The sequence below is a fragment of the Triticum aestivum genome, chromosome 4B (genome assembly GCF_018294505.1).
Source record: "Triticum aestivum cultivar Chinese Spring chromosome 4B, IWGSC CS RefSeq v2.1, whole genome shotgun sequence".
Classification (NCBI taxonomy): Eukaryota; Viridiplantae; Streptophyta; class Magnoliopsida; order Poales; family Poaceae; genus Triticum; species Triticum aestivum.
Window position 1 is genome coordinate 672,510,666 of NC_057804.1, and position 72,089 is coordinate 672,582,754.

The window sequence follows — 72,089 nt, forward strand, 5'->3', positions numbered from 1 at the left end:
ATTCTCTCTAGCCCTAGCAAGTTGTTCATCTAGAAATTCACCTAGTGGCACAGTATTATCAAGCATAGAAGTAGTTTCATCATAAGTATCATGCATAGCAGAAGTGGCATCATCAATAACAAGCGACATATCAAAATTAATAGCAGAAGCAGGTTTAGGTGTCGCAAGTTTACTCAAAACAGAAGGTGAATCAAGTGCAGAGCTAGATGGCAGTTCCCCACCTCCCCTCGTAGTTGAGGGATAGATCTTGGTTTTTTCATCTTTCAAGTTCCTCATCATGATCAGCAGATATAAATCCCAAGTGACTCAAAGAATAGAGCTATGCTCCCCGGCAACGGCGCCAGAAATAGTCTTGATAACTCACAAGAATAGGGGATCGCAATAGTTTTCGAGAGTAGAGTATTCAACCCAAATTTATTGATTCGACACAAGGGGAGCCAGAGAATATTCTCAAGTATTAGCAGCTGAGTTGTCAATTCAACCACACCTGTATAACTTAATATCTGCAACAAAGTATTTAGTAGCAAAGTAGTATGGAAGTAATAGTAATGGTGGCAAAGTTAACAGTACCAGTTTTGTAGTAATTGTAACAGTGGCAAAGGTGAAAGGATCGAGATGGACCTAGAGGGGGGTGAATAGGTACAACTACTAATTTTAATTATTACTTAGAAATTTTAGGCAATAGTGTGGAATATGAAGGTGAGCCTAACAATTGCAAGTGAGTACTAGATACTAAGCAAGTAACACAAGCATGCAAGTTAACAAGCACAATATGATATAGGTAAGTGCACAGAGACAAGTAACCACAAGTAGAGAGTTAGGGTTAGGAATAACCGCAACTCCAGGAGACGAGGATGTATGCCGATGTTCACTTCCTTGGAGGGAAGCTAGTCACCGTTAGAGAGGTGGATGTTACCACGAAGGCACACCAACTCCATGAAGGCTCACCCTATTCTCCCTTTGAGACAACACCACAGAGGCCTTTCTCAACCACTAGTGGTAGACCTTGGGGTGGTATCCAAACCCTCACAAACTTTTCCGAGGGTAATCACAAAGTTTGATTCCTCTCCGAATGACTCCTACCACCTAGGAGTCTCCAACCTCCAAGAGTAACAAGAACGATGGGGGAAAGCTCAAAACTTGCTCAAATCATGAATTCCTTTGGTGCAAAGAAGGGGAAGGAGTGGATCTATCACTTGATTGGAGAACTTCTCTCAAATGCTCCTAGAACTCTTGGGAATCTAGGATTTGGTGTAGGTGAATGAGAGAGAGAGTGAGGAGTGTTCTTGGTATGCTCAAAGTGAATGGTCAACCTTATACCGTGGAAGGGAAAGGCATATATATAGTAGGTGAGTAAAAGTGACCGTTTGGGGAACATAAGTGCTCAGGATAGGTCGGACGTCCGGAGGCACAAATAGGTCCGGACGTCTGACAGTCATTGGACGACCGGCCGCTGTGAAACTGTGAGCCACGACCCAGTGTACAGGACACGGACTTCCGAGACGGGCCGAACATCCAGAGCACGGACGACCGGAGAGTCCGGAAATCCGTAAAAATGATTCTGTTGTGAAAGTACCAGACGTCTGGAGAGTTTCGGACATCCGTAAAAATCATACTGTAAAGGAACACCGGACGACCGGAAGTGGCCGGACGTCCGGGCAGCCGAGAGGGACCGGACGTCCATACAGCACCGGACGTCCAAAGGCAAGGTATAGGAACAGTGGCTTTTGAGCAAGTTTTTCACTAGATCCAACGATCCCCTCTTAATAGTGTGGGATCCCTATACTCAAGAACAAACCATAAATGAAGTCAATGTCTTGTATCTCCATTCTTGAGTTATATGCTTTTTGTCCCTAGTCATGATCCATGCACACGGTCTTTGAGACATAATCCTGAGATATACTTGATAAACATGATTAGTCCCTAGCATATGTGTTGTCATCAACATCAAAATATGATTAAGGGCATGATTGCACTTTCAATCTCCCCCTTTTTGGTAGTTGATGACAACTCATATGCATACTCATAATAGTAATCGAAAGTATTTGTTGTGGAGCTCAATAATAATAATCAAGAATGAGCAACGAGTGAGCTCCCCCTCATAGTGATACCATAGATACTAAAAACATGACGAGGGCTCCCCCTCAAAATGATGCCCAATATAACCAAATCTCATACACACGATAATCAAGAATTAAACTTCATATAGATTCATCACATATAGATTCACCAAATCTCAGACTCAACAAACTCATAACATAGGTTCATTACAAGCTAAAACATAATCATAACAATAAGTTCGATTACATAATGAGCTAGAAGAACATGCATATAGAGCCTACTCCCCCTTGGCACCAAATATCCAAAAATAGAGAATAGGGGGGAAACATAAGAGCATCAGAGATCATCCTCATCATCATCATCATGAGCACCACTGCCACCAGCCTCGTCGAAGAAATCATCCCACTCAGGACCCGAGGGGAAACCAAAGTCAGAATGGGGCTCATCAGGAAGACGCTCATCGTCACTCACATCATACACTCCTGAGTCTCTCAGACGAGCCTTTGGAGCGTTCTTGGAAGTTACCATGCGAGTGACAACATCGTGGTGTTGGGAGCAATGGAAGGTGAACATCTTCATCATGGCAGAGTGAGCCTTCCCAAGAAACCGAGCAATGCGCCCAAAAGGTGCAGAACTAGAAGGAGAATGGGCAGCATGAGAAGGAACACTAGCGGCGGTGCAACGAGCAGTAGCGGTAGGAGGAGGAGGATGATCAGCTGCCATGTGAGCGGGAATAACCCATCGCTCATGCACATGAGTGCGGGCAATGGAAAAGGGAGCTACGCTCTCGATAAAAGCCTGAATAAAGGGTGCATGAGGAAAAGCCCTCTTGTGCTGGAAGCTAGCAAGGCGGATCTATGCCATAGAAAGTGTGGAACGTTGATCTTCCCTTTAGGAGATGTAAAGAGGCGATGCATGAGATCAATGCAATAGCTGCTGCAGGAGCCCTTGTCACCCATCTTGGGATAGATGGTGCGGATGATACATTGATAAATGATGTTGAATGGGGAGCGCCAAATGGAGACTTGGTTTAGACCCTTTTGTTTTTCAATGTCAAACAAAGTTGGTATAGGTCTAATAAGATCCGCACAGACCTCAATGCCCTTGGGCCTATGGTTGAGATCATCCTTGTGGATTTTGAACCCAGTGTCGGGAAATCCAAGGGCAGTGACAAATTGAGCATAAGATGTTGTGAGTGCAGTGTCTGAGGTCATCCATGTGACAGTGTTATCAGGAGCAAAATAACATGTGGCATAGAATTGATGAATGGCAGCGTGGTTAAAATCATGTTCAAATGCAAATGGAGCAGCTAGATTGGATGACTCAATGAGCTCAATAGCTCCCGGATATTTCTCCGGATGAGTGCGAATATGCTCAAGATCAATGCACACATGGAGTGACAAGCCTTTAGGGATGACAATCGTGGTGAAGATGTCGGCTGGACATTTGTGCGAAAGCGACTATCCTGAGAATCCCTAACAACAGTAAATTGATCTACATCGCGACACAATTTAAGATACGAAGCTTTGGGGACCTCGTTGAACCGCTTAACATGATGGCCGAGTGGTAATGGAGGCTCAATTGAGATGTGATGAGCATCACCATGGGGTTGCACCGGAGGAGGAGGAGGCTGAAAGGTTGGACGACGAGTGCCCGGCTTGGGTGCAGCGACGTGAACACCAACAAACGGGGCCAGTTCCACCTCCTCAAGTTCATCCTCAAAGTACGACCCCTCTGAGGAGGAATCGCTAGACGAGCTGGGAGGACGAGCGGCATGTTTCCGAGGACGAGCCTGCTCCTGGGAGTCATCGGAGCCACCACGACGAGATGGACGAGCCGGCCCTCCGGCGACTTGCTTGCGAGATGAGTGCTTGGTCCGAGGCATCATGACCTAGGGGAGAAAGAAGACACAAATCAACACCCCTCCATAGATAGAGGGTAGATGCGTGAGGGGGAAAGATATGGCCTACCTTGAAGGGAGGAACACGGAGGAAACGGGCGACCGGACCAAAAACAAGCAACCGGAGAGAGAGAGGCCGCCGGGGCTTGAGCGAAGCCAAGCAGGACAGCAGAGCCGCGGCGAGGACGAAGGCCACAAAGCAGATCCCGAGCGGAGAGGAGCCCTGGCGAGGGGCACGGCAGCGTGCGGCCGCGGTGAGAGGCCACAAGGTAGGAGCGGCGGCAGCAGTGGGGAAGCAGTGGAGAGGAGATGAGGAAACAGTTGTGAAACCCTACCGGCACTATATATAGGGGCCGGTGAAAACGACCAGACGACCGGAGTCGAATAGGCGTCCAGACGACCGGGGGTTACGGACGACCGGAGTCGGGGCCAGAAAAATGGAATATGACAGAGATGATTTTACGGACGGCTGGAGGCCTCGGATGTCCGGCCTGATTGTACCAGAAAGTTTATTACGGACGTCCGGATAGTCCGGACGACCGTGCGGAGTGTAACAGAGAAGAAATTTCGGACGTTCGGAGTCTTACGGACGTCCGACGTTTCGGCGTCAAGGCCAGCTAAGGGAGCCAGAGAGGATTTTACGAACGTCCGGATAGGCCGGACGACCGGGCGATGTCAATCAGAGAAGAATTTACGGATGTCCGGATTCCTACGGATGACCGGCATTGAAGAACCACACGGACGTCCGGAACCTACGGACGTCCGACGCCAGAATTTTGACAAGAGGCAATGTGTAAGTGTATGTGTTGCTGATCATGATGAGGAGAAGACAATTACCGTCCACAGTAAAAATTTATTTATTTAGTAACTAATACCCTACCCCAATCAATAATAGCCATATACTATTCCAATATTGGTCTAGTGATACAAGTGGTGGCTAATGTCACCATGTATGAGTAGACGTGACATGACACAAAAAGATTTGAACTTTGAGTGCATGGTCACTACTCCATCATGTTAAAGCACCATAGTTCTAGAAGCATGGTAACTTTGAGAGTGTTGGTTCTTTTTATGCATTAAGTAGGGTGAGAATATTCATGAATTGAATGCCTCCCCCTAAATATATGCCTACATCATGACAAGACATTAGATTCATGCATGAATGGGTACTAGATTTCACATAATATTATCAAGCTCCAAGATACCAAGTTCACGCCTAAGTCGACAAAACCTTGCTTCATCTAAAGGTTTGGTGAAGATACCTGCTAGTTGAAAATTTGTGCCAATGTGATCAATGTGAATATCACCCTTTTCAACATGATCTCTCAAGAAATGATACCTAATATCAATGTGTTTGGTGCGGAGATGATCTTTGGGGTTCTCAGCAATATTGATGGCACTTTCATTATCACACAGAAGAGGCACATGTCTATAGGTGATACCGTAATCCTTCAAAGTTTGCCTCATCCATAACAACTAAGTTGCACAACTAGCGGCAGCAATGTATTCAGCTTCTGCGGTAGAGAGAGCAATACAATTTTGTTTCTTCGAGGACCAACTTACCAAGGATCGTCCAAGAAACTGACATGCACCGGATGTGGACTTACGATCCACTTTGTCTCCAGCCCAATCCGCATCCGTGTACCCAATGAGATCAAACTTAGCATCCTTGGGGTACCAGAGGCCCAACTTTGGGGTGTGAACAAGGTATCTAAGAATATGCTTAACCGCCTTATGATGACTTTCCATAGGGAAAGCTTGAAATCTAGCACACATGCATACACTGAACATGATGTCTGGTCTAGATGCACAAAGATAAAGCAATGAACCAATCATAGAGCGGTAAGTAGATGGGTCGAAAGGAGTACCATTTGTGTCTTCAGTGAGAGCAATTTTGGTTGGCATGGGTGTCTTGCATGGACTAGCATCAGACATACCAAACTTTTCTAGAATATCCTTGAGGTACTTTGCTTGAGATAAGAAAATTCCTTCTTGAAATTGTTGAATTTGAAATCCGAGAAAGAACTTCAAATCCGTATTGAGTGACATTTCAAAATTCTTGGTCATTGAAGCCGCAAACTTCTTGCACAAATGAATGTTAGGAGAACCAAAAATGATGTCATCTACATAGATTTGGCATAGGATCAAATCACCCTTGTCCCTCTTAGTAAAAAGAGTGGGATCGATCACCCCTCTCACAAAACCATCATCGAGTAAAAACTTCTTCAAATGATCATACCAAGCACGAGGTGCTTGTTTGAGGCCATACAAAGCCTTATGAAGTTTATACACATAGTCTTTGTGAAAGGGATCAACGAACCCGGGTGGTTGTGACACATATACTTCTTCTTGTAGAGGACCGTTAAGGAAGGCACTCTTCACATCCATTTGATGTAATGTAAAACCATTGAAAGCGGCATAAGCAAGTAAGATGCGAATGGATTCAAGACGGGCAACGGGGGCAAAGGTCTCACCAAAGTCCAAACCTTCAACTTGTGAGTACCCTTGTGCCACTAACCTTGCCTTGTTGCGGATGATTACACCATTTTCATCTTGCTTGTTCTTGAAAATCCATTTTGTTCCAATGACGTTGTGCTTGGTAGATGGCATCTTGACTAATGACCACACTTGGTTGCGTTCAAAACTGTTCAACTCTTCTTGCATAGCAACTAGCCAATCGTTGTCCATCAATGCATCTTGTACCTTGAGGGGCTCAATACTAGACACAAACGAGAAGTGAGCACAAAAGTTTGTCAAATGTTTACGAGTGACTCTACCTTCCGAGATGCCGGTGATAATTTTGTCAACATCAACATGATCGGCCACTCGAGGCATGATGAAGGTAAGGGTTTCACGAGGTTCAACTTCATGTCCACCATCCACATCTTCAACATATGGATCATTAACGTGTGGAGGAAGATCTTCTTGTTCATATTGCATTTGTTGAGGTTCATCATCAATGATTGGACTTTCTTGTTCTTGCACTTGATGATGATCTTGTTCTTGACGATTATCATTAAGAGGAACTTGATCATCCTCTACAAGTTGGGCTAAGGGTATCGGTTGAATAACAAGAGCTTGTGGTGGTATGGATATTGAAGTAGTTTGATGATGTGTGAGACTTCCATCTTCTTCTTCATCATTATGAGGTTCTTGTTCCATAGGAAGAAGTGCACCAACACCCATGGTCAAAATGTCTTGAGAAGAATCGTCTTCACCTACATCACTTAGAGCAACTTGCTCCCCATGGGAGCCATTAAATTCATCAAACACCACGTCACAAGTTTCTACAACACATCCATTGGATTTGTTGTATACTCTATAGGCGTGAGAGTTTGATCCATAGCCAACAAATATACCCTCAATTGTTTTGGATTGAAATTTTCCTAACTGTTCTCTTTTGTTGAGGATGAAACATTTGCACCCAAATACACGAAAGTACTTGACATTTGGCTTGTTTCCAGTTAGAAGCTCATATGGAGTCTTTTCCAATATAGTGCGGAGGAAGAGCCGGTTTGATGCATGGCATGTGGTGTTGACAGCTTCGGCCCAAAACTATGTGGTGACTTGTATTCATCCAACATGGACCTTGCCATCTCTACAAGTGTACAGTTCTTCCTTTCGGCTACACCATTTTGCTGAGGAGTGTATGGAGCTGAATATTGGTGCTCAATCTCTTCATCACTAAGAAATTATTCCAAGGTATAGTTCTTGAACTCAGAGCCATTGTCACTTCTTATTGCCCGTATTTCTTTGTCAAACTTGCGTTGGGCTTGCTTGGCAAAATCAATGAAGGTGATCTTCGTTTCGTCCTTGGACTTGAGGAAGAACACCCATGTATATCTTGAGTAATCATCAACAATGACAAGCCCATACTTTTTCCCACCAAGACAGGCCCAAAAAGATCCACATGAAGGAGCTCCAGGGGCCTTGAAGTAGATACTATGTTCTTGGGTGGGTGCTTTGATTGATGTTGCTTCCTGGCTATGCATGCACTACACACACGATCTTTCTCAAAAGAGACATTGGTTAGTCCAAGGATGTGATTCCCCTTTAAGAGATCTTGAAGATTTCTCATGCCGACATGGGCTAGCCGGCGATGCCATAGCCACCCCTTGTCAGCCTTGGCCATTAGACAAGTTGCATGCAATGTGCTCTCTTTCAAGAAATCAACCGTGTAAAGGTTGCCATCCAACTCTCCAACAAAGGCCACTTTGAGAGTATCTCTCTTAAAGACTTTCACATCCATTAGTCCAAAGAGTGTATCATAACCAACAGAAGCCAATTGGCGAACAGAAAGCAAGTGGTATTTAAGGGATTGGACAAGCATGACATTTGCAAGAGACATGTAATTTGTGATAGCCACCTTGCCCAAACCGAGTACCTGTCCTTTTGAACCTCCACCAAACATAATGCTCATGAATGGTTGAATAGCTTCCATGAAATCGTAGAGCAATTTGCTATCTCTGGTCATATGATTTGTACATCCACTATTAATCACCCATTTCACTCCACCGGAGAAGGCAACCTACACACAATTAAGACTTGGTTAGAGGCACCCATTTTGCAATGGGACCTCTCAAGTTAGTCATAAGGGTCTTAGGGACCCAAATAGCATAGAACCGGAATGCATTTCGAGGGCCAACAAATTTTGCAAAGACTTCTCCATCCTTATTCCTACGAAGTACATAGGATGGAGGCATGAACTCTTTAGGCTTGTTGAGAGTGGGCATGCCCCTTGTGGCCTTCACACTCACAACCTTACCTTTCTCCTTGTGCCCTTCTCTTACAAATGTTTATTTTAGAGGAGTTGTGCACTTTTGAGAGGACGTCTTCTTCTTGCTTGTGCTTGGGTCAAACCCAAGTCCCTCTTTGGCAAACACCTCAGTGTGTTGACTCAATATCTCATCAAGATTCTTTTGCCCTTGAGCACATGTCATGAGGCCTTTCTTGATTTGAGCCTTGAGAAAACGATTTTCCTCAAGAATAGATGCTAGATCACTACTAGAGTTAGTAGTACAAGCATCAACATTGATAATAGGAGAAGAGTAAGCCTTGGCTAGAGTTTCAAGATAAGTAAGTTTGAGTGTCTCAAAACTCCTTATAAGAACGGTGAGCTCTCCTTCCTTAGTCTTGAGAGACACGGATAGAAGCTCGCAATCCTTAGATAGAGAATCATGAGACTTTACAAGATTACTTTTATCATTCATTAATTCTTCGCAAGAGTCAATAGCCTTTTTCAAGGAGGCAAGATCATTAGTGTGAACATCAATATTTGCACCAATTTTTAAGCATAGTTCATCATTTCATGCTTCCTCATATTGGACTTTCCGCTCAAGGATTTCACATTTTTCCTTTTCCTCAGTGATGAGGGTTTCGAGTTCCTTAATGGTGATGGTGTGCTTACTCACCATCTCCATAAGCATACGAAACATAGTGAGCTTCTTTCCTTTGAGGGAGCACATGAACTTATTAAGTTTAGCAATCATAGGATCATCTAGATCATCATCCTCATAACTATCCTCCGCATCAAGATACTCATCACTAGGAGTAGATGGAGTGAAGAGAGGAGGATTTGATCGTGGAGTTACCTTGACCTTGTCAGAAGAGCTTTGGTCCTCTCCATCTTCAACCATGGCCTTTGCCATTAGGCACTTGTGAGCGTTGCCCTTGTAGTCTTTCATGTAGTTATAGGTGACCACGTCACCACTCTTGTTTACTAACCTCAAGGTGTTTTGAGAGTCTTGAGCAACTCCGGCAACACCACTAACATCATCCGGATCGGATTCTTCTTGAGCAACCATTGCTTTTCCATCTCTCTTCTAGAGCTTGGAGTTCAAAGGATTTGGCAACTTCTTCTTGGGAAACCTTGGTTTATCTTCTCTCTTCTCATAAGGGCACTCGTTGGAGAAGTGGTTGGTTTCTTCACAGTTGTAGCATTTTCTTACTTTCTTCTTTGGAAATCTTCCCTTGAATTTTCCCATGCTAAACTTCTTGACAAAGAGAGCCATGTCTTCATATGAAGGGCCCTCGTTGGATTCAATCTCATTACCATCTTCATCATCATCATCTTCTTCTTCTTCTTCTTCACTTTGCTCATCTTCACATACATGCTTGGCCTTCAATGCAAGATTGATCTTTGATGATGGTGAACCATGCATGGCAAGATGTTTTGTGGCATTAGCCTTCGACTCTTCAAATAGTTGAAAGGTGGATATGATGTCATCTGTAGTCATTTCCTTGAAGGTATGGTGTTGTCTTATGTCCCACACCATTTGATGGTGATATGGGGCAAGAGCATGAAGCAACTTATCCACAAGGAAGCGCTTAGTCATGTTGAATCCATCTTGAGTCTTATCACACTCACATGACTCAATATCGGCAGTGAGAGTCATGAGATGCTCATGGAGTTGATTGGGGGTTTCACCTTTCTCCATACAAAAGTTTTGCAATTGCCCCTTGGCAATTTCATATTGAGCACTCCGGAGGGTGGAGGTGCCAGTCTTGGATCTTATAATACTTTCCCAAAGTTCCTTGGCACATGTGATGTGTATGAACGGTCTCCTTTGCTTTTCAGCCATACCTCTCCTTATACACATGATTGCAGTGTCATTGAGGTTCTTGTCATATATTTCTCTTGGTGTGGGGTTCTTTGGATCAACCACATGATAGCCATACTCTATGATCTCCAGCATCTCATCGTTTCCATGTCGAAGATGATCCTGCATAGCAACTCTCCACAAAGCAAAATCGGAAGTGGCACTAAGTAAAGGAGGTTTGCCTTGAGGATTATATCTTGGTTTCTCAAACTGAGGCCTTGCATAAAGCCAAGGAACACTGGCATGTTCATTGCTAGGAGGTTGTTGACCAAGTGATGAAGTAGGCCCAGTTGGCCTCGAACTCACACCACCTGAGTGTGGTGCAAGCACCGTGGACAACGTGGCTAATCTCATTTGGACCAAGGCCTCAAGAGAAGCATCATGCTCCTCTTTTTGCTTAGCAAGGGCCCGTTCTAGATCCTCAGATGTAAAGGACTTGACTTCAGAAGAAGCCTCGCCTTTATCCTTAGGATCTACAACCAGGGGAGTCCCATCTGGGTTCATCTCGCTCTAGGGCGGTTAAGCCACAAGAATAGAGCACGAGGCTCTGATACCAATTGAAAGGATCGAGATGGACCTAGAGGGGGGGTGAATAGGTACAACTACTAATTTTAATTATTACTTAGCAATTTAAGGCAATAGTGCAGAATATGAAGGTGAGCCTAATAATTGCAAGTGAGTACTAGATACTAAGCAAGTAACACAAGCATGCAAGTTAACAAGCACAATATGATATACGTAAGTGCAAAGAGACAAGTAACCACAAGTAGAGAGTTAGGGATAGGAATAACCGCAACTCCAGGAGACGTGGATGTATGCCGATGTTCACTTCCTTGGAGGGAAGCTAGTCACAGTTAGAGAAGTGGATGTTACCACGAAGGCACACCAACGCCACGAAGGCTCACCCTATTCTCCCTTTGAGACAACACCACGGAGGCATTTCTCAACCACTAGTGGTAGACCTTGGGGTGGTCTCCAAACCCTCACAAACTTTTCTGAGGGTAATCACAAAGTTCGATTGCTCTCCGAATGACTCCTACCGCCTAGGAGTCTCCAACCTCCAAGAGTAACAAGAACGATGGGGGAAAGCTCAAAACTTGCTCAAATCACGAATTCCTTTGGTGCAAAGAAGGGGAAGGGGTGGATCTATCATTTGATTGGAGAACTTCTCTCAAATGCTCCTAGAACTCTTGGGAATCTAGGATTTGGTGTAGGTGAATGAGAGAGAGAGAGAGAGTGAGGAGTATTCTTGGTAGGCTCAAAGTGAATGGTCAACCTTATCCCGTGGAAGGGAAAGGCATATATATAGTAGGTGAGTAAAAGTGACTGTTTGGGGAACATAAGTGCTCAGGATAGGTCGGACGTCCGGAGGCACAAATAGGTCCGGACGTCTGACAGTCATTGGACGACCGGCCGCTGTGAAACTATGAGCCACGACCCAGTGTACAGGACACGGACGTCCGAGACGGGCCGAACATACGGAGCACGGACGACCGGAGAGTCCGGAAATCCGTAAAAACGATTCTGTTGTGAAAGTACCAGACGTCCGGAGAGTTCCGGACATTTGTAAAAATCATACTGTAAAGGAACACCGGACGACCGGAAGTGGCCGGACGTCCGGGCAGCCGAGAGGGACCAGACGTCCATAGAGCACCGGACGTCCGAAGGCAAGGTATAGGAACAGTGGCTTTTGAGCAAGTTTTTCACTAGATCCAACGATCCCCTCCTAATAGTGCGGGATCCCTATACTCAAGAACAAACCATAAATGAAGTCAATGTCTTGTATCTCCATTCTTGAGTTATATGCTTTTTGTCCCTAGTCATGATCCATGCACACGGTCTTTGAGACATAATCCTGAGATATACTTGATAAACATGATTAGTCCCTAGCATATGTGTTGTCATCAACGTCAAAATATGATTAAGGGCATTATTGCACTTTCAAAAGGTAAAGTAACTAAGCAAAGATCAATATGTGAAAAGCTCGTAGGCATTGGATCAGTGATGGATAATTATGTCGGATGTGATTCCTCATGCAATAGTTATAACATAGGGTGACACAAAACTAGCTCCAGTTCATCAATGTAATATAGGGATGTATTCCGAATATAGCCATACGTGCTTCTGGGAAAAGAACTTGCATGGCATCTTTTGTCCTACCCTCCTGTGGCAGCGGGGTCCTATTAGAAACTAAGGGATATTAAGGCCTCCTTTTAATAGAGTACCGGACCAAAGCATTAACACTTAGTGAATACATGAACTCCTCAAACTACGGTCATCACAGAGAGTGGTCCCGATTATTGTCACTTCGGGGTTGCCGGATCATAACACATAGTAGGTGACTACTGACTTGCAAGATAGGATCAAGAACTCACATATATTCATGAAAATATAATAGGTTCAGATCTGAAATCATGGCACTCGGGCCCTAGTGACAAGCATTAAGCATAGCAAAGTCATACCAACATCAATCTTAGAACATAGTGGGTACTAGGAATCAAACTCTAACAAAACTAACTCGATTACATGATAAATCTCATCCAACCCATCACCGTCCAGCAAGCCTACGATGGAATTACTCATGCACGGCGGTGAGCATCATGAAATTGGTGATGGAGGATGGTTGATGATGACGACGGCAATGGATTCCCCTCTCCGGATCCCCGAACGGACTCCAGATCAGCCCTCCCGAGAGAGTTTAGGGCTTGGCGGCGGCTCTGTATCGTAAAACGCAATCAATCCTTATCTCTGATTTTTTTTCTCCCCAAACGTGAATATATGGAGTTGGGGTTGAGGTCGGTGGAGCAACAGGGGACCCACGAGACAGGGGGGCGCGCCCAGGGGGTAGCCATGCCCCCCACCCTTGTGGACAGGGTGTGGGCCCCCTGGCTTTGATTCTTTCGCTTGTATTTTTAATTAATTCCAAAAATATTCTCCGTGAAGTTTCAGGTCATTCCGAGAACTTTTATTTCTGCACAAAAATAACACCATGGCTAATTCTGCTGAAAACAGCGTCAGTCCGGGTTAGTTCCATTCAAATCATGCAAGTTAGAGTCCAAAACAAGAGCAAAAGTGTTTGGAAAAGTAGATACGATGGAGACGTATCATTACCCGTTGCGAATTATCTTATCACAAAACTATCTGCTACCGATAATTTTAGTGCTTGCAGAGAATACCTTGCTGAGAACCACTCGTCATTTTCTTCTGCTCCTCATTGGGTTCGACACTCTTACTTAACTAAAGGACTATGATAAATCCCCTATACTTGTGGGTCATCAAGACTCTTTTCTGGCATCGTTGCCGGGGAGTGAAGCGCCTTTGGTAAGTGGAATTTGGTAAGGAAACATTTATATAGTGTGCTGACATTTACTGTCACTTGTTGCTATGGAAAATTATCCTTTGAGGGGTTTGTTCGGGGTATCTTCACCCTGACTGTAAGAGCAAAGAGTTTCCCCTCAACCTACTGAATCTACTGAAAATATTTAATATGAAACTCCTTCGGCTATGATTGAGAAACAGCTAGCTAATCCTTATGCAAGAGATGAACATTACATCCTTATATGCATCTAATCTATGTGGATGAAGTTTATGGATTATTTAAGCTTGTAGGTTTGCCCAAGGATGAAGTCAAGAAGAAGGTCTTCCTTTTATCTTTGAAGGAGAAGGCACTGACATGGTATAGGCTATGCGAGACTCCATTTGTACTAAGTGGGAACACTACTTGTGCATCCAAACTCCTTAAACCCAAGTTGTGCCAAATGATTCCACCATACCTACCTATATGCGGTATTTTTGTGTCGTTCCAAGTAAATTTGTATGTGCCAACTCTAATTTTCAAAACAAATTTCCTTTTTGTGTGCCCGTACCACTCATGAAGAGGCAGGAGGTGGCCCATATTTTCAATGCTAGATATTTTATTCTTAAGATGAGTGTTTATTCACTTGTCATTGCACGGGAGTGTGGCAAGGTAATAGCGTTGCCCAGTCCCGAAATGAAAAAAAATTATGTTGTTTAATAATAAATTCCTTGGACAGTGTTGGTATGGAAGGCACCCTTGGATACGGCTAGCCGTGGTTTGTGAAAGAATGGTGGAAAAAGGAACAAACTTTATTTTATGTTTGGGAACCGCCTATGATTTATCTAGCATGGAAAGTATTGGAAATTCTTGGTCATTTTTGTTGAAGGTAAAAGCATGCCACCCAAAATAATTTGATCTCTCAATTTAAGATTTGATCTCTGGCACCTCTACAAATCTCTTCTTCCCTCTGCGAAGGGCCTATCTATTTACTTTATGCAATTTTTATTTTTATTGAGTCTCCATCTTCTCTTATAAAGCACCAATTAGGAAACACTATTATCATACTTGTGCATTGGGCATAGTTAATATTTGAGCGTGTTTCATGAATGGATCAATGATTGAGCATGATGGGCTATGGATAGCTTTCTTTAGTGTTGATATTTTGAAAGACTTGGTTGCTTGTTGATATGCTTGAGTATTGATGTCTTCATGTCAAATATAGACTATTGCTTTGAATCATCTAAAAGTCCAAATGTCCATGCTACAAAAGAAAAGATTATGAGATGAACATGTTAGGCAGCATTCCACATAAAAAAAATTTATCATTTACTTACTCGAGGACGAGCAGGAATTAATCTTGGTGATGTTGATACCTCTCCAACGTATCTATAATTATTTACTGTTCCATGATGTTATATTATCAATCTTGAATGTTTTATATTCATTTCATAGCAACTTCATATCATTTTTTGGGACTAACCTATTGACATAGTGCCCAGTGCCAGTTGTTGTTTTTTGCTTATTTTTTACTTCGCAGAATATCTATACCAAACAAAGTCCAAATACCAAGCTAGATGGCTTCTTCTCTCTTTTTGATCTTCAATACAATGTTCTTGGAGATCTATTTGATGTAACTCTTTTTTGCGGTGTGTTTGTTGGGATCCGATGAATTGTGAGTTTATGATCAGGTCTATCTATGAATATTATTTGAGTCTTTGTTCAACTCTCTTATGCAGGATTGTCATAGCCCAGTATTTCTTCTCTGAAACTTTGGTTTGGTTTGGTTTGCCCAACTAGATCGATTTTTCTTGCCATGGGAAGAGGTGCTTTGTGTTGGGTTCGATCTTGCGATGCTCAATCTCAGTGATAGAAAGAGACATGACACGCATGTATCGTTTCCATTAAGAATACAAGGATGGGGTCTCTTCCTGCATGAATAGATCTTGTCTACATCATGTCATCGTTCTTATTGCATTACTCTGTTTCTTCATGAACTTAATACACTAGATGCATACTCGATAGCGGTTGATGTGTGGAGTAATAATAGTATATGCAGGAAGGAGCCGGTCTACTAATCTTGGACGTGATGCCGATATACATGATCATTGCCTTGGATATCGTCATAATTATTTGCTTTTCTATCAATTGCCCAATAGTAATTTGTTTACCCACCGTATGTTATTTTCTTGGGAGAAGACTCTAGTGAAATCTACGGCCCCTGGGTCTATTTTCTATCATATTGTTTCAGATATATTAATCCAAAAATTCAAAAATACCTTGCTGCATGTTTTCTTTATTTATTTTATTTTGTGTTTTTGTCAGATCTATTTATCCAATCTCATACAATTTAATATATCTCAATATCGAGGAGGGATTGACTACCCCTCTTACGCGTTGGGTTGCAAGTTTTTGTTATTTGTGTGAAGGTGTTGTTTACATAGTTTGGTGGATCCTCCTACTGGATTGATACCTTGGTTTCATAACAGAGGGAAATACTTACTGTTGTTGTGTTGCATCATGATCTCCTCTTCGGGGAAATACCAACGCAAATACAAGTAGTCAACGGGTAGGAGGGTCTTCCTTCCTCGGATACCCCTATGCCCGTCTGACAACGACATGTTTCCATTCAAGTTCAAGAGGAAGTAGTTTCTTCTCAGGCTTGGCTTTGCTATGACGATTAACAAGCCACAAGGACAGACCATCCCAATTGCTAGCGTGTACCTACCTAATCATGTGTTCTCTCATGGTCAACTCTATGTCGCATTGTCTCGAGCCACCGCGAAGAGAAACATAAAGATCCTCTTTGAGAAATAGAAGGAGAAGGGCAAGGAGACCAATAAATCAAAGAAACGAAAAAGACCTACCCTGTCCTTACAGACCTCGATGAAGAACATCGTCTATAAGGAAGTCCTTACAGGCTGAAGTCTGCACTTAAGGAACTTATGTAACTTGCATGAGTATGACCATGCGAAAGTGGTTATGCGTGATGGTAGTGGCTATGCAATTATTGCCTCTATAAGTGTTATTGGTTGTAGGTACATTTCGGACTCCTTGGTGCCATTGATATGCATTTCAATTATATATATATATATATATATATATATATATATATATATATATATAATGTTTGACATTTAACATATTTGCATTTCTCATTGACAAGCCCACCTATCGTATAATATCTCGTTTATGACGTTGTTGCACTAACATGAAGGTAAATTGCTTTTTCCTTGGAGTTGTTACTCAGAGTTGTTGATAGAATCCATTTATTTAGTGAAATAAACCTGCATATAATAAACACTTTAACATACTAAGCTTCAGCAACAAAGATCTGCATTTATCAAACTTATTAAGTAGCTTGCATGAGTATCATCATGTGAAAGTGTTTAGCATGTTCGTAGGGACATTGAAACTATTGGTTCTAAAAGTGTAATTGGTTGTTAACATATTTAAGACTTCACATACAAGCATTTCATAGTGTGGTTCAATAATACTGCAATGTTGTTGTATTAAGTTGACTCTTAGGAGGATATCATGTGCATTCAGTAATATATAATGCCCAGATTTCACATATGTGTGTGGGGCATTGACATTCCCAGCTGTCGTATAATATCCATTTTGCTCACCTAAGATTGACGACATAAAGGCACATGGTAATCCATTACATTTTGCTCAGTAAAATTGACGATATAAAGGCACATTGTGTTCTGGTCCAATTTGCTCATCTAATACTATTGACGATATAAAGGCAGATGGTGATCATGCAATATTGTTGGGAGCCTATCGAGAATGTGGTTAAGTTCCTATTTATTGTCTGTTACTTTGAGTTGTTGTTCAGGTGAACTCAGGTTGGGAACTTGGATACAGTAATGTTGAGTTCTTGCCTTCTATTACGGGAGCGTTGTATTTTGCTGGAGAATAATGCGCATCAACTCGATTACTAGACCCAGTTTCACTCTGAAAATGACCAAAGTACACTTGCTTTCAATCGAGCAAGTACTCACATGATTTGACATCTACAGGTATGTCGAATTGTAGAACCTATTGGGTGAACTATCTAAGTGGCCTTCTCCTTGGGAATTTAATGCAGTTCCCTTCCGGGCATTAGGTTTATATATGCGGTAGTAGTTAATAGAAAAGGCACTCCTATCTCCTGCTCGAGACAAGTCCATCTACTAAGTTGGAATATATTTCAGTTTTCTCTACAAAATATCATTAATTACCAGTTCTGTACTAATTTCATTTTGTTCTATAAGGTTCAGGCATTGGGAAGTATGGCATTAACAAAAACATTATTGTGTTCAAACTTGTAGGGATTTAAAAAGAAAAGTTCCCATACTGTACTTTAAGTAGAGTGAACTGTTATTTGTATTTCATAAAGATTGAAATCAATTGAACAATCATCCATGCTTGTAATATGGTAATGGGTAGTGTAACAATCAGATATACTAGCAGTCCTAATATGATGACCAGATAATAAAAACCAAACCATACCATAGTATAAACATCATGTGAGAGGATCAATAAAAGATTACTTAAATGATGAGTAGAGATGTTTTACCAGTATGCAGTAGCCCTGTATTTGTACACTCCATAAGCTCCAACCCCGGCAAATAGAACTCCGAATAAAATAACCCACATGAAGCTCCAGCCAACTGAAAACGCAGCATGTTTGCCTGCAAGGAGTTTATAAACAGCACTAGGCTAGCACTAGAGTACAATATCAAATGAAACGGTGACATAATTTCAGTTGCTAGCCGATAGCATTAGGTTAATAAAATATAGAGTGAAGTGCACTGTAGGTCCTCAAACTATTTCAGGGGTGTCACGTAGGTCCTCGAACTAAGAAAATCGTCATCCAGGTCCTCGAAGTGCAGTAAGTGTGTCATTCAGGTCCAAAATCTCACTGACCCCCTCTAACTGGTCAGCTGGCGTCGTTAACCGTGAACACTAAACAGTAAACTGTGAACAGTAAAATAGCGTTCCAGGTCCACCATTTTCTGTATGTGATGAACAGTAAAAATCAAAAAAATTCTAAAATTCTTTGGCATCGAAGATACCCCGGTGTGTGAACAGTAAAAATGTTCACTGATTCAAAAAAATGGTCACGAATATGGAAAATTTATTCGTGACTTTAGAAAACTGTTCACAAACAATAAATGTTCGCGAACCACAAATACTCATGACTTTAAAAAATGCTAGTGAACATTTTTTGAAAGTAAAGTCACGAATAATTTTTTCAAAATCATCGTTAGTGAACATATTTTTAAAGTCACGAATATTTTTTCCAAACTCTTCGGTCGCTAACATTTTTTGAATTAATGAACATTTTTACTGTTTACGCACCAGGGTATCTTCGATGCCAAAGAATTTCAGATTTTTTTATATTTTTACTACTCATCTTGCACTGTTCATCGCATACAGAAATGGTGTTCAGAACTGAAATGAATGCTATTTTAATGCCATACATCAGACTCTAAACTAGAGTATCCACAAAAGATAGGTGATGCGTTGGTTGCTGAATAAACGATGGTTATCCAGTCATTGAGGAAAATTTAGTACAGCAACATGCACAGTTAAATGATGAGAGTGGAGTGACTTTATCTCTGGCAACTCCTGCTCAGTCTGCTAGTTCTGCAGAATCTATCAACAATGGACCTCCGGTCAATTCTCATGCAGCTCTTATGGCCCCACTAGATCTGAATTTACCTATACTTGATTTGAATTTGGCTGTGAATGTACCACTGGCTCAGGAAGTTGAATTTTTTTCCTATTGTTGCTGATGTGATGGAGCCTATGCCAGTTTTAAAACAACCTCTGATGATTAATCCTCCTATTGCAAAGCAGCATGTTAATGTTGAAGTTGCTTCAGTAGAACCTATTGCCATGTTAGCGGAAGTTGCTGCACCTGTCTCTTCTCCAGTTGCAGTTCCACTTGCCAATATATCTCAAGCAAATGATGATGTTACAACTTCATCTGCCCCTGTGCCTGTTCAGAGCGTTGTCCCAACAGTTACTATTGATGCCCATACTACCATTTTAGCCACTGATTCCTTAGAGCTACATGCTTCACAGCCTGGTTTGCAGAGCCATGTCATTGCACATCATGACACAGCAGTTGAATCTTCTGATATTCAGAGAGAGAATCCTTTAGAACAGCAAGAAGCACTTTCCTTAAACACACATATGGCATTGCAAGAGCTAGCTATCCTTGGGCGCTCTTTTGACATGTTTCCTGAGGATCAAGGTACTACTCCTCCTGCACCTCCAGGCTTCCCTTTTCCTATCTACCAGGGACTGCAACATAATATCACAGTTGGGGCTATGCAATTTATGTCTGATGTTGCAGATCCTGTTTTTCAAAAGATGCTCCCAGAGATGACTGACACACAAATTTTAGGTAAAGAAGGAGCATCTGTTTGGAACAAGCATTTTGCTCCCTCCTTAGATTCAGACAAGGTGGTTCAGGTGCCCATAGAGTGGACAAAAAAATTATCTCTTGCCTTACTCTCACCTGATAGATTTGAATGGGAAAAATATCTACTCTCCTCCTAAATATGGACATATATTCTGGAAGTCTCTGAAAGTACACTCTTTAAACCATTTGTCATTCCTGATAAATGCACTTCTGATAAGGCCCCTGCATGCAAGTTGCAGATTATGGAAACTGCAGAGGAGGCCCCCAAAGTGGTTTTATCCACTCCTCAAGGGCAGGGATCATCCTTGTCAGTTGATGTGCAACCTTCAAGTACATCTGCAGTGCATGCTAACAACAAGAGGAAGGAAAAGATACCCATGGTAGAATCTGAGGTAAGGAGGAGTGAAAGATTGCAGATGATAAACAAAGGATATAAGAGGAATCTTTGTCTATACAAATTGTACGCCCTGTAATGCTGATCCGCCTATAATTGCTAACAAAGTGGTCAGAAACCTAAGTTCCTCCTTTTGAAAAATTCAGGAATTTAATGGCCCTTCTGCTACTGTGCAGAAGAAGACAAAGAAGCAAAAGCCTGCATTGGAGCCCACAAGGAGGTCCCAGAGGAAAGGGCAGGGATCAAAGGAGCAGGACTAGTTGGATTAGTTCAGCTTCTTGTTTCTAATTACCAGGATGCTCTTCTTCTGTAATAGTGATGCACTTATTCAGTTTTGAACCTACAGTATCAGTCTGTTATGCTTGTATGAATCCTGGATTATTTGTTTTTGTTGATGGTACCAGTATCGTTAAACAGTTTTTATGGCCATCTCAAAGTGTTTAAAGCTCTATCTCCCTAAATGCATAATAGAAATTGGGATATCCTCAATTGGAATGTGAGAGGCATTAACGATCCAACAAAGTGGCTAGCTATTGCAAATAAGATTGCAGAAACCAATTGTGATATTATCTGCTTATAAGAAACTAAGAGAGAATCTTTTGACAGCCAGTACATCAAACATTTCTGCCCTAGGACACTGAACAAATTTGTTTTTCTCCCTCGGTGGGTGCATCAGGAGGACTATTTGTAGGTTGGAATAGTAACCTTTTTGTAGGAACCACCCTTTTCCAGAATGTCTTCTCCATTTCAGTTCAACTTATCTCCACCCTCTCGGGTGCTTCATGGGTACTCACTAATGTCTATGCTCCCTGTCAAGGAGAGGCCAGAGTTGATTTCATTCAGTGGTTCAAAAACATTTACATGACGGATAGCACAGACTGGTTAGTGGTTGGAGATTTCAATTTCATGAGATATCCAGACAACAGAAATAGAGCAGGTGGTAATGTGCAAGACATGCTCTCTTTCAATGATGCCATCGGAGCTCAGGCCCTTGTGGAAATCCCCCTGGAAGGTAGAAACTTCACTTGGAGTAACATGCGGGAAGCTCCTCTTTTAGACAACTTGGGTTGGGTTTTTTCTTCTGAATCCTGGACTCTGCAATACCCAAACACCTTGGCCATCCCTCTTGCTAAACCCATTTCAAATCACTACCCCTGTGTCATTAAAGTAGGGACTGCTATTCCAAAATCAACAATTTTTAGATTTTAAAATTACTTGCTTAATCACCATGATTTCAAAGAAATAGTTCAGCAGATTTGGAACGAGGGAGTTCAAGGAAAGGATAGTGCTCAGAGACTTACTGCCAAATTTAAGAGACTTAGGAAAGGGCTCAAGATTTGGGCTAAAATTAAATCAAATTTGGCCTCACTAAATCAAAATTCCAATGGTGTGATTTTGTTTCTTGATACTGTGGAGGAATTTAGGGATCTTGCCCCCTAGAATGGGATTTCAGACAATTTCTCAAGGACCATCTACTAAAAATTCTATCTGCACAGCAAGCTTACTGGAATCAAAGGGCTACTATTAGATGGATCACCAAGGGTGAAACAAACTCAAAATTCCTCAAAGTTAAAGCCACCATCAAATTCAGAAACAACCACATTGATACTCTCAAAGATGAGTTTGGGAATGAGCATTCTGAACATCAAGCCAAAGCTAATATCCTTTGGAGGGCTTTCAAACAAAGTCTTGGGACTTCTATGCCCACCTTCAATCTGCTAGGCCTAGAAAATCTTATTGAGAAATCTGATGATCTCCATTGGCTTGAAACCCCCTTTACTAAAACAGAGATTGATGCAGTGGTAAAAGATCTTCCCTCAGATAAAGCCCCTAGGCCAGATGGGTTTAATACCAACTTTGTTAAATCTTGTTGGGACATCATTGCTTCAGATTTCTACCAACTGATTGAGGATATTTTAAGGGTGAAGTGGATCTGCAGAGCATCAATTCCTCTTCTCTAACTATGATCCCCAAGAAGGATGCTCCTATTGAGGCTAGTTATTTCAGACTCATTTCACTCATAAATTGCTCCATCAATATTATCACAAAGTTGTTGGCTAACAGATTGCAAAAAGTTATTCTGAAACTTGTTCACAGAAATCAATATGGTTTTCTGAAAGAGAGGTCATTCCAGGATTGTTTGGCATGGGCATATGAATATTTGCATCAACGTAATTAGTCCAAAAGAGAAATTATCATTCTCAAATTAGATTTTGAAAAGGCTTTTGACATGATTGAACATCACACTCTGAAAAGTATTATGGTGGCAAAAGGTTTTGGACCTAGATGGATGAAATGGATGGACATGATCTTTTCTTCAGGAACTTCTGTTGTCCTCCTCAATGGAGTACCAGGAAAGCAATTTTGGTGCAAGAAAGGTGTGAGACAGGAGGATCCAGTCTCTCCTTTGATTTTTGTGCTGGCTGCTGACATTCTGCAATCTATCTTCAATGAGGCCTTGAAACATAAGTTGATTTCCTCTCCTCTGGACAACAACAAAGATTTTCATGTCATTCAATGTGCTGATGACACAATTATTATATTGCCAGCATGTCCAACACAATTACAACAAGTTCGGGGTTGCCGGATCATAACACATAGTAGGTGACAATTGACTTGCAAGATAGGATCAAGAACTCACATATATTCATGAAAACATAATAGGTTCAAATCTGAAATCATGGCACTCGGGCCCTAGTGACAAGCATTAGGCATAGCAAGGTCATAGCAACATCAATCTTAGAACATAGTGGGTACTAGGGATCAAACTCTAACAAAACTAACTCGATTACATGATAAATCTCATCCAACCCATCACCGTCCAGCAAGCCTACGATCGAATTACTCACGCACGGCGGTGAGAATCATGAAATTGGTGATGGAGGATGGTTGATGATGACAACGGCAATGGATTCCCCTCTCCGGAGCCCCGAACGGACTCCAGATCAGCCCTCCCGAGAGAGTTTAGGGCTTGGCGGTGGCTCCGTATCGTAAAACGCGATCAATCATTCTCTCTGATTTTTTTTCTCCGTGAACGTGAATATATGGAGTTGGGGTTGAGGTCCGTGGAGCAACAGGGGGCCCACGAGACAGGGGGCGCGCCCAGGGGGGTAGGCGTGCCCCCCACCCTCCTGGACAGGGTGTGGGCCAACTGGCCTTGATTCTTTCGCCAGTATTTTTTATTAATTCCAAAAATATTCTCTGTGAAGTTTCAGGTCATTCCGACAACTTTTATTTCTGCACAAAAATAACACCATGGCAATTCTGCTGAAAACAGCGTCAGTCCGGGTTAGTTCCATTCAAATCATGCAAGTTAGAGTCCAAAACAAGGGCAAAAGTGTTTGGAAAAGTAGATACGATGGAGACGTATCAACTCCCCCAAGCTTAAACCTTTGCTTGTCCTCAAGAAATTCAGTTGACAAACTGAAAGTGATAAAGAAAAACTTTTACAAACTCTGTTTGCTCTTGTTGTTGTAAATATGTAAAGCCAGAATTCAAGTTTTTAGCAAAGATTATGAACTAACCATCTTCACAATAATTTACCCATATCAATGGCATAATCAACTAGCGATCAATAATAATAAATCTTTTTTGCCTCCTTGAGGTTAGCTTTTTCAACTTGCATTTTCTCTTTTAGGGTCTCCCTGACCTTGTAAATTAATGCACATATGTATTTTTGTTTGGAGTAATAAAATTGCTGTGGGGCCAAAGCTCTACAATTTCAGGTCAAAAAATAATAATAAATCTTAGAGGACAAACTTTCTCAAATCAATCATAATATGATATAAAAGGATGGTATCTCGCTAGCCCTTTCTGAGACCGCAAAACATAAATGCAGAGCACCTCTGAAGATCAAGGACTGAATAGACATTGTAATTCATGGTAAAAGAGATCCAGTCATAGTCATACCCAATATAAATTAACAGTAATGCATGCAAATGACAGTGTGCTCTCCAACTAGTGCTTTTTAATAAGAGGATGATGACTCAACATAAAAGTAAATAGATAGGCCCTTTGCAGAGGGAAGCCGGGATTTGAAGAGGTGCTAGAGCTCAATTTTTGAAATAGAGATAAATAATATTTTGAGCGGCATACTTTCATTGTCAACATAACAACCGAGAGATCTCGATATTTTCCACGCTACACACATTACAGGCGGTTCCCAAGCAGAATGGTAAAGTTTATACTCCCCCACCACCAACAAGCATCAATCCATGGCTTGCTCGAAACAACGAGTGCCTCCAACTAGCAACAGCCCTGGGGGTGTTTTGTTTGCAATTATTTCGATTTGATTTGCTTAAAGCATGGGACTGGGCATCCCGATGACCAGCCATTTTCTTGTGAGTGAGGAGCGGAGTCCACTCCTCTTGAGAATAACCCACCTAGCATGGAAGATACAGACAGCCCTAGTTGATACATGAGCTATTCGAGCATACAAAACAAAATTTCATTTGAAGGTTTAGAGTTTGGCACATACAAAATTACTTCAAACGGCAGGTAGATACTGTTGGAAATATGCCCTAGAGGCAAAAATAAAATGGTTATTCTTATATTTCCTTGTTCATGATAATTGTCTATTGTTCATGCTATAATTGTATTAACTGGAAACCGTAATACATGTGTGAATACATAGACCACAACATGTCCCTAGTGAGCCTCTAGTTAACTAGCTCGTTGATCAATAGATGGTTATGGTTTCCTGACCATGGACATTGGATGTCATTGATAACGGGATCACATCATTAGGAGAATGATGTGATGGACAAGACCCAATCCTGAGCATAGCACAAGATCGTGTAGTTCATTTGCTAAGAGATTTTCTAATGTCAAGTACCATTTCCTTAGACCATGAGATTGTGCAACTCCCAGATACCGTAGGAATGCTTTGGGTGTACCAAACGTCACAACATAACTTGGTGGCTATAAAGGTGCACTACAGGTATCTCGGAAAGTGTCTGTTGGGTTGGCATGAATTGAGACTAGGATTTGTCACTCCGTATGATGGAGAGGTATCTCTGGGCCCACTCGATAATGCATCATCATAATGAGCTCAATGTGACTAAGTAGTTAGTCACGGGATCATGCATTACGGAACGAGTAAAGTGACTTGCCAGTAACGAGATTGAACGAGGTATTGGGATACCGACGATCGAATCTCGGGCAAGTAACATAGCGATTGACAAAGGGAATTGTATACGGGATTGATTGAATCCCCGACATCGTGGTTCATCCTATGAGATCATCGTGGAACATGTGGGAGTCAACATGAGTATCCAGATCCCGATGTTGGTTATTGGCCGGAGAACTGTCTCGGCCATGTCTGCATGGTTCCCAAACCCGTAGGGTCTACACACTTAAGGTTCGGTGATGCTAGAGTTGTTATGGGAAATAGTGTGTGGTTACCGAAGGTTGTTAGGAGTCCCGTATGAGATCCCGGATGTGACGAGGAACTTCAGAATGGTCCGGAGGTGAAGATCGATATATTGATGAAGGGTATTGGAGTCCGGAATTGTTCTGGGAGTACCGGGTGACGACCAGCGTGACCGAAAGGTGTTTCGAAGGCCCCGGCAAGCGTTGGGGGGCTTATGGGCCAAGGAGAGAGGGCACACCAGCCCACTAAGGGGCTGTGCGCCCCTCCCAACCCCTCTCACGTAACCTGGAGAGGTGGGGGCGCCTCCCCTAGGGAAGATGCCCCTCCCGGCTTGGGGGGCAAGTTTCCTAGGGGTAGGGGCGCCCAAACCCATCTAGGGTTTCCCCTGTGGCCGCCACCCATCCCCTAGGGAACCCTAGGGAGCCCCCTCCACCCCCCTTCCCCCTATATATAGTGAGGGAGAGAGAGGTCAGTTGCACCCTTCCCCTGGTGCAGCCCTCTCCCTCCTCCAACACCTCCACCTCCTCCGTAGTGCTTGGCGAAGCCCTGCTGGAGAAACACGAGCTCCACCACCACCACGCCGTCGTGCTGTCGGAGTTCTCCCTCAACTTCTCCTCTCCCGTTGCTGGATCAAGAAGGAGGAGACGTCCCTGGGCTATACGTGTGTTGAATGCGGAGGCGCCGTCCGTTCGGCGCTAGATCGGATCTTCCGCTATTTGAATTGCCGCGAGTACGACTCCATCAACCGCGTTCTTGTAACGCTTCCGCTTAGCGATCTTCAAGGGTATGAAGATGCACTCCCTCTCTCTTGTTGCTAGAATCTCCATAGATTGATCTTGGTGATGCGTAGAAAATTTTGAATTTCTGCTACGTTCCCCAACAGATACCGCATATAGAAAGGTATAGTGGACTCATATGGAATAACTTTGGGGTTTATGGAATTGGGCGCACAAGCAGTATTCCCGCTTAGTACAAGTGAAGGCTATAAAGAGACTGGGAACCGACCAACTAGAGAGCGACAGCAGTCATGAACATGCATTAAAATTAATCAACACTGAGTGCAAGCATGAGTAGGATATAACTCACCATGAACATAAATATCGTGGAGGCTATGTTGATTTTGTTTCAACTACATGAGTGAACATGTGCCAAGTCAAGCCACTCGAATCGTTCAAAGGAGGATACCACCCTATCATACCACATCACAACCATTTTAATAGCATGTTGGTACGCAAGGTAAACCATTATAAACTCCTAGATAATTAAGCATGGCATAAGCAACTATAATCTCTAATTGTCATTGCAAACATGTTTATTCATAATAGACTGAATCAGGAACAATGAACTAATCATATTTACAAAAACAAGAGAGGTCGAGTTCATACCAGCTTATCTCATCTCAATCAGTCCATCATATATCGTCATTATTGCCTTTCACTTGCACGATCGAACGGTGTGGATAATAATAATAGTGCACGTGCATTGGACTAAGCTGGAATCTGCAAGCATTTAATACAAGGGAGAAGACAAGGTAATATGGGCTCTTGGTTAATTCAACAATAATGCATATCAGAGCCACTTCAACATTTTCATCATGGTCTTCTCCTTTCGACCCCCAAAGAAAAGAAAGGAAATAAAACTATTTACACGGGAAAGCTCCCAACAAGCAAAAGAAGAACGAGAACTCTTTTTAGGTTTTTTTTAATTGCTACTACTACAAGCATGGAAAGTAAACTAGCTAAAGGCTATAACTAATTTTTTTTTGTTTTTCTTAAGGTTTTTCAAACACACAAAAAGAAAGCGAGAAAAAGAAAATAAACTAGCATGGATAGTACAATGAAAAAGTATGAGCACCGACAACTAGAATGAGTGTGTGAACATGAATGTAATGTCGGTGAGAAATACGTACTCCCCCAAGATTAGGCTTTTGGCCTAAGTTGGTCTAGTCCCACGGATCAAAGCTACCCTATCCAGTGTACGGAGGAGTGTCCTATGGGTGCCACTGTTTGGCAATCTCCTCTGGATTCCACTGATAAATAGACTGTCGATAAGGGTCCAGGGGTGGCTCCAGATCAGGCTCTGGAGCTGGTGCCAGGCTCCAGTACGCGTAAATGGCCTCCAGTGGGATGAGGTACGTGCCTGAAAATATGTTAAACAAAGAGGGCGCAGGCAAGGTAATAATATCACAATAATTTTGATCAAATATCAGTTTATACTTAAGCATCTTCTTCGTATCTTTAACAATAAAGTCATGTGCTACCATACTCTTATAATCTAGAAAGACAGGGGGTAGCAACTTTTCTTCTTTCTCATAATGCCTAATAGGTATCTCAAAGTGTGCAGCAAGGCGAGAAGCAAAGATGCCACCAAAGATGGGGCCCTTTGTACGGTTCAGACTTAATCATTTAGCAATAACAGCGCCTAAACTGAAAGTTGTATCACGAAACAAAGCATGGCGCAAAATAACAATATCAGGAGCACTAAGATTTCCACTGTTCCCGCGACCAATCAAGCATCTACTAGCAAATATTACAAAGTAACGTAGAACAGGAAAATGTATGCCAGTAATTCTTGCACCTGAAACTTTCCTTGTTTCCCCTACAGCAATTTCATTAATAAATCCCTCCACATCATTACGGTGTGGTTCCTCTATGCTACCCTCAAAGGGTATCTTGCAGACCCGACAAAATTCACTAAGCGACATCTCCTTAACCTCATCATATAAATGAAACTCCACTGAAGGTGGTGATTTCCTAGCATGAAAGTAAAAATTTTGCACCAAAATATTAGTGAGTAGGAGATACTGTTTGCACTGGTCGTGGAGGAAGTCGGTGAGGCCTGCATTCTCAGCCAAATAATAAAAATCATCATGAATCCCGGCTGCCTTCAAGAACTCATCACAAGGCCATTCACACGGTCGAACCTCCATAGTGCGAGGGAGATTATATTTGGGCTTCTTATTCTCCTCACTTTGCTTATCCTTCGAGCTTCGGCTCAAAGAGCCCCTCAAAATCTCTTCATCATTTTCTCCCTCTAAAAATTTCTGAAATTTTAAGTAACTCAAAATAAAAGTGAACCAAACTCAATAAAATTCATAGCAACTACTCCCACAAGTGCCTAGAGACTATGTCATGCATTAGAACTACTTGGGACCATACAAATTTAGCATGCAATCTCAAGAACAGGGTCACCTCAGCAGCAAAAACTTGCAATAAATAAAGCACTAGAACAAAAACTAATTGGACCATTAGAGGAGTCACCTACCAAAGAACAATCCCCCAAAGCAGTTTTGTGAATGAAGCTTTGAGCAAGGAGATCGAAAATCGCATAAAAACAAGCTAGAACACGAGTTTGAGCTATATAGTGATTTTTTCTGGAGGAAGACAAAGTGTGTGGGTGCTGGAATAAGTGGAGGGGGGCCACATGGGGCCCACAAGGCAGGGGGCGCGCCCTGGACCCTCTTGGCCAGGTGCTTGCCCCTCTGGTGTGTTTTGAGTGCGAGATATTCTTAAATATTCCAGAAAAAATCATATTTCAATTTGAGAACTATTATTTTCGGGGTATTTTTTATTGCATGGATAATTCAGAAAACAGACAAAAAATATTTTTGTTTTATTTAATCTAAATAACAGAAGGTAAAAGGAGGGTACAGAGAGTTGTGTTTTCTAACTTCATCTATCTCATGCTCATCAAAAGGAATCCACTAACAAGGTTGATCAATCTTGTTAACAAACTCATTCCGAGTCGCATGAAACTGGAGAATTTTCGAATAACACTATGTTACCTCAACGGGGATATGCATGTCCCCAATAATAAGAATATCATATTTCTTTTTGACAATAGGAAGAGGAAATTCAAAACCTCTAATAGTAATCGTTGGAATTTTTCCAATAGAATTGATACTATGGACTTGAGGTTGTTTCCTCGGAAAGTGTACCGTGTGCTCATTACCATTAACATGAAAAGTGACATTGCCTTTGTTGCAATCAATAACAGCCCTTGCAGTATTCAAAAAAGGTCTACCAAGAATAATAGACATACTATCGTCCTTGGGAATATCAAGAATAACAAAGTCCGTTAAAATAGTAACGTTTGCAACCACAACAAGCACATCCTAACAAATACCGACAGGTATAGCAGTTGATTTATCGGCCATTTGCAAAGATATTTCAGTAGGTGTCAACTTATTCAAATCAAGTCTATAATATAAAGAGAGAGGCATAACACTAACACCGGCTCCAAGATCACATAAAGCAGTTTTAACATAATTTCTTTTAATGGATCATGGTATAGTTGGTACTCCTCGATCTCCAAGTTTCTTAGGTATTCCACCTTTGAAAGTATAATTAGCAAGCATAGTGGAAATTTCAGCTTCCGGTATCTTTCTTTTATTTGTAACAATATCTTTCATATACTTAGCATAAGGATTCATTTTAAGCATATCAATCAAACGCATACACAAAAAGATAGGTCTAATCATTTCAGCAAAGCACTCAAAATCCTCATCATCCTTTTTCTTGGATGGTTTAGGAGGAAAAGGCATGGGTTTCTGAACCCATGGTTCTCTTTCTTTACCGTGCTTCCTAGCAACAAAGTCTCTCTTATCATAACGTTGATTCTTTGATTGTGGGTTATCAAGATCAACAGCAGGTTCAATCTCTACATCAGTGTCATTGCTAGGTTGAGCATCAACATGAACATCATTATTAACATTATCACTAGGTTCGTGTTCATCACCAGATTGTGTTTCAGCATCAGAAATAGAAATATCATTGGGATTCTCAGGTGTGTCAACAACACGTTCACTAGAAGCATGCAAAGTCCTATCATTTTTCTTTTTCTTCTTTTTAGAAGGACTAGGTGCATCAACATTATTTCTCTGAAAATCTTGCTCAATTCTCTTAGGGTGGCCTTCAGGATACAAAGGTTCCTGAGTTATTTTACCCCCTCTAGTCATAACTCTAACAGCATTATCATTCTTCTTATTATTTAATTCATTGAGCAAATCATTTTGAGCTTTAAGCACTTGTTCTACTTGAGTGGTAACCATGGAAGCATGTTTACTAATGAGTTTAAGTTCACCTTTAACTCTAGACATATAATCACTCAAGTGCTCAATCATATAAGCATTACGTTTCAATTCTCTACCAACATAAGCATCAAAGTTCTCTTGTTTAACCATAAAGTCATCAAACTCATCTAGGCATTGACTAGCAAACTTGGTAGACGGGATTTCAGCCTTATCATATCTATAGACAGAATTTACCTTTACTACCTGTGTCGGGTTATCAAGACCATGTATTTCTTCAATAGGCGGCAAATTAAGACCATGTATTTCTTCAACAGGCGGTAAATTCTTAACATCTTCAGCTTTAATACCTTTTTCTTTCATAGATTTCTTTGCCTCTTGCATATCTTCAGGACTGAGAAATAGAATACCCCTTTTGTTCGGAGTTGGCTTAGGTGTTGGTTCAGGAAGTGTCCAATTATTTTCATTAGTCAATATATTATTCAATAGCACTTCAGCTTGATCAACGGTTCTTTCCCTGAAAACACAACCAGCACAACTGTCCAAGTAGACTCAGGAGGCATCGGTTAGTCCATTATAAAAGATATCAAGTATTTCCTTTTTCTTGATAGGATGATCAGGTAAAGCATTAAGTAATTGGAGAAGCCTACCCCAAGCTTGTGGGAGACTCTCTTCTTCAATTTGCACAAAATTATATATTTCCCTTAAAGCAGCTTGTTTCTTATGAGTGGGGAAATATTTAGCAGAGAAGTAATAAATCATATCCTGGAGACTACGCACACAACCAGGATCAAGAGAATTAAACCATGTCTTAGCATCACCCTTTAATGAGAACAGAAATAATTTAAGGATATATTAGTTGTGAGTTTTCTCATCATTAGTGAATAGGGTAGCTATATCATTTAATTTAGTAAGATGTGCCACAAGAGATTCAGATTCATAGCCATAGAAAGGATCAGATTCGACCAAAGTAATTATCTCAGGATCGACAGAGAAATCATAATCCTTATCGGTAATACAGATAGGTGAAGTAGCAAAAGTAGGGTCATATTTCATTCTAGCAGTCAGAGATTTTTCTTTCAACTTAGCTAATAATTTCTTAAGATCATTCCTATCATTGCAAGCAAGAAAATCTCTAGCAGTTTCTTCATCCATAACATAACCCTCAGGCACAACAGGCAATTCATATATAGGGGGAGAATCTTCATCATCACTTTCATCAATATTATCTGTTTCAATAATTTCATTCTCTCTAGCCCTAGCAAGTTGTTCATCTAGAAATTCACCTAGTGGCACAGTATTATCAAGCATAGAAGTAGTTTCATAATATGTATCATGCATAGCAGAAGTGGCATCATCAATAACAAGCGACATATCAGAATTAATAGTAGAAGCAGGTTTAGGTGTTGCAAGTTTACTCAAAACAGAAGGTGAATCAAGTGCAGAGCTAGATGGCAGTTCCTTACCTCCCCTCGTAGTTGAGGGATATATCTTGGTTTATTCATCTTTCAAGTTCCTCATCATGCTCAGCAGATATAAATCCCAAGTGACTCAAAGAATAGAGCTATGCTCCCCAGCAACGGAGCCAGAAAATAGTCTTGATAACCCACAAGTATAGGGGATCGCAATAGTTTTCGAGGGTAGAGTATTCAACCCAAATTTATTGATTCAACACAAGGGGAGCCAAGGAATATTCTCAAGTATTAGAAGTTGAGTTGTCAATTCAACCACACCTGTAAAACTTAATATCTGCAACAAAGTATTTAGTAGCAAAGTAGTATGGAAGTAACGGTAACGGTGGCAAAGGTAACAGTAGCAGTTTTGTAGTAATTGTAACAATGGCAAAGGTAAAGTAACTAAGCAAAGATCAATATGTGAAAAGCTCGTAGGCATTGGATCAGTGATGGATAATTATGTCGGATGTGATTCCTCATGCAATAGTTATAACATAGGGTGACACAAAACTAGCTCCAGTTCATCAATGTAATGTAGGCATGTATTCCGAATATAGCCATATGTGCTTATGGAAAAGAACTTGCGTGGCATCTTTTGTCCTACCCTCCTGTGGCAGCGGGGTCCTATTAGAAACTAAGGGATATTAAGGCCTCCTTTTAATAGAGTACCAGACCAAAGCATTAACACTTAGTGAATACATGAACTCCTCAAACTACGTTCATCATCGAGAGTGGTCCCGATGATTGTCACTTCGGGGTTGCCGGATCATAACACATAGTAGGTGACTATTGACTTGCAATATAGGATCAAGAACTCACATATATTCATGAAAACATAATAGGTTCAGATCTGAAATCATGGCACTCGGGCCCTAGTGACAAGCATTAAGCATAGCAAAGTCATAGAAACATCAATCTTAGAACATAGTGGGTACTAGGAATCAAACTCTAACAAAACTAACTCGATTACATGATAAATCTCATCCAACCCAACACCGTCCAGCAAGCCTACGATGGAATTACTCATGCACGGCGGTGAGCATCATGAAATTGGTGATGGAGGATGGTTGATGATGACGACGGCAACAGATTCCCCTCTCCGGAGCCCCGAACGGACTCCAGATCAGCCCTCCCGAGAGAGTTTAGGGCTTGGCGGCGGCTCTGTATTGTAAAACGCGATGAATCCTTCTCTCTGATTTTTTTTCTCCCCGAACATGAATATATGGAGTTGGGGTTGAGGTCGATGGAGCAACAGGGGGCCCATGAGGCAGGGGGCGCGCCCAGGAGGGTAGGCGTGCCCCCCACCCACGTGGACAGGGTGTGGGCCCCTGGCCTTGATTCTTTCGCTTGTATTTTTTATTAATTCCAAAAATATTCTCCGTGAAGTTTCAGGTCATTCCGAGAACTTTTATTTCTGCACAAAAATAACACCATGGAAATTCTGCTGAAAACAGCGTCAGTCCGGGTTAGTTCCATTCAAATCATGCAAGTTAGAGTCCAAAACAAGGGCAAAAGTGTTTGGAAAAGTAGATACGATGGAGATGTATCATTACCCGTTGTGAATTATCTTATCACAAAACTATCTGCTACCGATAATTTCAGTGCTTGTAGAGAATACCTTGCTGAGAATCACTCGTCATTTTCTTCTGCACATCGTTGGGTTCGACACTCTTACTTATCTAAAGGACTATGATATATCCCCTATACTTGTGGGTCATCAAGACTCTTTTCTGGCGCCGTTGCCGGGGAGTGAAGAGCCTTTGGTAAGTGGAATTTGGTAAGGAAACATTTATATAGTGTGCTGAAATTTACTGTCACTTGTTGCTATGGAAAATTATCCTTTGAGGGGTTTGTTCGGGGTATCTTTACCCTGACTGTAAGAGCAAAGAGTTTCCCCTCAACCTACTGAATCTACTGAAAATATTTAATATGAAACTCCTTCGGGTATGATTGAGAAACTGCTAGCTAATCCTTGTGCAAGAGATGAACATTACATCCTTATATGCATCTAATCTATGTGGATGAAGTTTGCCCGAGGATGAAGTCAAGAAGAAGGTCTTCCCTTTATATTTGAAGGAGAAGGCATTGACATGGTATAGGCTATGCGATGATATTGGGACTTGGAACTACAACTGATTGAAATTGGAGTTTCATCAGAAGTTTTATCCTATGCATCTAGTTCATCGTGAGTCATGTTGGTGAGTAATTATTCATTAGTAAGAATATTTGTATTAAGGTTTGTGATTCCCTATGCAACAACGAAAGTCGATAGTTATGCAATGAAGTTACATCCTACTTGCGGTGAATTATTCGGTGTTAGTTATGTTTAATGCTCTTTTATGATCGTTTTTGTTTATTGGTTGGTCGCTTCTCAATCTATTTGCTAGCCTCCATTTGTACTAAGTGGGAACACTACTTGTGCATCCAAACTCCTTAAACCCAAGTTGTGCCAAATGATTCCACCATACCTACCTATATGCGGTACTTTTCGTGTCGTTCCAAGTAATTTGTATGTGCCAACTCTAATTTTCAAGATAAATTTCCTTTTTGTGTGCCCGTACCGCTCATGAACAGGCAGGAGGTGGCCCATATTTTCCATGCTAGATAGTTATTCTCAAGATGAGTGTTTATTCACTTGTAATTGCACGAGAGTGTGGCAAGGTAATAGGGATGCCCAGTCCCGAAATGAAAAAAAAACTATGTTGTTCAATAATAAATTCCTTGGACAGTGTTGGTATGGAAGGCACCCTTGGATACGGCTAGCCGTGGATTGTGAAAGAATGGTGGAAAAGGGAATAAACTTTATTTTATGTTTGGGAACCGCCTATGATTTATCTAGCATGAAAAGTATTGGAAATTCTTGGTCGTTTTCGTTGAAGGGAAAAGCATGCCACCCAAAATAATTTGATCTCTCAATTTAAGCTTTGATCTCTAGCACCTCTACAAATCTTTTCTTCCCTCTGCGAAGGGCCTATCTATTTACTTTATGCAATTTTTATTTTTATTGAGTCTCCATCTTCTCTTATAAAGCACCAACTAGGAAACACTATTATCATACTTGTGCATTGGGCATAATTAATATTTGAGTGTGTTTCATGAATGGATCAATGATTGAGCATGATGGGCTATGGATAGCTTTCTTTAGTGTTGATATTTTGAAAGACTTGGTTGCTTGTTGATATGCTTGAGTATTGATGTCTTCATGTCAAATATAGACTGTTGCTTTGAATCATCTAAAAGTCCAAATGTCCATGCTACAAAAGAAAAGATTATGAGATGAACATGTTAGGCAGCATTCCACATAAAAAATTTGTTTTTATCATTTACCTACTCGAGGACGAGCAGGAATTAAGCTTGGTGATTTTGATACCTCTCCAATGTATCTATAATTTTTTATTGTTCCATGATGTTATATTATCAATCTTGGATGTTTTATATTCATTTTATAGCAACTTCATATCGCTTTTTTGGACTAACCTATTGACATAGTGCCCAGTGCCAATTGTTGTTTTTTGCTTATTTTTTACTTCGTAGAATATCTATACCAAACAAAGTCCAAATACCAAGCTAGATGGCTTCTTCTCTCTTTTTGATCTTCAATACAATGTTCTTGGAGATCTATTTGATGTAACTCTTTTTTGCGATGTGTTTGTTGGGATCCGATGAATTGTGAGTTTATGATCGGGTATATCTATGAATATTATTTGAGTCTTTGTTCAACTCTCTTATGCATGATTGTTATAGCCCCGTATTTCTTCTGTGAAACTTTGGTTTGGTTTGGTTTGGCCAACTAGATTGATTTTTCTTGCCATGGGAAGAGGTGCTTTGTGTTGGGTTCGATCTTGCGATGCTCAATCTCAGTGACAGAAAGAGAGATGACACGCATGTATCATTTCCATTAAGGATAGAAAGATGGGGTCTCTTCCTGCATGAATAGATCTTGTCTACATCATGTCATCATTCTTATTGCATTACTCTGTTTCTTCATGAACTTAATACACTAGATGCATACTGGATAGCGGTTGATGTGTGGAGTAATAATAGTATATGCAGGAAGGAGCCGGTCTACTAATCTTGGACGTGATGCCTATATACATGATCATTTCCTTGGATATCGTCATAACTATTTGCTTTTCTATCAATTGCACAACAGTAATTTGTTTACCCATCGTATGTTATTTTCTCAGGAGAAGCCTCTAGTGAAATCTACGACCCCTGGGTCTATTTTCTATCATATTGTTTCAGATCTATTAATCCAAAAATCCAAAAATACCGTGCTGCACGTTTTCTTTATTTATTTTATTTTGTGTTTTCGTCAGATCTATTTATCCAATCTCATACAATTTAATATATCTCAATATCGAGGAGGGATTGACTACCTCTCTTACGCGTTGGGTTGCAAGTTTTTGTTATTTGTGTGAAGGTGTTGTTTACATAGTTTGGTGGATCCTCCTACTGGATTGATACCTTGGTTTCATAACAGAGGGAAATACTTACTGTTGTTGTGTTGCATCATGATCTCCTCTTCGGGGAAATACCAACGCAAATACAAGTAGTCAATGGGTAGGAGGGTCTTCCTTCCTCGGATACCCCTATGCCCGTCTGACAACGACATGTTTCCATTCAAGTTCAAGAGGAAGTAGTTTCTTCTCAGGCTTGGCTTTGCTATGACGATTAACAAGCCGCAAGGACAGACCATCCAGATTGCTAATGTGTACCTACCTAATCATGTGTTCTCTCATGGTCAACTCTATGTCGCATTGTCTCGAGCCACCGCGAAGAGAAACATAAAGATCCTCTTTGAGAAGGAGAAGGAGAAGGGCAAGGAGACCAATAAATCAAAGAAGCGAAAAAAGACCTACCCTGTCCTTACAGACCTCGATAAAGAACATCGTCTATAAGGAAGTCCTTACAGGCTGAAGTCTGCACTTAAGGAACTTATGTAACTTGCATGAGTATGACCTTGCGAAAGTGGTTATGCGTGATGGTAGCGGCTATGCAATTGTTGCTTCTATAAGTGTTATTGGTTGTAGGTACATTTCGGACTCCTTGGTGCCATTGATGTGCATTTCAATAATATATATATAATGTTCGACATTTCACATATTTGCATTTCTCATTGACAAGCCCACCTATCGTATAATATCTCGTTTATGATGTTGTTGCACTAACATGAAGGTAAATTGCTTTTTCCTTGGAGTTGTTACTCGCAGTTGTTGATAGAATCCATTTATTTAGTGAAATAAACCTGCATATAATAACCAATGTAACATACTAAGCTTCAGCAACAGAGATCTGCGTTTATCAAACTTATTAAGTAGCTTGCATGAGTATCATCATGTGAAAGTGTTTAACATGTTGGTAGGGGCATTGAAACTATTGGTTCTAAAAGTGTAATTGGCTGTTAACATATTTCAGACTTCACATACAAGCATTTCACAGTGTGGTTCAATAATACTGCATTTTTGTTGTATTAAGTTGACTCTTAGGAGGATATCATGTGCATTCAATAATATATAATGCCCAGATTTCACATATGTGTGTGGGGCATTGACATTCCCAGCTGTCGTATAATATCCATTTGCTCACCTAAGATTGACGACATAAAGGCACATGGTAATCCATTACATTTTGCTCAGTAAAATTGACGATATAAAGGCACATTGTGTTCTGGTCCATTTTGCTCATCTAATACTATTGACGATATAAAGGCAGATGGTGATCATGCAATATTGTTGGGAGCCTATCGAGAATGTGGTTAAGTTCCTATTTATTGTCTTTTACTTTGAGTTGTTGTTCAGGTGAACTCAGGTTGGGAACTTGGATACAGTAATGTTGAGTTCTAGCCTTCTATTACGGGCGCGTTGTATTTTGCTGGAGAATAATGCCCATCAACTCGATTACTAGACCCAGTTTCACTCTGAAAATGACCAAAGTACACTTGCTTTCAATCTAGCAAGTACTCACATGACTTGACATCTACAGGTATGTCGAATTGTAGAACCTATTGGGTGAACTATATAAGTGGCCTTCTCCTTGGGAATTTAATGCAGTTCCCTTCCGGGCATTAGGTTTATATATGCGGCAGTAGTTATTAGAAAAGGCACTCCTATCTCCTGCTCGAGACAAGTCCATCTACTAAGTTGGAATATATTTTAGTTTTCTCTACAAAATATCATTAATTACCAGTTCTGTACTAATTTCATTTTGTTCTGTAAGGTTCAGGCATTGGGAAGTATGGCATTAACAAAAACATTATTGTGTTCAAACTTGTAGGGATTTAAAAAGAAAAGTTCCCATACTGTACTTTAAGTAGAGTGAACTGTTATTTGTATTTCACAAAGATTGAAATCAATTGAACAATCATCCATGCTTGTAATCTGGTAATGGGTAGTGTAACAATCAGATATACTAGCAGTCCTAATATGATGACCAGATAATAAAAACCGAACCATACCATAGTATAAACATCATGTGAGAGGATCAATAGAAGATTACTTAAATGATGAGTAGAGATGTTTTAGCGGTAGGCAGTAGCCCTGTATTTGTACACTCCATAAGCTCCAACCCCGGCAAATAGAACTCCGAATAAAATAACCCACATGAAGCTCCAGCCAACTGAAAACGCGGCATGTTTGCCTGCAAGGAGTTTATAAACAGCATTAGGCTAGCACTAGAGTACAATATCAAATGAAACGGTGACATAATTTCAGTTGCTAGCCGATAGCATTAGGTTAATAAAATATAGAGTGAAGTGCACTGTAGATCCTCGAACTATTTTAGGGGTGTCACGTAGGTCCTTGAACTAAGAAAATTGTCATCCAGGTCCTCGAAGTGCAGTAAGTGTATCATTCAGGTCCAAAATCTCCCTGACCCCCTCTAACTGGTCAGCTGGCGCCGTTAACCGTGAACACTAAACAGTAAACTGTGAACAGTAAAATAGGATTCCAGGTCCACCATTTTCTGTACGTGATGAACAGTAAAAATCAAAAAAACTGAAATTCTTTGGAATCGAAGATACCCTGGTGTGTGAACAGTAAAAATGTTCATTGATTCAAAAAAAATGTTCATGAATATGGAAAAGTTATTCACGACTTTAGAAAACTGTTCACAAACAATAAATTTGAAAATATGTCCGCGGGTATGGAAAAAATGTTCGCGAACCACAAATATTCATGACTTTAAAAAATGTTAGTGAACATTTTTTGAAAGTAAAGTCACGAATAATTTTTCCAAATTCATCGTTAGTGAACATCTTTTTAAAGTCACGAATATTTTTTCCAGACTCATCGGTCGCGGACATTTTTTGAATTAATGAACATTTTCACTGTTCACGCACCAGGGTATCTTCGATGCCAAAGAATTCAGATTTTTTTATATTTTTACTACTCATCTTGCACTGTTCATCGCATACAGAAATGGTGTTCAGAACTGAACTGAATGCTATGTTAATGCCATACAGCTCACTCTAAACTAGAGTGACCACAAAAGAAAGGTGATGCGTTGGTTGCTGAATAAACGATGGTTATCCAGTCATTGAGGAAAATTTAGTACAGCAACCTGCACAGTTAAATGATGAGAGTGGAGTGAATTTATCTCTGGCAACTCCTGCTCAGTCTGCTAGTTTTGCAGAATCTATCAACAATGGACCTCCAGTCAATGCTCATGCAGTTGTTATGGCCTCACTAGATCTGAATTTACCTATACTTGATTTGAATTTGGCTGTGAATGTACCACTGGCTCAGGAAGTTGAATTGTTTTCCTATTGTTGCCGATGCGATGGAGCCTATGCCAGTTTTAGAACAACATCTGATGATTAATCCTCCTATTGCAAAGCAGCATGTTAATGTTGCAGTTGCTTCAGCAGAACCTATTGCCATGTTAGCGGAAGTTGTTGCACCTGTCTCTTCTCCAGTTGCAGTTCCACTTGCCAATATATCTCAAGCAAATGATGATGTTACAACTTCATCTGCCCATGTGCCTGTTCAGAGGGTTGTCCCAACAGTTACTGTTGATGCCCATACTGCCATTTTAGCCACTGATTCCTTAGAGCTACATGCTTCACAGCCTGGTTTGCACAGCCATGTCATTGCACATCATGACACAACAGTTGAATCTTCTGATATTCAGAGAGAGAATCCTTTAGAATAGCAAGAAGCACTTTCCTTAAACACACATATGGCATTGCAAGAGCTAGCTATCCTTGGGCACTCTTTTGACATGTTTCTGAGGATCAAGGTACTACTCCTCCTGCACCTCCAGGCTTCCCTCTTCCTATCTACCAGGGACTGCAACATAATATCACAGTTGGGGCTATCCAATTTATGTCTGATGTTGCAGATCCTGTTTTTCAAAAGATGCTCCCAGAGATGACTGACGCCCAAATTTTAGGTAAAGAAGGAGCATCTGTCTAGAACAAGCATTTTGCTCCCTCCTCAGATTTAGACAAGGTGGTTCAGGTGCCCATAGAGTGGACAAAAAAATTTATCTCTTGCCTTACTCTCACCTGATAGATTTGAATGGGAAAAATCTCTACTCTCCTCCTAAATATGGACATATATTCTGGAAGGCTCTGAAAGTACGCTCTTTAAACCATTTGTCATTCCTGATAAATGCACTTCTGATAAGGCCCCTGCATGCAAGTTGCAGATTATGGAAACTGCAGAGGAGGCCCCCAAACTGGTTTTATCCACTCCTCAAGGGAAGGGATCATCCTTGTCAGTTGATGTGCAACCTTCAAGTACATCTGCAGTGCGTGCTAACAGCAAGAGGAAGGAAAAGATACCCATGGTAGAATCTGAGGTAAGGAGGAGTGAAAGATTGCAGTTGATAAACAAAGGATATAAGAGGAATCTTTGTCTGGACAGATTGTACGCCCTGTAATGCTGATCCACCTATAATTGCTAACAAAGTGGTCAGAAACCTAAGTTCCTCCTTTTTAAAAATTCAGGAATTTAATGGCCCTTCTGTTGTTGTGCAGAAGAAGACAAAGAAGCAAAAGCCTGCACTGGAGCCCACAAGGAGGTCCCAGAGGAAAGGACATGGATCAAAGGAGCAAGACTAGATGGATTAGTTCAGCTTCTTGTTTCTAATTACCAGGATGCTCTTCTTTTGTAATAGTGATGCACTTATTCAATTTTGAACCTACAGTATCATTCTGTAATGCTTGTATGAATCCTGGATTATTTGTTTTTGTTGATGGTACCAGTATCGTTAAACAGTTTGTATGGCCTTCTCAAAGTGTTTAAAGCTCTATCTCCCTAAATGCATAATAGAAATTGGAATATCCTCAATTGGAATGTGAGAGGCATTAACGATCCAACAAAGTGGCTAGCTATTGCAAATAAGATTGCAGAAACCAATTGTGATATTATCTGCTTACAAGAAACTAAGAGAGAATCTTTTGACAGCCAGTACATCAAACATTTCTGCCCTAGGACACTGAACAAATTTGTTTTTCTCCCTCGGTGGGTGCATCAGGAGGACTATTTGTAGGTTGGAATAGTAACCTTTTTGTGGGAACCACCCTTTTCCAGAACGTCTTCTCCATTTCAGTTAAATTTACCTCCACCCTCTCGGGTGCTTCATGGGTACTCACTAATGTCTATGCTCCCTGTCAAGGAGAGGCCAGAGTTGATTTCATTTAGTGGTTCAAAAAAAATTACATGACGGATAGCACAGACTGGTTAGTGGTTGGAGATTTCAATTTCATGAGATATCCAGACAACAGAAATAGAGTAGGTGGTAATGTGCGAGACATGCTCTCTTTCAATGATGCCATCAGAGCTCAGGCCCTTGTGGAAATCCCCCTGAAAGGTAGAAACTTCACTTGGAGTAACATGCGGCAAGCTCCTCTTTTAGACAACCTGGATTGGGCTTTTTCTTCTGAATCCTGGACTCTACAATACCCAAACACCTTGGCCATCCCTCTTGCTAAACCCATTTCAGATCACTGCCCCTGTGTCATTAAAGTAGGGACTGCTATTCCAAAATCAACAATTTTCAGATTTTAAAATTACTGGCTTAATCACCATGATTTCAAAGAAATAGTTCAGTAGATTTGGAACCAGGGAGTTCAAGGAAAGGATAGTGCTCAGAGACTTACTGTCAAATTTAAGAGACTTAGGAAAGGGCTCAAGATTTGGGCAAAAATTAAATCAAATTTGGCCTCACTAATTCAAAATTCCAATGATGTGATTTTGTTTCTTGATACTGTGGATGAATTTAGGGATCTTGCCCCCTAGAATGGGATTTCAGACAATTTCTCAAGGACCATCTGCTAAGAATTCTATCTACACAGCAAGCTTACTGGAAACAAAGGGCTACTATTAGATGGATCACCAAGGGTGAAACAAACTCAAAATTCCTCAAAGTTAAAGCCACCATCAAATTCAGAAACAACCACATTGCTACTCTCAAAGATGAGTTTGGGATTGAGCATTCTGAACATCAAGCCAAAGCTAATATCCTTTGGAGAGCTTTCAAACAAAGGCTTGGGACTTCTATGCCCACCTTCAATCTGCTAGGCCTAGAAAATCTTATTGAGAAATCTGATGATCTCCATTGGCTTGAAACCCCCTTTACTAAAACAGAGATTGATGCAGTGGTAAAAGATCTTCCCTCAGATAAAGCCCCTGGGCCAGATGGGTTTAATACCAACTTTGTTAAATCTTGTTGGGACATCATTGCTTCAGATTTCTACCAACTGATTGAGGATTTTTTTAAGGGTGAAGTGGATCTGCAGAGCATCAATTCCTCTTCTATAACTCTGATCCCCAATAAGGATGCTCCTATTGAGGCTAGTGATTTCAGACTCATTTCACTCCTAAATTGCTCCATCAATATTATCACAAAGTTGTTGGCTAACAGATTACAAAAAGTTATTCTGAAACTTGTTCACAGAAATCAATATGGTTTTCTGAAAGAGAGGTCAATCCAGGATTGTTTGGCATGGGCATATGAATATTTGCATCAACGTAATTAGTACAAAAGAGAAATTATCATTGTCACATTAGATTTTGAAAAGGCTTTTGACATGATTGAACATCACACTCTGAAAAGTATTATTGTGCCAAAAGGTTTTGGACCTAGATGGATGAAATGGATGGACATGATGTTTTCTTCAGGAACTTCTATTGTCCTCCTCAATGGAGTACCAGGAAAGCAATTTTGGTGCAAGAAAGGTGTGAGACGGGGGGATCCAGTCTCTCCTTTGATTTTTATGCTGGCTGCTGACATTCTGCAATCTATCTACAATGAGGCCTTGAAACATAAGTTGATTTCCTCTCCTCTGGACAACAACAAATATTTTCCTGTCATTCAATATGCCGATGACACAATTGTTATATTGCCAGCATGTCCAACACAATTACAGCAAGTTCAAAACTTGTTATTGCATTTCTCTGGTTACACTGGCCTCAGGATCGACTTTTCAAAAATTGCTATGTATCCAATCAATGTGGATCATGCCAAATTGGATTAGCTAGCTGCCATTTTGGGTTGCAATATTGGTTGTTTTCCGTTTACATACCTGGGCCTGCCTCTAGGCACTCAAAAACCAAAAGTGGAAGACTTTCCCCATGACGAAAAGAATTGAAAGAAGGCTTACAGGTTGCTCCACCTTGCTTTCAACAGGAAAAAAACTTTCACTTATCAAGAGTGTTTTCACCAGCCTGCCAACCTTCTTCATGTGCTCTTTGGAACTTCATGCCACTGTTGTGGATCAGGTTAATTCTTACATCAGACAATGCTTCTGGAGGAAGTATGGTCAAGAGGGTGCTGGTCCTGCCCTCATTGCATGGAGCACTGTTTGCAAGCCAAAAGAACAAGGTGGTTTGGGGGTCTTGGATATCTCTACTCACAATAAAGCTCTTCTCCTAAAGCATCTTCATAAGTTCATGAATAAGTAGGATCTTCCTTGGGTAAACTTGATTTGGGATACTTACTATGGGAGCAGTGCACCAAATGGCAGACCTGTTGGTTCTTTCTGGTGGAAGTCCATCATCAAACTCCTCTCCACTTTCAAAGATATGGCACATTGCACAGTATGGCAAGGTTCTTCGGTTCTATTTTGGCATGATAAATGGGGCCCCACTACACTCAAACTGAAATTCCCACACTTGTTCTCTTTTGCAAAGGATGAACTGCTCTCAATTAAAGAAGCTGTGGACTACACCACTTTCCAGGATCTTTTTCACTTGCCCCTGTCCAATCTAGACTATACACAGTTTCATCAAGCCGGTATGTGCCTAGAACAAGTTAATCTCAGCGACAATGCTGATCATGGAAATACATTTGGAACTCAGCCCTCTTCTCTTTTTTTTTGAAGGTCTCAGCCCTCTTCTCACCATCCAAAGCCTACAATATTCTCATCAAAGGGGAAAATGCTCATCCAGTTTTTAAGAAGATTTGGTCTGCTGTTGTTATGTTGATATATAAAATCTTCTTCTGGCTGTTGCTCCATGATAGGGTCAACACAAGAGGCATGTTGCACAGAAAATTGGTCCATCTCCCCTCCTATGTATGTGAGCTCTGCAATGATCAGGTAGAGGAATCTGCTCTGAACTTATTCTAGGACTGTCCCTTCACACTGAGCTGTTGGGATATGATTATACCACACAAACAAAGAGATACAAGTGTACTTCATGATGCTTTACTAGCTATGGATCTACTACCAAAGGAAGTAGGCCTGAATTTTATCACCATAGCATGCTGGCAGATCTGGATGCAACGAAATGACAAGATCTTTAGAGATGAAAATACTCCTCAAGAAAGATCTAGTTCTTATACAACATAGGATCAAGTTGAAGCATAAACAAGCTTACATAGACTGGATTGAAGCTCACTTCTTCTTTTTCTTTTATGTTGTACATATACTTTTATGTATGGAAATATACCGTAGAATGATTGTTCTACGGTCTCTGCTTCAGAAAAACATTGATTTTTTATGGTTATCACCACAATGATTTTTAACATAAAGGAAAATCATTGTGGCGATAACCATCATTTATTCAGCAACCAACGCATCACCTATCTTTCACAAACTTACAAGTAAGTGAGAAACAACCAGTCCATAATTTAGACTGAAGTATAATATCAAGCATCAAACAACAATAAAATATAAGACCAGCCATGACAGTGCTATGTCGTCGTGCCATATCATAGTGCACTAGCACGGATTATTGTTGTGCATTTATTCCTAACCAAGACAGTGAATACTGATGGGAACATTGAGATTGATGAGCATTTACCAACGTTTATCATATCAAGTAGTGAATAGAATGCACAACAGTAACACTAGTTTGAATAGAAATTTTCAACCTGGACCGAGTTATGAATACCCTGGAGAAGGATTGAGCTTCAGTGACGTAACTGCAGGTGTAGTTGGGTCACTGACATGTGGGCTAGATGCCTTTTGGGCCCACATGTCAATGACCCAACTGCACCTGCAGTTACGTCATTGAAGCAGCGTCCCTCGTTCCTTGGATAACCCCCTCTACATACTCATTTTAAATCACTTGCAAGGGTCTAAGAGAAACCACTAAGAACATCCAATGATATGAAATTATGATGATCCCAAAAAATCCATCATCATTTAAATGTCTAAGCAGTACATGTGACTACCCCTTGTCGATTTCAATAATCAGGTATGAAGAGGCAAATGGGTCAAGAAAACCTTTTGTCCATGTGAATTATATATCGACAAAAAATATGCATCAATCAACCTGCCCACTGAGGTTTATGTAGAGGTCTTCCACAAAGTCGTCGTAGAATCCAATTATATCTGCCACACGAACGTGGATTCTTAAAGCTCAGGCTTTCCGACACCTCTTATCTATACCCTTCAATAATGCTTTGAGATCTGTGCTACACAACTAACTTAGTACATGAAATTTTCTCTTTTTTGTTTCTTCAAAACAAAACAATGCATGAACATCAAACTTTGCAGGACAACAAAACATTCTTACTACAATGTGGGAAAAAAACTTTCAGATTTTTTTGTCCGACATAAATATACAAAATGAGAATTTTTTGTGTAAAAAATAATACTTTTAGTATATATGATTCACGAAAAAAATCTGAAAGCTTTTTCTCATATTCTAGTTAGAATGTTTTGTTGTCCTGCAAACTTTGAAGTTCATATGTTCTTCTATTTGGAAGAAACAAAAAAGAGAAAAGTGTTTGCACGAATCACGATGCAAAAATGGATGGCAAGATAAGGGGTGTACCAAAGCCTATGCTTTCTCAAATGTTAACCTCTGCCACACAGAAACATCAGAGCAACATAAGCCCTTGACTGAGCACTCCAACCCATTGAAAATATACAAGAGTTGTAGCGCGCCGGCGGTCACCTACCTTGATTCACAGGGACGACCAGCACGTGAAGGGACGACGACGGTGTTGCCAGAATCGACGCGCAGTGGTGGGGTAGAGGAGCTCGGGACCAAAAAGTGGTTGTTTGCATTTTTTAGAAGAAAGTGGTTGTTTGTTGTGAGAGAAATGCAACATATTTTCTTATAATGATTTGGCCCATTGTTATATCATGACGACAGAAATGCAACATGCCCTGAATGGTAGATTCCCGAGAATAATCATCAGCAAGTGATTTACATGTGAGCTTACATTTTATTTATTAAAATTAGGATGACACTCACTGTACTATTTTTTATGATGAATAGTATATTTTTTTGTATCGCATCATATTTAAATTTTTATTCTAATATTTTTATAATGAAAAATATAACATACCCTAAACAGTAAATTCTCAAGAATAATCAGCAGCAAGTGATTTATAGGTGAACTTACAATTTACTCTTTTTTCTTGTGGGGAACCTACAGTTTACTCAAACTAGGATGCCACTCACTCTACTATCTATAACGAATATATATTTCGTATGACATCGTATCTGATTTGTTATTCTACTATATGTTTGTGTGTTTCACTTTTGTAAATCAGAAATAAAAATTGATGTATTTGGAAGATGTTTTGAAAATGTAGACTGGTAGACATTGGCAGTAACGTCTCGATGATGGACTAGACTGAAAACTCATCGAATTTGAAACAACCAGAAGAGGTGCATACGAATAAGTGTTCTTCTTTGTGTGTATGTTGCACATGATAATACTCAAAAGGTGTATTTTTATATATGTTTATGAGACAGATAGAGATGAATTATGTCGACGTTAAAAAGAATCCATTAGCAAGGGTCTTGAGGCGACGTAGTTGGGAGGGGACAAAATTCGCCAAGTTTTATACAACAACAAAAGGTAGTGCAGATGGTGATAGCCTACAACTAACCAAAAACAAGTACATATAAATGTTATCCCACAAGGTTTTTACTTTCACCGTGACTATCATTCTTTCCTTTTGTCAAACTGTTTTTTGTATTGAACTGATTTGGCTCATGTTATATCATGATGACAGATTATGTATGCATGTCTAAAGATATTAAACGTCATTGAATCAATCATGTCTGGCCCCCTCCCCCTCTTCAAAAAAAAGAGACCAAGGTCATGGACACTGGAGATGTCTTTTATCAAACAACAAATTATAATGCCTTATAAATATAGAAGATTATATGTTCTTGCACTCCGTTGGAAGACCAATCACATAATCTTTGTACTTAATAATACAAACTAAAATAACCATATTCTATAACACCAGTAAAACAATTCAAATGGCTGTGGCAACCCACGGGCATTTTACTAATTAGGAATAATGTCTTCCACGTCCTATCTCGTTTTGATGGTGCGGCTAGCGTCGTCGGAGGACGTGTGGTCTTCAGTGATCTATTTTGATCTGGTTTTCGCTCATCTGTAGTCACACGACTACAGGTTTGATCTTCCTGATCTACGCTTCTCTTCATTGGCGACGGTTGATGTTCGGATGCATTGGTCCTATAAGGCTTTAGCATTATTATTTTCCAACTGTGTACTACATTAAAGTTTATTCGGCTCCGACGAGAAAGGGGCGATACGCTTTGGGCTTGCTTCAGCGCTTGTAGTCGCCGTTGGATGGTACATGGACCTGGTTGTAATTTTTGTTACTTGTGATGTTCTACGATGAACAGAATAGATTGAAAGTTTCTCGGAAGAAGAAAAAAACATTGACAACTTGTTTTATTACGTATTATATTTATCATCAAAGAAGGACGCATATGACCATGGTGAGACGAAAACAAAATAGGCAGAGTCGAGAAGTGGTGGTGACTCGTGAGTGGAAAACAAATAATAAATAAATGATTTAATAATCCATCCACATGAATAATTATTTCTTCACGGGCTGGCCGTCGGCCCAAGGTTCGCTCGCTTCTGGACCTCGGCCCAAGAGGGGCTCCCGTCGTTTCAGATCTGAACTCCGTCCCGACAGTGAGAGAGAGAGAGAAGACGATGGCCGGCGGCGGTGCAGATCCGGCGATGGGCCAGCCTCGGCGGCGTCGTCGTCGCCAGGAGAGGCGCGCGCAGCTCTACGGTGGGCCCCTGCGCCCCTTCTACATCTGCCTAACCTACCAGTCACAGGAATGGGTCACCAAGCACATCCCCATCTGCGCTGAAGCTCGCCGCCGCCGAGAAGAGAGAGGCGCAGCAGGCGGTGCGCAAAAAGATCCAGAGGGCCCAGGAGAGGAAGGCCCCAAAGGGGGAGGCGGAGGAAAGGAAGGAGCGAGCCAAGGCGGGCGCCAAGAAGATCAAAGCCCAGAAATCATCCCGCGGCAAACGCCACAACGAGGCAAGGTACTCCGCATAGCCTGCCTCGGCCTCGTTTCAAGCCCATACCATACTTGCGAGAGAGGGGCCATGATTTCTGATTTCCGGGCCCAGGAAATGCCCTGGATTTTGAATTTTGATTATCTCCTGTCATGATAATTTTGCCCTGGATGATTAAATGCCCTGGATTTTGCCTATCTCCTGTCATGATAATTTTGCCCTGGATTTTGCCTATCTCCTGTCATGGTAATTTTGCCCTGGATGATTACATGCCCTGGATTTTACTTTATCTCCTGTCATGGTAATTTTGCCCTGCAATGTGTGATGGATTTTGCCCTGCCCTGCAATGTCACTACATTGATCCGATGAATTTTGCCCTTCAATGATGGATGAAATTTACTTGCAGGATTCTGCTTGTTTCCCTATTTAGCAAATGGCAAAGACACTCATTTATTCTTTCTTTGCGTAATGGTTTCCAGTGATACGAAAATAGTGCTATCCTTATTGTTTACTTGCACTAAATTACTGCATTTCCGGTGACAAATAAAACCCCTCTTGGTTGATTGCGCTTATACATATGCTCATTCCTCTTCAAGCATAAGCATCAGCATCTTAGGCAATTTTCCTGTAAAAATTACATTTATTGCACTTGGTGACACTTTTTGAGTCCAATAACAGCTATAGTTGCTAAGCAAATTTACACAACGTCCATTCACCTCAATTACATTCATTCCACACAGTACCACTCTTGAGTCCAATAACTATAGGTGCCAAATAAATTTACACAGGCATGCATCCATCTCAATTACATTCATTTCACATAGTACCACTCTGAATCCAGTAACACCATAGCTGCTAAATACATTTACACTGGCATTCTTTTATCTCAATTAGATGTATTTTACTTGGTCCCACCATGAGTCCTAGAGCAGCCATATTACACTGGCATCCATTGATCTCAATTAGATGTATTTTTACTTAGTCCCACCATGAGTCCTAGAGCAGCCATATTACACTGGCATCCATTTATCTCAATTAGATGTATTTTTACTTAGTCCCACTACAAGTCCTATAACAGCCATATGTGCTAAATATGTTTAAACTGGCATCCATTCAACTCAATCAGATTAATTTCACTTAGTACCACTCTCTGTCGAATAATAGCTTTAGGTGCTAAATAAATTTAAACTGGCATTTACTTTACAACAAAGCCTCCGATGTTGTTGCTCTAAGCACACAAAGAGGGGCCTAGAAATAGCATCCACACAATGGGAGGAGTATAATTGCAACGGTAAGTGCTAAAGAAGATTATGACAAAAGCTCTCATTCCAGAGGACTTTGACAGCAGGTCCAAAGGTTACCTTGTAACTTCTATACGAGTTGTAGCATCCTCTACATTTTACAGACCACTCTTGCTAGTGACAGAGGTTATAGACATGAGTCATATATACTTGTTCACTAGAGTCATGTATTTATACTGAATAGATAATTGCATCATATAAATGAACGCTACTTGAAATTTTCTAGCTTGCAAAGTTAGTCACCAAGTGACATTCACCAGGGTCAGTGTTCAAGAGAGCGCTGGCAATAATGGCCATGTGCTTTGGTCCTAAAACGGCAGATTAGGCGTTGTTTTCATAATTGGGCCAGAATTTGCCTCTTGTTCAACTGCAATGCTTGGCTGCTTGCGCGCAATTTATCTTATTACTACTAGTGTCTGTTTGGGAACCATTTCCTTTAGAATCTGGCCACATGATCTCTATTAAGCTGTGTCCACTTATCTCAACTGCATTTTTGTTGTTATTTTGCTTGCTGCCTGAACCTGGTGTGTATTTATTACAGTGTCAACTGCATTTCAGTTGTTATTTACTTATTTTGCTTCCTGTGTGAACCTGGTGTACATTTGCTATGGTGTCAACTGCATATATTATATGCTATTTCAATTAGCCGTTTGCTATGTTCCATATTCTCCTGTGCTTGTTATTCAAAAACAGCCAAATCCTGGCCATTTAAAAAAAATGCTTCAGAGCCCGTTGCTCTTAGCTGTGGCATTCCGCTTCACTTACGCAGACCTGTATTTTGAACATTAACTAGGGTCATAACTTGGTGAAAATCTACGAACGTGCCTTTAAGCTTAATCTTTTATCTCTCTGTTTCTAAATATAAGCTTTTTTTAGAGATTTCAATACGGACTATATATGGATGTACATATGCATATTTTAGAGTGTAGGTTCACTCATTTGCTCCATATGTAGTCCGTATTGGAATCTCTAAAAAGGCTTATATTTAGAAACAGAGGGAGTACAATGTTTGTGTTGACTGTTACTTAGATGTCATCCAAATAGGAATCGCTTTCTGAAAATCTATTTCCAACCCGCTGTGTTAAATAGTCCCATAGGAAACAACAGAGATAGCTCTGGTTTTTCTGGGAGCTAGCTTCCATGGGATATTCCTCAAGTTTTCTCTATGCACCTACGTCTGTCAGATTATTTTACAGTTACAGAAGCTAAGGTGCAAAACTAACCCGATCTTAGCAGGTCTCATCAACCTCTTTTTAGCTAACGAGGCTACGGAGCACCCACATCTGAACCGAACACATATTTTCACTCCCCTTAGAATTTTTTTGCCTTTTTAGTACCATCGGATGTGAAGAGTCCAATAAAAACTGTGTGCGCTAAACAAAATTTGCGGTGGCATCTACTCGTAAAAAACTGACTTGTTGTTGATCTAAGCAACAAGATCCTTGAAAAAAGCGCCCACACCGGTAGCTTTTGTCCTTCAACAAGAGAAGGGGTCCGAGAGGCTGCGTTTAACTATTGTAATGTTACATACTCTTGTTAGCGGCTGAGGCTAGTGATTATATGTGAGATCATATTATTTGGGTCCTAGTTTGGAGGACCAACTTTTAAACAATGCAGAAACTTGTGCTAAACATGGAGACTATGCCCACGAAGAAATTACTAGAAGCGCCTAATATGATAGTACATGAGGCAGGAACCAAATTCATACCGACAGAGTAAAAAGGGGGGGTGTGATGATTACTTAACATATGTGGTCGGTCGCGGTTTGCAAGGTCCTCCAAAGGCCATGATCAATCTCTCCCCTCTTGCGTGCTGTCTTGCCAACCAACAAACCAAACATATAAATATTGATGAATGAGAAGATGATAATTTCCAACCGGTAGCATGCCTTTAGTTTTATGAGATGAGATGTAACAACCTACCATATTCATATAGAAACATGAGCAAGGCAACTAGAAATAGATTAGGCATGAGCTGCAATAATAAAACACCACTTGCTGAATTCGGCATGAAAGTCGGACAGACAGTACAAGAGCTTGCACATCCACACATCTTCATGGAGCACAAATTTCTTCACATCACATACGGGCACTACATTCAACATCAACTCGTATTATTAACTGGGTTGCTGATAAACATCATCAGTCAAAGTAGGTCCTTGCCGTGCCATCCTTGACTCCAAAGACCTCCATGACTCCAAAGACGCCAAGCAATATTCAGGGAAACAAATTATTAGAAGCAATCTGCAGAAATGTTCAACTAAAATGGAGTAAAGCTTAACCAAACAGGTTCAGAGTGGGTGGGTGGGATACTTACAATGAGATGAGATGAGATGAGATGAGATGAGATGAGATGAGATGAGATGAGATGAGATGAGACCGCCGAGATTGTTGTAAAAGTAAACAGAGATTGCAGCAAATCTGATAGGGATATTGACCCGAAAACAGCAGAGCAAATTATAACTCATTTTCTGTGGGAGCAAATTATACCACATGAATGAATCAAATCAAATCAAATCAAAAGAAGAAAACAGGTCTAAGCACCCTGATCTGCAACAAACAAGCCAAGGGATCTGCTCTGCTTGGGCAATGAAGATGTTCCAAACTAATCAACGAGAAAGTTGGAAAAGAAGGGGGAAAAAAGTGCATAATCAACGAGAAACATGCCTAATAAGACGGTAATATTATATTACTAGTAGTACATCTAAGGCACAGCGAATTGCAAGCCATATGACAAGAAGAATCGTCGCCATACATATGACAAGAGTAAAAACGGAATTCAGAACTGAGAGGGCCAAGATTTAATAAACGAGCATGCAAGATGGCGCCTGCACAAGCTAGATCCGTTGTTTCTGCCTGCGCATGGATAAATCAAATCAAAAGAAGAAAACAGATGTGCATCTTGCATGCGATTTGCGGCCAAGGATTTGTAGATCTGAGAAACAGAAACCGCCGCAAAAACCAAAAAAAGAAGAAGCTCGCTCTCATCCTCGCCGGCCGGCCGGCTACCCCTGCAACGGCCCAGCTTCCGGCGACCGGCCTCATCATCACGGATGCGGCGCCGACCCCGTGAATCCGTGAATCCCTGGACAGGCGCGCCGATGGATGCAGTCCGGTAGTATCACTGGGCAGAGGGATGAAGGAAGGCTTCCCTCGGAGCCATGGCGGCTAGGCTAGGCTAGGGTTTGCTTCTGGGATGAGGAAGGGGCTCTCTGCTTCTGCTTCTGCTTCTGCGCAAGGGGAGGGGAGGAGACGAGAAGAGAGGAGAGGCTCGGAGCCGAGTACGTAAGCACCTTTCACGCAGACGTCAACGCGCTTTTTTCGTGGGGTGGGGTAGGCTTGTCAGCAAATATTTGGACGTGTTGCAAACCAAGCCCAATAACACCTTTCGTCGTGTAAAAAAGGTAAAATGAAAAACTTCTCTCTTTTTAATTAAACTTCTACTACTATTACTATATATATAATTTACACCTCTAGCCATACACCATATTGTAACGCATCTCTCCAAACTTCCTCGTGCCCATACTTGTTCTAACTTCTTGTCTGTGTTCGTCAATTTCCTGACTTAGAGCATCTCCAACAGCTGCGCTAAATAAGCGCCGCCGCGCCGTAAATTCGTCCTATTCAGCGCATGCACTTGATAATTGGGCTACAGCGGATGCGCAATAAGCACGCGTGCGGCATATAGAGTACAGCGCACGGTCCGAATCGCCATCGCACGCTGTGTATTTGGTGTGCCCGCTTTCGCGGCCGCACTCTCTCCGCCCCGTCACGTGCCGCCGCCGATGAATTGACCCGATGAGCGCCCGCGCGGGCACAACCCCCCCCCCCCTCACCCCTTCCTACACCCGCCCGCGACCCCTCCGCCGCCGCTACCGCAAACCCTAGCATGGGGAGCTTTGGCTTCGCCTCCGTCGACGCTCCTCCAAGCACCGGTATCGCGCGCGGCCTTTTCATGCCGCCACGAATGACCTCGGCGGCGGGTGGCATCGCGCCGGCGCCCGCCTTGAAGCCACGTGCCCCCCTCTCGAAGCTCCCAAATGCGACGCGGTCGAAGAAGGGCAAGGTATCCGCGAAGAAGAACAAGGCGGCGTACGGCTTCGGCTCCTCTAAGCCGTCGAGGAAGAAGCTTGCAGGGCGTGCGACGGACGCGACGGCTACCGAAGCGCCGGCGAGCTCACTTGTTGAGCCGGCGGCCGACGCGCACAAGGTGTTCGAGGAAATGCCCCAAAAGTACAAAATTCGCCAACTTTTTGTTGTTGTTATTTTTTGAATGCATACATATGGATAGCTTATTTGCTTCATTGTATATACTTTGTAGTTTCAACGATGAGGCAGATATGTCAACTATGGGTGTTGGCTTCAACAATTCACATTGGTCTCAAACCAATGACATGCATTTCGATGACCATGAGTTCCAGGTGGATGGTGAGGGCATTGTCGACGCACCGAAAGGAAGAGGAGGCAACTACACCAATGATGAAGACGTGTTGCTATGCAATACTTGGTTGCAAGTGTCGAGGGATCCACCCGTTGGAGGTGATCAAAGTAGAGATGCATATTGGAGCCGGATGAAGGAGCACGTTGATCTACACAACAAGAGTGGAATTGACCGCTCGGCACGATCTCTTCGCTCCCGGTGGTCGACAATCAACCGAGATTGTCAAAAGTGGGCGGCCGCACAAAAGGCGGTTGACAGGTTGAACCCAAGTGGCACTAATAATATAGATAGGGTAAGTGTCATTTCATCCATGTTCATCATGCTTGTTCTTGGTGTTTTTAGTGCTAACTTGTTTTATTTTTTTGTAGTTCAATATTGCACAAAACTTGTTCAAAGGAGAGGAGGAGAAGAGCAATAAAGGGAACATCAAGAAAGAGAGACCATTTACCTTGCCTCATTGCTATGAAGAATTGAAGGATGATGAGAAATGGATAAGCGTGATGATATCGATGATGTTGATGAGAGCAACAAATGCAAGCGAACAATTGACTTCTCTCGTGTCAATTGATAGAAAAACGAATAATTATGATGGCATCCAGGGCAATGATCATGAACATAGGCATCACGTCCGTGTCAAGTAGACCGACTCTTGCCTACATCTACTACTATTACTCCACACATCGACCGCTATCCAACATGCATCTAGAGTATTAAGTTCATAAAGAATGGAGTAATGCATTAAGGAAGATGACATGATGTAGAGGAATTAACTCAAGCAATATGATGAAAACCCCATCTTGTTATCCTTGATGGCAACAATACAATACGTGTCTTGCTGCCCCTACTATCACTGGGAAAGGACACCGCAAGATTGAATCCAAAGCTAAGCACTTCTCCCATTGTGTCGTGGAATTGTCATGGCAGATGTCCTAGTGTGAGGACTTAGTTGTGAGGACTTAGTTGTGAGGCCAATGCATCTATGCGGTAGCTTGAAGGGGTTGGTCGGAATCGAGAGACACGCGGTGGATCAACACACAAGACAAGGATTTAGACAGCTTCGGGCCCCGGGAGACATCATAATAACCCTACATGCTGTTTATGGCTAGGTCTCATTATGGTCATGAGGGAGTCGCCGGTAAGGCGGCTCTTTGTGTCTAGCCCTAGAGATTGTTTCTTCTTTCTTGTCCCTCTTGGGGTGCCCTGCCCCTCCTTATATAAGTTGAAGGGGCGGGTTACATGTAGAGTCCATCTTGGACTAAGACTTAAACTATTCTGACTTCTCATCACGAGCTTCTCTCCATGGGCTTCTTAACGTCTTGGGCTTCTTACAATCTGACTTACAGTCTGGCTTAAGATCTGACTTACCATCTGGCTTACCATCTAGCTTACCGTCTGGCTTACAATCTGACTTACCATCTGGCTTACCATCTGGCTTACCGTCTGGCTTAACATCTGCCGGCTTAACTGTCCGGCTTACATGACTGTGCTTGCCGGCTTACATGACTGTGTCTGCCAGGTTACATGACTGTGTCTGCCGGGTTACAATGCTTAACTGTTCCCGCTGGCTTAACCTGCTTAATTGTTCCTGCCGCCGACTTATAGTCTGTCGGGTCACCAATGAAACATCCAATCCCAGCCGGGTCATATCTCCAGCCGGTCACACCGCGGGGTATATCCCCGACATTAGCCCCCAGTTTAATTTGGATTCATCCATGTTAAGCTGATCCTGTAAAACAAACACAAGAACAATTTTGACAGATTATGCTTCGGGTTAAGAACTCTTGTAAGTCGGCACCTGATCATCCTTAAGTCCTTGTCATTTCCTTCTTGTGGGAAGTCTGGGTCAATATACCAGCTTCATAATCAATTTGCTGGCATTGGTTTCTCACAGAAAAATATTGTGAAGAATATTGGCCTTGAAATACTCATCTGATTTTCAGTCGGTTTTGAAGATGTAGAACTCCATTATATTCATATCACTTGTAGTCCCCAAGTGCCGGGTCATTATGAAATAATGAGCAGGGACCTTGTAAATATGATCATGTAAACTTGAGCAGCAATGTGTAGCCCCCAAGGGTCGGCTCAGTAAGATAATACTAAGCTGGGAATTTGTATATAATTCATTGATGATAATAGCATATGTTGTAATCTCCACCATGGGGCTTGAACCCACGTCCATAAGGTTAAGAGCTTTGTACTCTACCAACTGAGTAGTGGATCTTTCAATATAATGGGCTGAAACTTGTGTACCTTAAATTTTTGACAAGAGCAATTGGTAGCCCCCAAGGGCCGGCTCATTGCAATGTGATGAGTCGGGTCTTCAATAAGTTGAGCAAAAAATGACTTTGCATTGGCCCCCAAGTGTCGTGGTGCATGCTGGCAGTGACATGGGACTTGCATATTTGATGTAATCTCAATTTGAATAACGTAGCCCCCAAGTGTTGGGTTGTTAGCCTGCAACAACTCGGGACTATTCCCTCCATTGTAAAATAAATTATGTCCATTGATAAAATAATACCATTGCGCTGAAGCGACTTTGAAAACCTCCATCATAATATTGGCTATTGACAACCATAATAAAAATCCAGCCATGTTGGCTATTGAAGATTTGAATAATATAACCCGGTTTGAAAACTGATTCCTGTGATATTGAATCGTACTGCCGGTTTATAATACCAATGCAGTAAGGGTGATAACCCAATCTTTAGAAGCCAAAACTTCCAAATGGTTATGATTGTCATATGATGGCGACTTATCCTCCAAAGTCAAGCCGGGTTAATCGAAACCACATGTATGCTTCAGATCTGAACAAAAAAGTCTCAAGACAAACCCAAAGATTGTTTTCAAAAAACTTAAGCCAAATAAAAAGAAAAATCGAGGCTTCTGATTCGAATACGATCAGTAAACCGTTCCAAAGGGGTTAAGCTAGGATTCGAATACGATCATGTAGCCCCCAGTGGCTTTGGCGCTGCGCCGATCAAGAGGGTACCGACAACTATGTTCTCTTTGGTTCGAATACGACCTATGTTTGAACAGGAAGCCCCCAGATGACCTTGAGAGTTTTTATTGACTCTGATTCGAATACGATCAAAGTCGGACCCAGAAGGGGTTAAGCTATGATTCGAATATGATCAAGAAGCCTCCTAATGGGTTTGGCATTGTGCCGATCAAGAGGGTACTGACAGCTATGTTCTTTTTGGTTCGAATACGACCTATGTTTGAACAGGAAGCCCCCAAGTGACCATGAGGTCTAACGACTATGATTCGAATACGATCAAGAAGCCCCCTAGTGGGTTTGGCATTGTGCCGATCAAGATGGTACCAACAGCTATGTTCTCTTTGGTTCCAATACGACCTATGTTTGAACAGGAAGCCCCCAAATGACCTTGAGAGTTTTTTAACAACTCTGATTCGAATACGATCAAAGTCGGACCCAAAAGGGGTTAAGCTATGATTCGAATACGATCAAGAAGTCCCCTAGTGGGTTTGGCATTATGCCGATCAAGAGGGTACCGATAGCTATGTTCTCTTTGGTTCGAATACGACCTATGTTTGAACAGGAAGCCCCCAAATGACCTTGAGAGTTTTTAATGACTTTGATTCGAATACGATCAAAGTCGGACCCAAAAGGGGTTAAGCTATGATTCGAATATGATCAAGAAGCCCCCTAGTGGGTTTGGCATTGTGCCGATCAAGAGGGTACTAACAACTATGTTCTTTTTGGTTCGAATACGACCTATGTTTGAATAGGAAGCCCCCAAGTGACCATGAGGTCTAACGGCTATGATTCGAATACGATCAAGAAGCCCCCTAGTGGGTTTGGCATTGTGTCGATCAAGATGGTACCAACAGCTATGTTCTCTTTGGTTCCAATACGACCTATGTTTGAACAGGAAGTCCCCAAATGACCTTGAGAGTTTTTTAACGACTCTGATTCGAATACGATCAAAGTCGGACCCAAAAGGGGTTAAGCTATGATTCGAATACGATCAAGAAGTCTCCTAGTGGGTTTGGCATTGTGCCGATCAAGAGGGTACCGACAGCTATGTTCTCTTTGGTTCGGATACGACCTATGTTTGAACCGGAAGCCCCCAAATGACCTTGAGAGTTTTTTAATGACTCTGATTCAAATACGATCAAAGTCGGACCCAAAAGGGGTTAAGCTATGATTTGAATATGATCAAGAAGCCCCCTAGTGGGTTTGGTATTGTGCCGATCAAGAGGGTACTGACAGCTATGTTCTTTTTAGTTCGAATACGACCTATGTTTGAACAGGAAGCCCCCAAGTGACCATGAGGTCTAACGGCTATGATTCGAATACGATCAAGAAGCCCCCTAGTGGGTTTGGCATTGTGCCGATCAAGAGGGTACCAAAAGCTATGTTCTCTTTGGTTCCAATACGACCTATGTTTGAACAGGAAGCCCTCAAATGACCTTGAGAGTTTTTTAACGACTCTGATTCGAATACGATCAAAGCCGGACCCAAAAGGGGTTAAGCTATGATTCGAATACGATCAAGAAGTCCCCTAGTGGGTTTGGCATTGTGCCGATCAAGAGGGTACCGACAGCTATGTTCTCTTTGGTTCGAATACGACCTATGTTTGAACAGGAAGCCCCCAAATGACCTTGAGAGTTTTTTAATGACTCTGATTCAAATACGATCAAAGTCGGACCCAAAAGGGGTTAAGCTATGATTCGAATATGATCAAGAAGCCCCCTAGTGGGTTTGGCATTGTGCCGATCAAGAGGGTACTGACAGCTATGTTCTTTTTGGTTCGAATACGACCTATGTTTGAACATGAAGCCCCCAAGTGACCATGAGGTCTAACGGCTATGATTCGAATACGATCAAGAAGCCCCCTAGTGGGTTTGGCATTGTGCCGATCAAGAGGGTACCAACAGCTATGTTCTCTTTGGTTCCAATAAGACCTATGTTTGAACAGGAAGCCCCCAAATGACCTTGAGAGTTTTTTAACGACTCTGATTCGAATACGATCAAAGTCGGACCCAAAAGGGGTTAAGCTATGATTCGAATACGACCAAGAAGTCCCCTAGTGGGTTTGGCATTGTGCCGATCAAGAGGGTACCGACAGCTATGTTTTCTTTGGTTCGAATATGACCTATGTTTGAACAAGAAGCCCCCAAGTGACCATGAGGTTTAACGGCTATGATTCGAATACGATCATGAGCCGGACCAAGACGGGTTAAAGTTGTGATTCGAATATGATCAGCTCCCAATTGGTCTCTGAAGCGGGGTACCTATGTTTGAGTTGTGCTTTGCAACAGACTCTCTTTGGTCCCTTTAATTTTTCTTGAGAAACTCGAGCTTTGCGAGAGATAAACTCTTCTGGAGCCGGAATTTTTTTCGGACGGCCTTTAAACTGGCAACATTTATTGAGCTATGTCCATGCAACCCTCGAGTCTTTAAGACGACTCAATGAGTTGACTTGAGATTCGGCATAGTTGACCGTGATATAGACCGGTTTTAGTCCTGCATGGGACAACTTGCAAGCCCAAGTAATTGCTCTTTTAAAGAAAATAATATGTAATATAAAATATACTGAATGGATTTCACCTGATACATCAGGCCAATAGTCATCCGCTGCGGAGTTGATGATCATGACGGTATGAGGTAATGCGGACAGGCGAGTCAATTGCAAGGCGTGAACGGGCGAGTCAACCACGTCATGTTGATGTAGCAGGGGCGGCGACTTGCTCACATATTCATCAAGCGGCACGGCATGGATAAGTGCTAGTGCAAAGATAATGTTTGGCTCATGCCCCTTTGCAACACCTTTGTAATGAATAGTGGTCCTGGGAGAGAAATACCACCAACCCAAAGTAATTACTTTTAAAAGAATAAAACATGTATTGATGAAATTCATAAGAAAAATAACACCTGGTATTTTTTGTTGGATGACCGTGTTGGATAATGCATAACACCGCTTTGGCTTTTGACAGAAAAAATTGCTCTGATGTGTGTAAAGACAGTGATTGGGGACTGAAATCTGCCAACACGTCTCTTCTGGTTCCCTTGGAAATCGTGCCATGTTGAGAGGAGCAATAACACTGATTCTCCTGTCTTCAAGTGCCTAAAATGATTGAGGTCTCCGTATATATATATTTTTTTGACCTGCAACTAGTACTTGACAGTGAAATCTTTCGCGCGAGCAGTGACAGATGGAACTTGCTTCCGCCCACTGGTGCTTTGTTTTCACGTGCATGTATACCCATAAATTTTGAGGTGACCGCATCCAAACACTGTTTCCATTTCATCATTGACACGTCGAGCAACACATCATAGCAGCCACACGTCTTGGGTGAATGCAGTCAACATAGACAATTCTGGTATATCCATCGTCATTCAGATATTGAGTCTGCTGGGTAATCTTCCCAGAACCAGTTTCACCAACAACTATAACCACTTGATTTTTCCGCACAACTCTGAACAGGTCACCCCTGACAGCAGAAGGACACCGACGAGGTACAGCGGCAACTCAGGGCATGACGGCGGATCAAGGCCACAACGACACGGCTTGACGCAGCTGCTGGGGTGGCCCGAGGCCTACTCCGGCAGGGGCCCTGGTGGTTCTTGGTGGAAAAAACTGAGGCAGGTGGCTCAGAGATGAAATCCGGCGGGAGCGGCGACTCGAGGCGAGGCGGCGCCATAGCCAGGACGGCTCAGAAGTGATCGGGACTGGGTGCAGACGGAATCCAGTGACAGCGTGGACGACACAAAGCAGCGCAACGCGGGCGCTCGTGGCGGCTCAGTAGCAACTGCACGGGGCAGAGAGAGGAAACAGACGTGTCAACGAGGTGAGGAGATGCCGCGGTGGCTCGGAGCGGGTAATCCGGGTCATAATCTTCTCCTCCTTCAACTGTTAGGTGGTGTTTGTTTCTCTAGTCCTAGGATTTTTTTTAGTCCCTGGGACTTTTTGAAAAAGACTCTCAAGGTGGCGCTTCAGGTGATGTTTGTTTCTCTAGTCTTAGGACTTTTTCTAGTCCCTGAGACTTTTTAAAAAAGACTCTCAAGGAGGTGCTTCTAAGGACTTTTAGCAAAAAGTCTCAAAAAAGTCTCACCCTGTTTGGTTTGCTAGGGACTTTTTCTAGTCCCTACACCAAAAAGTCCCTGGAAACAAACACCCCCTAAGGACTTTTAGCAAAAAATCCCAAAAAAGTTCCACCCTGTTTGGTTTGCTAGGGACTTTTTCTAGTCCCTACACCAAAAAGTCCCTGAAAACAAACACCCACTTAATAGCTTAGGAAAAAAACAAATGACGGTATTGGCTTTATCCTGTGAAAAAATAGCTCCCAAATTTAATTTAGATCTCGAACAATGAGCTGCAACTAATGCATACTATTTCGCCATGGTACTTTGATCTCATGCAGAACGGTTTTTACCAGAGGCTATCTGGATTCAGATGATAGAACTTTTCCAAAAAAATATCGGCGACTTAACAGCTTGCTGGATCACCGTCAGCCTCGGCGGATTGTAAGACAGCTACCACCGATACGCATACAATTCATCGGATCTCGGCAAACACACCGCAAAAGAGTATTACATCGAATAGATCTCCAAGAACATCGATGAGAACTTGGTATTGAGAATCAAAGAGAGAGAAGAAGCCATCTAGCTAATAACTATGGACCTGAAGGTCTGTGGTAAACTACTCACGCTTCATCGGAGAGGTAATGGTGTTGATGTAGAAGCCCTCCATGATCGAATCCCCCTCCGGCAGATCACCGGAAAAGGCCCCAAGATGGGATCTCACGGGTACAGAAGGTTGCGGCGGTGGAAACATGGTTTTGTGGCTCTCGTGGATGTTTTCAGGGTATAACAGTATATATAGGCGAAGGAACTAGGTTAGGGGAGCTACGAGGGGCCCACGAGGGTGGGGGCGCGCCTTACCCCCCTGGGCGCGCCCTCCTGCCTCGTGGCCGCCTTGTTGCATCTCCGACTTCATCTCCAAGTCTTCTTGTTTGATTTCGGTCCAAGAAAGATCATCGTGAAGGTTTCATTCCGTTTGGTATTCCTTTTCTGCAAAACTCTAAAATAGGCAAAAAAAAAAACAGAAACTAGCACTGGACCCTCGGTTAATAGGTTAGTCCCAAAAATAATATAAAAGAGCATATTAAATCCCATTTAACATCAAAAATAGATAATATAATAGCATGGAACAATCAAAAATTACAGATACGTTGGAGACGTATCAATGTCAAAACTGCATTTCCTTAAGTGAGTATCTATAAGAAGAGTTGTATATGATGCAACCAGAAGGTTTTGTCGATCCTAAAGATACTAACAATGTGTGCAAGCTCCAGCAATTCATTTATGGACTGGTGCAAGCATCTCGAAGTTGGAATATACACTTTGATGAGGTGATTAAAGCGTATGTTTTTATACATACTTACAGTGAAGCCAGTATTTACAAGAAAGTGAGTGGGAGCTCTGTAGCATTTCTGATATTATATATGAATGACATATTGTTGATTGGAAATGATATAGAATTTCTGGATAGCATAAAAGGATACTTGAATAAGAATTTTTCAATGAAAGACCCCAGTGAAGCTGCTTACATATTGGATAGCATAAAAGGATACTTGACAAGATTTTGAAGGAGTTCAAAATGGATCAGTCAAAGAAAGAGTTCTTGTCTGTATTGTAAGGTGTGAAGTTGAGTAAAGACTCAAAACCCGACCATGACAGAAGATAAAGAGAGAATGAAAGTCATTCCCTATGCCTCAACCATAGGTACATTCTATAAAGTATGTCATGCTGTGTACCAAACCTGTTGTGTACCTTGCCATGAGTTTGGCAAGGGGGTACAATGGTGAACCAGGAATAGATCACTAGACAGCGGTCAAAATTATCCTTAGTTACCTTTAAAAGGACTAAGGAAATGTTTCTCGGTTATGAAGGTGATAAAGAGTTCATCGTAAAGAGTTACGTCGATGCAAGCTTTGACACTGATCTAGATGACTCTAAGTCTCAATCTAGATTCATATTAAACGTGAGAGCAATTAGCTAGAGTAGCTCCATGCAGAGCATTGTAGACATAGAAATTTGCAAAATACATACGGATCTGAATGTGCAGACCCGTTGACTAAACTTCTCTCATAAGCAAAACATGATCACATCTTAGTACTCTTTGGGTGTTAATCACATAGTGATGTGAACTAGATTATTGACTCTAGTAAACCTTTTTGGGTGTTGGTCACATGGCGATGTGAACTATTGATGTTAAATCACATGGCGATGTGAACTAGATTATTGGCTCTAGTGCAAGTGGGAGACTGAAGGAAATAGGTAAAAGTTTGTTTTTGCCACTCTAGTTTTTGCCAACTTTGCTTATGCCACTCTAGAATTTGACATTTCACTTTTGCCTCTTAGTTTTTGACAATACATCACAATTGCCATTCCGTGGCAAAATCAATAATTTCAGAGTGGCAATTGTGATACATTGTCAAAATCTAAGAGTGGCAAAAGTGAAATGAAAATTTATTGCTTTTGCCACGAAATGGCATTTGTGATGTATTGTCAAAAACTAAAAGTGGCAAAAGTGATATGTCAAATTTTGGAGTGGCATAAGCAAAATAGGAAACAACTAGAGTGGCAAAAATAAAATTTTCCCAAGGAAATATGCCCTAGAGGCAATAATAAAGATGCTATTTTATATTTCCTTATTTTATGATAAATGTTTATTATTCATGTCACGCCCACGATGCGTCTATATTGCCCACGTGTCGAGGCACAACTTGGAGGCATAATCGCATTGTGGTTTTGTCGCAAGAAGGGTCATCTTCACACAATCCCATGTAATGAACAAGAATGGGATAAAGAGTTGGCTTACAGTCGCCACTTCACACAATGACCAAATAAATCATACATCATTCAGAGTACACACATAGTCCGACTACAGACAAATCCAAAAGAAAAGAAGATAACCCCAAATGCCAGATCCCCGATCGTCCCAACTGTGCTCCACTACTGATCATCAGGAAACGAAACATAGTAACGATCAAGGTCCTCGTCGAACTCCCACTTGAGCTCGGTTGCGTCACTTGCACTGGTATCCTCGGCACCTGGAACTATTTTGGTAGAATCCGTGAGTCACGAGGACTCAACAATCTCACACCCGCGAGATCAAGACTATTTAAGCTCATGGGTAGGAAAGGGGTAAGGTGGCGGAGCTGCAGCAAGCACTAATCATATATGGTGGCTAACATATGCAAGTAAGAGCGAGAAGAGAAGCAACACATCGCTCCAGAAGCTAGAAGTGATCAAGAAGTGATCCTGTAACTACTTGCGTTCATACATAACCCAAACCGTGTTCTCTTTCCGGACTTCGCCGAAAAGAGACCATCACGGTTACACACGCGGTTGATTCATTTTAATTAAGTCAAGTGTCAAGTTCTCTACAATCGGACATTAACAAATTCCCATTTGCCACATAACCGCGGGCACGGCTCTCGAAAGTTTATACCCTACAGGGGTGTCCCAACTTAGCCCATCACAAGCTCTCATGGTCAACGAAGGATATTCCTTCTCCCAGGAAGACCCGATCAGTCTCGGAATCCCGATTTACAAGACATTTCGACAATGGTAAAACAAGACCAGCAAAGCCGCCCGACTGTGCCGACAAATCCTGATAGGAGCTGCACATATCTCGTTCTCAGGGCACACTGGATGAGACATCCTATGAGTAAAACCAGCCCTCAAGTTTCCCCGAGGTGGCCCCGCAGTCTACTCGGTTTGGACCAACACTCGAAGGAGCATTGGCCCGGGGGGGTTAAATAAAGATGACCCTCGGGCTCGCGAAAACCCAAGGGAAAAGGCTTAGGTGGCAAATGGTAAAACCAAGGTTGGGCCTTGCTGGAGGAGTTTTATTCAAAGAGAACTGTCAAGGGGGTCCCATAAATCACCCAACCGCGTAAGGAACACAAAATCAAGGAACATAACACCGGTATGACGGAAACTAGGGCGGCAAGAGTGGGACAAAACACTAGGCATAAGGCCGAGCCTTCCACCCTTTACCAAGTATATAGATGCATTAATTAAAATAAGAGATATTGTGATATCCCAACATAAACATGTTCCAACATGGAGCAATCTTCAACTTCACCTGCAACAAACAACGCTATAAGAGGGGCTGAGCAAAAGCGGTAACTTAGCCAAAAAACGGTTTGCTAGGAAGGTGGGTTAGAGGATTGACATGGCAATATGGGAGGCATGGTAAACAAGTGATAGGTAACGCAGCATTGCGATAGAATGAAGCAACTAGCAAGCAAAGATAGAAGTGATATCGAGGGTAATGGTCATCTTGCCTGAAATCCCGCTAGGAAGAAGAACGAGTCCATGAAGAAGACGAACGGACGAAGACGAACCAAGCATAGTCGAACGTATCCTCACGATCGCAACAAAACACGAATTATCGAGAAGAAGCTCAACCGAAAAGAAGCAAACAACACGGTAAACCCACAACACATAAACATGACATGATGCTCAACCAAGTATGATGCAAGACAAGGTTAAATGTTGTTAACATGGCAACAGGTGAAGCATATGCAAACTATCTATTTAGGCAAGTTTAAATGAGGCCGAAAACACAAACAACAATTCCGGAAAATCCCCATATGCATATTTCAAATTTGCTACTGTTCTGCCCTATACACAATTTTAAAGTTGTTAAGCATGCAAAGAAAGTGCATCATGTTAATTTATGCATTTTTCTAGACAATTTGCATATATATTTTATTTAAAATGGAGCTACGGTTATTTAGTTATGAAATAAATCATTTTAACATGGCATTTTAGCAAATTAATGCAAACAGCAAGTTAAACATTTTTAACATGGATGAAAGTTGCATATTATGAAACTAGACAAAATTCTAAGCATTTTACATATATGAAGTTTTTACATATGATGCATGGTTCATGAGTTATTAAATGTATGAACAAAGAGGGTTTTTCTATAAAACTGCAAATCCTGGATAAGTACTAAAACCGCAACAGAGGAAAAAAACCGCATCGGGCCGATCTCGATCGAACTATGTTGGCTGGGATGCTCACCTAGCTGGGCTCGGCCCAAGTCGGTGCGGTAGGCTAGGCAGGCCAGTTGGAGGGGAGGCAGAGGTGGGCGCTGGGCCTTGTCGAGGCAAGGAGGCCCACACACAGCGCAGTCAACGAGCGGGCGAGCGAGCACGCTCGATCCCGAACCACTGCTGAAAGCAGGGGAAGCAGAGGCCGATCGACTGGAGGGACTTGGCGCGGCGGGCGATGGCTTGGGGCTGCTGCGACGCGGGGAACGGTAGGGAGGCACAGGCAAGGTCAGCGGACGGAGCGGGGCAAAAGGGGCGGCGAGGTTCCGCAGCAGGGCGTCTTGCTAGATGAGGCAGCGGTGGCTCCTGCAGAATGGCGACAGCACGACTGATTAGGTAACGGGTGAGGGATCAGAGAGAATGAGGAACGGGAGGAAGGAGAGAGATGTTGGGGAACGTTGCAAAAAATAAAAAAATTCCTACGGTTTCACCAAGATTCATCTATGAGTTCATCTAAGCAACGAGTGATAGGAGAGAGATGCATCTACATACCACTTGTAGATCGCGTGCGGAAGCGTTCAAGAGAACGGGGTTGAGGTAGTCGTTCTCGTCGTGATCCTATCACCGGAGATCCTAGCGCCGAACGGACGGCACCTCCGCGTTCAACACACGTACGGTCAGCGTGACGTCTCCTCCGTCTTGATCCAGCAAGGGGGAAGGAGAGGTTGATGAAGATCCAGCAGCACAACGATGTGGTGGTGGATGCAGCAGGACTCCGGCAGGGCTTCGCCAAGCAACTGCGGGAGGAGGAAGAGGTGTAGCAGGGGGAGGGAGGAGCCAAGACTTAGGTGCTCCTGCCCTCCCTCCCCCCTCCTTTATATAGGCCCCCAGGGGGGGCGCTGGCCCTGGAGGTCAGATCTCCAAGGGGGGCGGCGGCCAGGAGGGGTGGAGTGCCCCCCAAGGCAAGTGTGGTGCGCCCCCCACCCTAGCACTACTAGGGAAAAGCCTATACACAGAATCTTAGCAGCAGCGCGGCTCAAAAAGGAGCGTTGCTGCTAATTAGTAGTAGCGTGTGTGCTGGAAACTCGCTGCTGATAAATTTTTAGCAGTAGCGCGCTCTGCGTAAACCGCGCTGCTACAAATATCCACCGGCGGTGTTCACCGAGCTCCATTTAGCAGTAGCGCCGTGGCCTGAACCGCGCTACTGCTACGGATGTAGTAGTAGCGTGCTTTTACTGGGATCGCTGCTGCTACATTTCAAATTGCCAAATTTTGTTGTCACTGTTAGCAGTAGCGTCGTTGCCCAAAGCGCGTTCCTGCTAATTATTTAGCAGCAGCGCATTTCTCCTCCCGCGCTACTGCTAACCCGCACCAACCCACCACCTTTCCCCACCCGTGCCTCCCCTCCCCCTCCTCTCTTCCCTTCCCCCTACCTCCCCCACATGCTCCCACTCTCACTCTTCTTCTTCCTCAATACATCTCCCCCATTACTCTTTCTCTTCTATCCACCTTTCTCTCTCTTCATTACTCCTACCTAACTACACCACCTCCATTAATGCATCTCCTTTATCTTTTTCCTTTCCCCTCCATAGTTGAAGTTGTCTCCTCCCAAATTAGCTAGCTAGGTAGATGTAGCACTTAGTTAAGTGACCTATTTGCCCCCTAACTAGATCTATCTTTGTCAAGAAGAGCTTTATGCACTTTTGATCTCCCTACAACATCATCTCCACCGTGTGCTCGATCTCGATCGAGATAGAGGTGATGAAAATTTCATGCTTTTGCAAAATGAAAATATGTTTATGTGTGTGTGATATGTTTGTGGAAATTGTGTGTGTGGCACGCCAAATTGTGCTTTTGAGTTGCCTATGTTTTGCCGAAATGTCGATTTATTTCCGTTTCGGCGAATTCCGGGCAAACTCTAGATCCGTATATGTCCTATTTTTAGGGAAGGTCATGCCAAAAAAATTTATGACTTTGATGCATGCATGCATTTTTATAATCAATTTGTTTATTATTACCGTGCAGAGTTGACGATGGTCAGTGGAACGATGGTGGACATGTGGTTGCGGTCGGCGGTGCAGGACATGAAAGAAAATAACCGGACAGAGGTTTTATGTCCGTGTCGAAAATGCAAAGGAATAGTTTGGCTCGACCCCCATGACGATGGTCGTGTCCAAGCGCACCTGCTCATGAATGGTTTCATGGATGGCTATACGCGGTGGATAATTGAAGATGAGGATGACGATGTTGAGGATGTCGACGGGGCAGGCAATGATGACACGGGGCAAGACGAAGAGATGATCGATAATGGCGGCGGGGAAGAGGCCGGACATGGCGGCGGAGAAGGGGCCGGACATGGCGGAGGAGAAGGGGCCGGACATGGCGGCGGAGAGAACGACATGGACTCCACACAACAGAGTTTGTCGGTACTAAGTTCAATCGTGCGGGACCCTCAAGTTCAAGCATTGCTTCGCAAGGAGACGAGTACTGAGAGAGTTGCTTCTAGAGAGGAGGCTAAGCTGGAGCAACTGGTGGTAGACTCGAACACTCCATTGTATGATGGTTGCAATCCTGAGGTGACCCGCTTGAGTTTCACGCTCCAACTCCTGAAGACGAAGGCTAAAAACAAATGGACCGACACTAGCCTCGATGAGCATCTCAAGTATCTAAAGGATGTTCTTCCCGCGGGTAATCTATGTCCTACTAGTGTTGATGAGGCCAAGAAGATCGTGTGCCCTCTTGATCTGCCACACGTTAGATACCATGCATGCATCAACGATTGCATAATTTATCGGAAGGAGCACGCGGAAAAAACAAGCTGTCCGGTGTGCAATGCTTCTCGACACAAGAAGGCCGGGAAGAAATGTCCCCAGAAAGTTGTATGGTACTTACCGATCACTCCCCGTCTGTAGAGGTATTTTGTAGATCCCAAGGAAGCAAAGCTAATGCGCTGGCACGCGGAGAGGAAGAAGCCCGACGATGGAGATGATCCGAAGCTGAGACACGTGAAGGATGGAAGCCAGTGGAGAGCGCTGAACAGCTTCTATCGGTATTTTAAATGTGATGCAAGGAACATCGTGCTCGGCGCGTGTACCGATGGCATGAATCCGTTTGGCAACCAGAACACCAACCATAGCACATGGCCCGTGTTTGTATGGATGTACAACCTCCCCCCTGGTTGTGCATGAAATCGAAGTACATTCACATGAGCATGCTTATTCAAGGGCCGAAACAACCAGGAAATAATATTAATTTGTATCTGGGACTACTTCAAGAGGAGTTAGACACGTTATGGAAAACACCGGCCAAGACATGCGACGCCAGCAAAGGTGAGTATTTCAACATGAGAGCCGCGCTGATCACGACAGTGTAGGACTATCTCGGTTACGGATATGTGGCAGGCCAGGTGTGCCATGGATATTGCGGATGCACGCGGTGCATGGATGATACGATGTCTCAGCAGCTAACGTCAAGGAAAGATGGCGGGTCTGGGAAAATCGTGTACATGGGGCATCGAAGATGGCTTGAACAGGACGACCCGTGGAGAAACCGTGGAGATCTATTCAATGGTCACGCTGAGCATCGAGGACCTCCACGTAAGCGGAGCGGTGCCGAAATCGATGAGCTGTTGAAAAACTGGAAGGAGTGCCCCGCGCCGGGAAAGACGATGAGAAAGGCGCCGGAGCCGCTGCTGAAGGTATGGAAGACGAGGTCTGTGTTCTGGGACTTGAAGTACTGGCACAAACTCGATACACCTCATTGCCTTGATCAAATGCATATTTGTAAGAATGTCCTTGAGAGCTTGCTCGCAACACTGATGAACATGCCAGATAAGACCAAGGATGGGCCGAAGGCAAGAAAAGACTTGCAAGATTTGAAAATTAGGGAATATCTGCACATGTCGCCCTGTAAAATGTCAGACGAGACAGAGACGGAGACAGAGGCACGGGAGAAGAAGGGCAAGAAAATAAAGAAAGAGGATTATTGCCCCCCTTCTTGCTTCACCTTAAGTCAGGCTGAGATCAATGCCTTCTTTAAGTGCCTTACCAGAGTGAAAGTTAGTTCCGGTTACTGTGGCAAGATAAGCAGATATCTAGACACGGACAAGAAAAGGTTCAGCGGGATGAAGTCTCATGACTGTCATGTGATGATGACGCAGATACTACCTGTTGCCCTTAGAGGGATAATGGACAAGCATGTCCGTGACACGCTTATTGGTCTCTGCAACTTTTTCGATGTCATCTCACGAAAGTCGATCAGTGTCAAATGATGCAATATATATCGCCCTCCCTTCGTTCACTGCCCTCGGGAAATAAAAGTGGGATAAAATAAAGGAAAAGAAAAAGGAAAACTGGCAGTAGCGAAGGTAGTAGCAGCGCGTTTTGCCTAAACCGCTACAGATACTGAAGTTAGTAGAAGCGAATTTCGTATAAAGCGCTACAGCTACTGAAGGTAGTAGCAGCGTGTTTTGTCCAAATGCGCTACTGCTATGTCCACTTAACCCAAAATTCTCACCCGCCCTGCTTCATCCCGCCTTCCCCCCCTCCCCCCCCCAAAAAAAATCCCCACTCTCCCCCGTCGCACCGCCGCGCCCGACCCGGCCCCGGCGCTCGCCCCCGACTCCGGCGCCGGCGCTAGTGTTGGAAATATGCCCTAGAGGCAATAATAAAAGTATTATTATTATATTTCCTTGTTCATGATAATTGTCTTTTATTCATGCTATAACTGTATTATCCGGAAATCGTAATACACGTGTGAATACATAGACCACAATATGTCCCTAGTGAGCCTCTAGTTGACTAGCTCGTTGTGATCAACAGATAGTCATGGTTTCCTGGCTATGGACATTGGATGTCGTTGATAACGGGATCACATCATTAGGAGAATGATGTGATGGACAAGACCCAATCCTAAGCATAGCACAAAGATCGTGTAGTTCGTTTGCTAGAGCTTTGCCAATGTCAAGTATCTCTTCCTTTGACCATGAGATCGTGTAACTCCTGGATACCGTAGGAGTGCTTTGGGTGTATCAAACGTCACAACGTAACTGGGTGACTATAAAGGTGCACTACAGGTATCTC

General features: G+C 42.2%; 1 long non-coding RNA gene across 2 annotated transcripts; it reads right to left on the bottom strand.

The window, feature by feature from the left end:
- Positions 1 to 49,765: 49,765 nt before the first annotated feature.
- Positions 49,766 to 53,844, bottom strand: LOC123094081 (uncharacterized). Of its 2 annotated transcripts, none has more exons than XR_006445745.1 (2): positions 52,452 to 53,844; positions 49,766 to 52,341 (listed from the first exon to the last, which is right to left on the bottom strand). It is a non-coding gene; the product is annotated as an uncharacterized lncRNA (long non-coding RNA). The 2 variants fall into 2 exon arrangements; XR_006445746.1 differs by having other exon boundaries at positions 49,766 to 52,345.
- Between the last annotated feature and the right edge of the window lie 18,245 nt (positions 53,845 to 72,089).